Source organism: Neltuma alba, unplaced genomic scaffold (genome assembly GCF_004799145.2).
Source record: "Neltuma alba isolate B1F8T4 unplaced genomic scaffold, ASM479914v2 tig00005032_pilon, whole genome shotgun sequence".
In the NCBI taxonomy this organism is placed as follows: Eukaryota; Viridiplantae; Streptophyta; class Magnoliopsida; order Fabales; family Fabaceae; genus Neltuma; species Neltuma alba.
Genome location: NW_021633951.1, coordinates 1 through 58,740, shown reverse-complemented (window position 1 = coordinate 58,740; position 58,740 = coordinate 1). Strand labels below are relative to the sequence as shown.

General features: G+C 34.3%; 9 protein-coding genes across 9 annotated transcripts; all 9 read right to left on the bottom strand.

Moving 5' to 3' along the window:
• Positions 1 to 6,931: 6,931 nt before the first annotated feature.
• LOC114746504 (ethylene-responsive transcription factor 1B-like) lies at positions 6,932 to 7,432 on the bottom strand. The gene has a single exon (XM_028934719.1). The coding sequence runs from the start codon at positions 7,403 to 7,405 to the stop codon at positions 6,932 to 6,934; it is 474 nt and encodes a 157-aa protein (XP_028790552.1). The 5' UTR covers positions 7,406 to 7,432.
• A 14,148-nt stretch (positions 7,433 to 21,580) lies between these two features.
• Positions 21,581 to 22,305, bottom strand: LOC114746511 (ethylene-responsive transcription factor 1B-like). The gene has a single exon (XM_028934727.1). The coding sequence runs from the start codon at positions 22,303 to 22,305 to the stop codon at positions 21,685 to 21,687; it is 621 nt and encodes a 206-aa protein (XP_028790560.1). The 3' UTR covers positions 21,581 to 21,684.
• An 8,291-nt stretch (positions 22,306 to 30,596) lies between these two features.
• On the bottom strand, positions 30,597 to 31,019 carry LOC114746510 (ethylene-responsive transcription factor ERF096-like). Its single transcript, XM_028934726.1, has one exon. The coding sequence runs from the start codon at positions 31,017 to 31,019 to the stop codon at positions 30,597 to 30,599; it is 423 nt and encodes a 140-aa protein (XP_028790559.1).
• A 2,296-nt stretch (positions 31,020 to 33,315) lies between these two features.
• Positions 33,316 to 36,654, bottom strand: LOC114746509 (hyoscyamine 6-dioxygenase-like). Its single transcript, XM_028934725.1, has 6 exons — positions 36,454 to 36,654; positions 36,057 to 36,330; positions 34,406 to 34,611; positions 34,079 to 34,329; positions 33,680 to 33,998; positions 33,316 to 33,558 (listed from the first exon to the last, which is right to left on the bottom strand). The coding sequence occupies exons 1-6, from the start codon at positions 36,652 to 36,654 to the stop codon at positions 33,316 to 33,318; spliced, it is 1,494 nt and encodes a 497-aa protein (XP_028790558.1).
• Positions 36,651 to 38,657, bottom strand: LOC114746508 (protein DOWNY MILDEW RESISTANCE 6-like). The gene is made up of 4 exons (XM_028934724.1): positions 38,528 to 38,657; positions 37,282 to 37,487; positions 36,900 to 37,150; positions 36,651 to 36,774 (listed from the first exon to the last, which is right to left on the bottom strand). The coding sequence occupies exons 2-4, from the start codon at positions 37,483 to 37,485 to the stop codon at positions 36,651 to 36,653; spliced, it is 579 nt and encodes a 192-aa protein (XP_028790557.1). The 5' UTR covers positions 37,486 to 37,487; positions 38,528 to 38,657.
• Positions 38,658 to 40,104: 1,447 nt separating this feature from the next.
• On the bottom strand, positions 40,105 to 41,374 carry LOC114746505 (hyoscyamine 6-dioxygenase-like). The gene is made up of 4 exons (XM_028934721.1): positions 41,171 to 41,374; positions 40,830 to 41,080; positions 40,442 to 40,760; positions 40,105 to 40,347 (listed from the first exon to the last, which is right to left on the bottom strand). The coding sequence occupies exons 1-4, from the start codon at positions 41,372 to 41,374 to the stop codon at positions 40,105 to 40,107; spliced, it is 1,017 nt and encodes a 338-aa protein (XP_028790554.1).
• Positions 41,375 to 42,150: 776 nt separating this feature from the next.
• LOC114746503 (hyoscyamine 6-dioxygenase-like) lies at positions 42,151 to 43,662 on the bottom strand. Its single transcript, XM_028934718.1, has 4 exons — positions 43,459 to 43,662; positions 43,112 to 43,362; positions 42,696 to 43,017; positions 42,151 to 42,618 (listed from the first exon to the last, which is right to left on the bottom strand). The coding sequence occupies exons 1-4, from the start codon at positions 43,660 to 43,662 to the stop codon at positions 42,376 to 42,378; spliced, it is 1,020 nt and encodes a 339-aa protein (XP_028790551.1). The 3' UTR covers positions 42,151 to 42,375.
• Positions 43,663 to 45,696: 2,034 nt separating this feature from the next.
• LOC114746507 (protein KINESIN LIGHT CHAIN-RELATED 1) lies at positions 45,697 to 49,492 on the bottom strand. Its single transcript, XM_028934723.1, has 2 exons — positions 47,751 to 49,492; positions 45,697 to 46,349 (listed from the first exon to the last, which is right to left on the bottom strand). The coding sequence occupies exons 1-2, from the start codon at positions 49,478 to 49,480 to the stop codon at positions 46,112 to 46,114; spliced, it is 1,968 nt and encodes a 655-aa protein (XP_028790556.1). The 5' UTR covers positions 49,481 to 49,492; the 3' UTR covers positions 45,697 to 46,111.
• A 1,425-nt stretch (positions 49,493 to 50,917) lies between these two features.
• On the bottom strand, positions 50,918 to 57,642 carry LOC114746506 (autophagy-related protein 9-like). The gene is made up of 10 exons (XM_028934722.1): positions 57,550 to 57,642; positions 56,236 to 56,862; positions 55,818 to 56,138; positions 54,923 to 55,145; positions 53,717 to 53,896; positions 53,419 to 53,625; positions 53,211 to 53,288; positions 53,045 to 53,115; positions 52,783 to 52,893; positions 50,918 to 52,011 (listed from the first exon to the last, which is right to left on the bottom strand). Exons 2-10 carry the CDS (start codon positions 56,808 to 56,810, stop codon positions 51,216 to 51,218), a joined length of 2,562 nt encoding a protein of 853 aa, XP_028790555.1. The 5' UTR covers positions 56,811 to 56,862; positions 57,550 to 57,642; the 3' UTR covers positions 50,918 to 51,215.
• Positions 57,643 to 58,740: the final 1,098 nt, after the last annotated feature.

Sequence of the window (58,740 nt, the reverse complement as noted above, 5' to 3'; positions counted from 1 at the left end):
CATATAAAAGGGTATATCCAAGTATGTTCAATGTAGAAATTTGATCCGCTATAGCTTATACTATTTTGATGCGATGGCAATTTTTTTATGCATTAAGTGAACAGATAGCATCTAACATATTATTAAATTCTTAAATCTTGGGGCGAGGGATAAAAACCAAGCAACATCCGTACGTAAAACACCAGGAAAAAAGAAAAGAGAAACACCAAACGGAAAATTCATCTGCCCGAAGTTCATTATTCCCTCAGACCCATTAAATTATATATATATATATATTCTGAAATTTAACTGAGAAGAATACCTCATAGCTGATTGCGATGCAACATAACATATCCTGGTCGTGTATCAAGGCAGTACTGGAGTCTTGATATAGACGACGAAAGCAGCAGCATGGCACAGCGGCTAAAATGTGGTCGATTGAATGAAAAGTAACGGAGGCTTAGTAAGTTCAATGAACACCTGTTAAAAATGTAATATGAAAATATATAATTTTGTGCGTAATGTGGCAGATCAGAGGACGAATGGGGTCATCATTTGTGACCAACTTGTGACCAGTTAATTATAAGAAATGCACTCATATTTGGTTTTAGCATCCCAATCATGGTTTTCCGTATTAATTAATCCAACTATACATATGTGGCTGCTGAAATGAAGACGCTCCCTGTACTTTTGAGTTGAAAAGCACCCACATACATGAACGAATCACTATGCATATATAGTAAAAGTATACTTTAATATTGTGCGTTTTCTTTCTCATTGAAGAAATCAAATTTACATTTTTCTCGTAATCCTCGAACAAATTCAAATGTAGTAATATTGAAAGCTGCATATACGTGGTACAGGGACTCAAAGCTTTGAAGAGGACAATTAAATAACAGGCGGCGTCCCAATCCCCAAACTAATTCATGCATCATTCTGCTTTTGGCAGTATACCAGTTCACTTTCCCTCATGCAAACGCAACAATAGAAATAATATATAGAGAGAGGGGGGGTGGGGGGTACTTTCAAAGAATCCTTCCCTGATTCATCTGGTTTTCTATGGGAATTCTCTCGATCGCCTCTTGCAGCTGATTTACAAACTTCCTCCGCTTCTTTTTCTTTTCTTTACATTTCTGCAGATCAGCGAGGCGTTTCAGGCGGTTACGTTAAAGGTCGATGGAGAGAGGATCGAGGCATGAAGGTAAGAAACTAACGTATTGCTTAGCTTGTTAGATTATATATCGCATCATTTGTTTCTTTCAATGAATACAAGTCTTGGGATAGAAGCCACGCCATTTCTCTCTTTATTCTCTGCCAACGTACGTCAATTATTGTGTGATAGTCTTGCACATAAATAATCACTGCTCTAACGTCTTTTTGCAATTTTTTTGAACGGGAAATTACGTATATATATGAAAATTTTGGTAAATCGCACTAGTATTACCTTTTGGATATTCAGCTCAATCGCACAGGATTAGCTGATCTCCTTTTTTTTTTTTTTCCCTCTCTGTTTAGGAGAAATTACCAGACCACTCCTACGCGTTGCCTTCCAAAATAGGATCACTATTCACTAATTCATGTCACATTATTGAGCGTACGTCTATTCGTTAGAATGACTTATTATTTGGGAAAATTACAAATAATTTATTAGATAGAACTTCTCAAATCAAAATTTTAAAACATATATCTGCGCTTGTCTTACTCATTTTATTGTTCAAACTCATTTCTACAACCCTCGCGTGTTTTACCAATTACGAATCATCAAATTGTTTGAAAATAAAAAAAATTCCAAATCTACCATTATTTAAAACTATAAATTACAGGGTATTTGGATTAGTTTTTTAGAAGTAATTTTATAAAGTGCGAAACAAGTATGTGAGAGAAATTCTGTTTCAATTTACATAAAAGTATTTTTTTAAAATACTTATAAAAAGGTAAATATATCAAACTCTAAATTAATAATGATAGTTTAAAAAGAATATAATTAATATTCTTTTTGGTAACTTATAATCAAGGACCAATTTTTTGCCAATTGGGAGACGGGGACCACTTATTTGCATTTCTAACAAGGACTTACTTATTTCTCACAACATACAACTCATCCTTAATATAAAACCTAATTGTTGAGTTAATCTCAGTTTTATATATTTTTAGATTTATTAATTTTTTTAAATTACCTTTATTGATACTCATTTAACTATAATCAAGTAAGAAAAGAAGAAAAATATTGAAAAAAATAATTATATTGTTTTAGAAAAAATATGACATATTTTTTTATAACTAACTATTATTTATTTTTGTTTTTTAATTTAATCAAATTAGTTAAATATGTCTTACACTGAACATAGGAGAAATCGTATAAGAGGCACCACAATGTGATATGAGAAGTCTTAAAGATTGATGCTGATATTAATATGCATATTTCCTTTATCTATATTATAAAATTTTTAGTCTATTTTATACCACTTTTTGATAGTTTTAATGAGAGTAATTAAATATTTTTTCATATAGATGTCTATATTTAATAAGGATAGTGAAAGAAAGTAAAAATTAATATAATGTGAAATTTAATGGGACTAATAGGGACAATAAAAAAATCACTCAAATTTTATGATAAATTAATTTAATACTTTTAATCCTTTTGTATTGACACTGTAAGTTAGAAAAGTGAAGGGGGAGAGAGTTTTTTTTTTTCCGTAGGTACTGGAGACAATTTTATTCAAAGCACTATCAGATACTTCTTTTAATGAGGGTTTGAATCTTAGTTCACCACGATGTAAGAGACTAGCCTTTTTATTAGATTAAATCCCTGTTGGAAGGGAAAGAGTATTAATTACTAGTACTAATTTTTTCCTATTTATAACTCATTTGTAGGGAAAATGTATTCCTAAATAGATGAAGTCACTTGTAGCATATTTAATAAGTCTTTTCCAATTTAATTCCTGTTAACAATAGGTGGGGGAAAATAAATATGAAGTTTTTTTTTTTGCTATTATTCCTTTAATAAGGACAAGAAATGAAAAAAATTATCAGTCTAATGTATCTTTTGTTTTTGTTTTGGGGGGGGGGGCTAGAGATAAGTAACTTGTAAATAATAGGAAGTTGAAAAAATGTACTAGTACTAAATAAAAAGCATTAAATTACCGAATTAGCTCTCAGCTCAGCTTATGTTTTTTCCCGCCATTACGGGGTTTCATGCTCGGACACCGCGAGGGTTAAATGTCTTTATGCCCTTTTCTCCGGGAAAATCAGTATCGCTCTTTTTACTCCCCGCGCCCATAAATGGTCCCATTCCCATATCCTAATTTCCCCCCTTCTTTTCAGGAAGAAGCCCTCTTTCTGTGCTTCATGGCTCATGCTTTTCGTTCGATGGCTTTCGTTTCAAAGCTATTCGATTCCCGAATTTTGACAGTCTTCATTTCTGGGAGATAAGAGGCAAACCAACAGGTAAATGTGAAATTTCCTTTCCTTCTCTTTCTATTTTTCAATCAGAAGTTTCATTATTCAGGACCGAAGGTTAATTAGTTCATCGTTGTTAGTCCAAGTCTCAGATATTCCAATCGGAATAAATCGTTGCCAGTTCTATCTGTTTGGTGGTTGGTTCTGCATTTAGGTTTTCCATAGAGTTACTTAATTTAATAATTTAACAATTTAATAATAGCTCTCGCAATGATCACAGCGCAGTCGGATGAAATGACGAATTTGCCCTCATCCTCGGGACGACTATCGCTTTCTATTTTCTACCAATATTTGACTGATTAATGAGCATCCTGCCAATATTTTAGGTGCTCGCGGTGAACTCGTTTGTGTCCAGAATTGACGGCTGCAGAACGCGTCAAAGGACTCCGGTCATATATCCTTTGATCTTATGTAGTTCTTCAACTTATAAGCCTTTTTTTTGGTAATATGATATTTTCTTATGTTTTTATTTTGTGTCCTTTTCCATCTCAAATTTTGCTTGGACCTTCTTTGTTTAATCAATCATTCCTTTCTCTTTTTTTGGTGAACGATTATTAATTATTCCTTTTAATTTTGGATGTTTTGAACTTCTAATTGACGCAGACTCTTTTCAGTCAGTCTTATATCATTTGAATTCTAATTAGTCGACCTATTCCACTTTAATTTTATGTCGTCGTCAGCTTTCGTTTTTCTTTAAAATTTTGTAGACCAGACACGCCTTTGTGTTTATTTCCACTAGTGTCAGCCTGATGAAACTACTAATTGATGAAATTTTTTAATATTACTGTTTGGACTTTAGATGCCGAAAACATTGTATCGTTTTGGATGCACGAGTTATCTCTGTTGTCATTTGGTATGCATGTTTTAGAATTTTATAACTGTCACATCAGACCAATATGCGATGGATTTCCGCCAATTTCATAGAAACTAATCTTTCTTCTTATTGTTTTTTTTTTTGCCAGAAATAAAACTATCTCTTCGCCCTTTTTCTTTGTTTTAATGGCCTAGATAATTCGTCACTTCCATCTTTTTTCTAGGTGGTCTATAGTAAAAAAAAGCACATGATCAATACGAATTTGAAAGAATGAATATAGCTGAGCATTAATATATGACTAAAGAAAATCCGCTGTTAAACATATCCACTAAGAACTTCCTTATCCTTCATATGTGTTTAGCAAAAAGACGTGGTTGCTACAAAATTCGTAATCACTCTGATTGATCGTCAATGGGAAGAAGTGAGCTATAACTAAATGAGGTATGACATTGTTGGTAAATTGTATAGTATAGATCTGATTCTTCTTTTTTTCACGAAAAAATTGTGCGTGAGATATATGAAGATCTGATTGTTATGTTGAATACGATTTGTTGGATCTTGGAAACATAGTTGGAGAGATATTTTGTCATGCTAGAATCAATTGTCCGCTCCTTTGATTAATGTTAGCTTGTGTGAGAATAGTAGAATGCATGTAGGAGATGCTGCAAAAGGAAGCACTCCTGCTCTTGTGGCCTGTAATGTTGACACTTGGTATTGGAATAAACCATAGGTTATAAAACCATAGGTTATAAAACCATAGGTTATTTTCTTGGATGAGATTAAAACACAAAGTTTAGTTTATACAATACCATTTTTATCGATCTCCAGCAACAACAATAACAAAACTTTATCTCACTAGGTGAGGTTGGCTGCATGAATCACACTATGTCATTGTGCTCTATCAACAACCCAATCTTTAGATATGTTGTTGACCAGGAGATCTCGTTTAATGAACTCATTAAGTGTTCTTCTCAGCCTTGCTTTGCCCCTTTTTATGGGAATCTATACTGTTTGATCTACCCTCCTTATGGGGGCTTCTAGTGGCATTTTCTGCACATATCCAAATCACTTTAAACGATGTTCAACCTTTTTTTTTTTTTTATAGGCGCCACACAGACTCTTACTCTAATATTTTCATTTTGAATCTTATCTTTTTTTGTATGACCACACATCCATCTCAACATCCTCATTTCCGCTACACTGATTTTGTGCTCTTGTTTTCCTTTTATTGTCCAACATTCACTACCGTACAACATACCTAATCTTATAGTAGTCTGATAAAAATTTTTCTTAAGCTTCTCAGATACCTTCTTATCATAAATAACTCCGATAGCCTTCCTCAACTTTAACCAGCTAGCTTGTATTCTATGAGAAATGTCTCCATCAACTTCACCATCCTCATGTATAATAAATCCTAAGTATTTAAACTTTGATACTTTAAACCTTGATACTTGAGGGATGATTTGATCCCCATCTTCACCTCCAAATTTATCTCCATGTTTGAAAATTTTACGATTTCAGCTATTCTGGTGAAGTATTATTCTTTTTCCAGTGGTATCGAATGATGTGTAAAGGCTTTTCTACCATTAGACTATAAACAGGAATTAAAAAAACTAAAATGCTATATGGCGGGAAGTATTTCGTTCTTGTTGAGAACGATTTTAACTTTTCTGCCATTCCGATAATGAAGATTTTGTAGAGTTCGGATGCAGTGACATATATATAATGAAAATAAATAAAGGCTTCTGTTTTTCTCTTCTCTGTGCTCTTTGGAACTCTACAAGGCCGTCAGCCCCTCATAATTGAAAACTCTAGACAATCCAAATTTATCAAGTAACACTATTGCATTTAGATTGACTGTATCTGAAGTCATGAGTAAAATGGAGAATGAAATCATTTCTGGTTTTATGTTGCCATATATGGAAAGATTTCAATAGTGAATTCCAAGTTAATTATGCTCTATTAGTTCATATATTTCTTTCGCCAGGTTGTGTTGATCAATTGGTCAATTTTTTAGCCATATCTTGTGATGATTTCCGTGTTGGGTAAAATCAAAGTAGCGAAGAATTTGAAGCTATTTCGAAAATAGGTGTCCGCAACATGAAGGTCACATTTTGGTTGAGGAAAAGATATGGAAGAGTTCACAGGGCTTGGAAAGGGAAGACGCCGGGGTGGTCTTAGGTGGGAAAAAATAAGCTAACTGAGGAGGATGTAATTGATGCACTGTGATAGGGGCAGCTAGCTTTAGCTGAAGGTATAATAATCATTCTAATTAATTTCTAGGAAAAATCAGTGAAAGGTCCCTTGTTTGAAAACTTTATCAGCCGGAAGGATTTGATATTGATGCTTTGCATGATTTCACACACGGAAAGCATCGGTAATTGAATTCAAGTCCTTGCTAAAATAAATCTCAAAGAGGGACTTTTCACTGATTTTCCCTAATTTCTGCTTCGTCCCTGGCGTATCAGATGATATCAAATTTCTTAATGGACACCAACAAATAGAATGGGATGGGCTGGGGAGGGGGCTTATAATTAGCAAGAGAAAATAACAGCAAAATAAAAGGACGAGGGACGAAAATAAGATAAATGGTGCCTCCACAAATGGACAAATAAATAGAAATGATAGTGCTTAACACTGTTGTGAGACTGCAGGTTTGATTACTGGAATTGTATATATCTAGCTTGTAGTTTGATCAGATATACTGAGAAGTTGCTCCAGATACTCTACACCCAAGTCCTCCAGCACCACCACCTCTGATTGCTGTTTGGCTTTGTCTTTCTTTGCCCTTGACGAGAGTTTTCTTTGGATGTAGTGCCTCTCTTTGAGGGCCAAAGCAGGCGAACACCCTTTGGGACAGCCATACTTGATGTGTTGCAGAGACTCCTTCACCTTTTCCACAGGAAAATTAAGAACGGCGTTGTGGCCTCTCATGGTGAATGCAGCTTGGTCATAAGCTAGAGCAGCCTCCTCCGCAGTCTCGAACGTTCCCAGCCAAACTCTGGTCCCATTCCTGGTCGTGTCTCTGATCTCTGCTGCAAATTTCCCCCAAGGTCTCTTCCTCACCCCTATGTATACTTTTTCCTGCACGGTACTCTCGGCTTCTATGGCTTCACAACTCACCGGTGCTTGATTTGCCTCCTTCTCAATCATATCGAAGCAGAGATAATCTTGGAAAGGGTCTTCGTGAAATTGGTCGCTTGATGAAGAAGAGGCCGGGAAAGGATCAGATGTCTCCGGCCGAAACTCCCAATCTGGGCATGGCTGCAGATTTGACGGCCAATTCATCCTGGGTAGGGTTGCTGTCTGGAAAAGGCATGACTTTCATCCTATTATTGCAGTTATTTATATAGGCTAGATCCATGGTGATTATATATTAAATCAGCGCCCACCGCAGTTTTTTAATTATAACTATCATAATATTAATGCTGGTCAAAAAATAATTATAACTATCATAAGACTATTATTGCTTAACTTGAAATTCAACTTAATCTCTTGGGGTTCACTATGATTTGTTCAGACAACATTTGATTCGGCTGATATTCTCAGTGCCTGACATTTTAATAATGAATAGAAGAGTTGTTGCTTAGTATTGTATTTTTGTTTTTGTCGCCATTTTAGTTGTGAAGTTTAATTCGATTTCATTCGATTTATATGAAACTACGTTATATACAAGCCTTAAATTTGCTGATTATACAACGCATAGGGTTTATATTAAATCACTTTGTACTCTGTTGATTTTTCATTGTGCTAATGATTTTTTTTTTTTGGCTATATTCATGCACACAGAGCAGTAGTACTTTTTTCATTCTATTTATAAGATACTTATTAAAAGAATAATTTCGTGATCTTTCTGAAGCGTCATACTGATTATTCATTATGATTTTTTATTTTCATCATCATTCAATATTAATATAAAAAGTATGAAACTTTATTATTTCATGATAAAGTTGATAGATTTTAAGATTTTTTTTTGGAAGGTTTGGAAATGACATGTGAATATAATAGACCGAATGAAACATATGGCATGCATGGGCGTCACTGAATAATTACTGAGATAGTAAAAACTATCTGGATCTATTCACCAAAAAAGAAAAAAAACTGAAACGAGCTAGATCTTGACCTTTTATTGGTCAAACTAGCCAGATCCTTAGACCGCTTCTCGTAATTTCTATATCTGGTCTTCTTATACATCAGGTGTTACCGATGGTGCATCAGTTACCTTTTAACTGGACACGTGTGGTCATTACCAAGCATCAACGTGTATTTATTTTTTTTCAGTTTCACTCAATGTGCGTTCATTGAACACACATAAAAATTATAATTAAAAGAGATAACATATAATAAGGAAATTTTGGTAAAATTAAATTATTCATTACCTTTTAAAGAAATACGTAAAAAAATAGTACAATGATGATTAAATAAAGCGGCATCTATACACAACTCGTCATCTCTCATCACTGCACACCCACCCCCCAATTTTAAATGGAACTTTTTGTCTCTGTTTTTGTCTCGTTGTATGAACAGCACGGGCAGCCCGGAATCTATGGTTGATAAATTATCCTCTTTTAATCCCAACTTGGTCGCTATTTTTTCGAAAAAGAAATGAAAAGTCATATGTTTGTATATGTATTATAACTATTATGAGGTTTAGTACAGAAGACAGGCACATTTGGCCAAGAGTAATATGCGTAACCCAGGTTGGTTGTTTAATAATTGGGTCTTTCCTCATTTGGCGCTTCCTCCATGCTCATGTCTATTGTAAGTTGTTAGTCCTATTTAATTTCCTGATTACACTCCTCACATGCTTTAATTTCTTTTTCCAAGCGCTACTTTTAAAATGACCATAACGTTAGAATGCATTAATTCAAATGGATGAATACTATGTTATAATTTACTCTTGCTTTTTACCAACATGGTTTATCAGTATTTTTATTTAAATTTATTAAGTTATTTATTATTCTAAAATATTTGTAAAGAAAGAAAGCGCGTATTATAAACGTGAGGGGGAGAAAAATACGTAACGCCTAAAATTTTGATGAATTTAACTTGTATTATTATGATAGAAAAGATTTACCATGATATAAAAAAAGAAGCCCGTTAAACTTATAAAAGAATATTTCACACCCAACTATGGTAAAAAAATAAAAAACAAAGAAAGAAAAGACAGTAACAAACCATAGTCAACAAGAAATTATCTATTAAAAGATGTTTTTACATGGCAACTGTATATATCACCTGTTTAGGAAAACCAAACCTGGTATATATCGCCTAACCAAAAGTGGGTTGGGTTAGGCTAAAAGTTTGAGGTCCCAAACGTAGGTTTATCCATTAACAGCGCGACTACCACAAACTCAACATCCTTTTTCATAATTTCATCTTTGATTCATATCTAATTTACAATTATACTTCAAAAACAGATAACAAAGTTGTCACTACAGCCCCAGTGCACTTGGCTTCTCACAATTACCACATTCACAAGTTTTTTTTTTTTGGTCAAGTACTACGTACGTTCACGAGTTTAAACGTGCATAAGTACCTCAACATCTATGATCGACTAACTAATCTTCAAAACTCTAATACCCACAAGTATGACTCAAAAGGCCCTATAATAGCAATATAGGTCATTAAATCAAACACGTGAAAGTAAAACTGAAACCATATAAAGGTAACCATAGCCTCAAGCTTTGGATCCCTCCCCTTGAAAACACTGTTAGAATCCTCACAAGTAAAATACTGAAAGAAATTTTCGGGCCCACGAGTTATTATTTCAATTCACAGTTATGCCAAAAGCTCATTTTCAGAGCAAGTTTTGAGTATGATATAATACCTTGAATCAAGTTCAATTATCATAAAAGTTTTAATATGATATTCTCATTACCTAAAGTTTTCAATTGAAATAATTTCTTTGTCAAATCAATGTCCAGATTGCTATATAAAAGATACTCCAAAGTTCCCAATAATTCATCCATAAATTACCAAAAAAAAAAAACCAAACTTAAGCTTCTACCATAAGATCAAATTTCAACAGGCATTATAAAGACCCCAAAACAAACAAGTGAAGTTTTAAACCAAGATTTACATTCAAAAACGAAATTTCCTTTTGTATTGTCTAGGGTTACACGACTGCAATTTCCACCGACAAAGATCTTCCTTGAACCGTAAAAAAAAAAAAAAAATCAAGTCACCTCATTAACCTCAGCCAAATGCCTAACAACCATAAGAAATTCGGACTTGTTGCTGTCACGAAGAATCAAATCCTCCATTAGCATCGTAACTCAAAAATAAGCTTGGGAAGATGAGGGAGAGGGATTACCTCCCAAGTTTTTAAAGCCCAAAGGAATCGTACTAACACACAAAAAAACCCCTCTATTTCTTTTTTTTCCTAAGCATATGTATCCTCATATTAAAAACTATTATGTTTGAGGCACTATCAAATACTAAATACGAGCATACACCTCTCCTAGCATAAATGTAAAATTTGGTTCATCACATTTTAAAGAGTTTAGCCCTTTCACTAAACTAAATCCCTATTGGTAAAACCCTTCATATCTTTGTGGGTAGACCCTTAGGCTAGGTTTGCCCACACACATAATCCGCACATTTATGTTTGCTGTGAATGTGAATGTGAAAAGTGCGTTTATTTTACTGACTTTCAAAAATTACAAATAATCTCATTCCAAGATAATTCATCCAGTCCTTCAATTAATCATTAATTAACTTAATTATGTTACTAAGACAATTTAATTAAATGTGTGTTGTTATACTTTTGTTTTTCCAAATCCTTAAAACTTTTACCTCAAGAGAGCTTTCTTGATTAATCCTCCATCATCAACTTCAAATAACTTAATTAAGAATTTTAGGGTTGGCAAAAAAATTTTTAAATTTTAGGGATGTTATAAAAAAAATATAAATTAACTGAAGTAATAAAAAATTGAGATATTATATTTAGGATCAATATAAATTCTTAAATTAAATCTTATACATAGAAAGGAGGGGTATATTATATCACTTTATTTTTTGAAAGTGGCGGTTATGTTTTTTTTAAAAGCCAAAGTGGCAGTTATATTTAAAACCCAAGTTGACGCTGATGCTTCTTTTTATTAAAGAGTATTTGAGGGGAAATCAAATCCTTGTTAAATTAAAAGTAATTTTACTGTAATTAGGGAGTTTTTGAGTAGAAACAAAACCATGATTTTAAAGATACTTTTATGGCATATGAAGTAAATATATGAAAGAATTTGCCTCGATTTGTGAAAAATTATTTTTGTGGTATATGAATGTGTAGAAAGCACTTTTGGCAATAGCCGAACACTCATTTTTTTCATTAATCCAAATACCCCCTAAATATATAAGAGGAGTTTTGTCTTGACTTACATAAAAATAATTTTTTAAAGTGTTTTTTAGATAAACCAATCGTCTATCTTGGTCTTCTAATTTAGACGTATCGTGTGTGAATGTATCCACCATTGGTATATTTAACATTGTGATCCTTTATATCTCCAGTGAATAAATGAAAGATTTATAATAAATAAATTAAAATTTAACTTACCATATATTATTTCATTTTTAAAATTTCAGGGAGGATTTTTTTTTGGATCCGGGAGGATGGGCAGGAAACCAAAATACCAAACAAACGTAAAACACTAAACTAGAAATTCGTTTGTTAAGATTCATAAGTACACGAATTTTATCATTTTATCTATCAATCTTCGTGTCCCTCTAACACAAAATTTTAAAATATTCTACTCGCCTTGTCTCTCACACCCATCAAATCCTTGGACAATATTATTTTTTTTTTTTATAGAAAAACTGAATAATGCTTTTAATGTAATGAGGTATTCTTATCACAGTAGTGAAATCTCGGTCTGGATGAAGCAGCCATATGATATGACATAGCGACCAATTGTTGGTTAATTAATTATGTTGGTGAGTGAAATTAACAGAGGCTTAAAATAATGCACAACAATGAACATGTGTTAAAAATCTTAAGTTAAATATTCTGATGGAGAAAGGGTGAAGAATCATGATCGTGATTAGCTAAGCATAGCGACCAATTGTTGGTTAATTAATTATGTTGGTGAGTGAAATTAACAGAGGCTTAGAATAATGCACAATAATGAACACGTGTTCAAAATGTTAAAGTAAATATTATGATGGAGACGGGGTGAAGAATTGGGTCATGATCGCGATTAGCTAAGGAATTTGCGCTTATTAATTACTTTGATTTAGGACCTAACCCTACTTTTTCATAATTAATCCAACTATGGCTGCTATGAATGAAGACACTTATACTGTATCTTAATTTTATTTGATTGGAAATGACCCGGATACATGAATGAAATTAATCACCACGCATATATGGGAAAGTATACTTTAATTATTTTAACATGTCCCTTTTCTTTCTTCCATTGTCCTATTGTCTTATTTCTTGTTATTTAACTCAGTCTTCAAGGCCAAGTGGCACCACCACTTGTGAGAGCGCAAATATAAAAATAAGTAAAACTACAACAAGGAACCATGCATGTATGGGCCATTGGGGGTACAAATAAAAAACAACAACTTAAAAAACATAAGAAAAGGGACATTATTTGGCAGTGTTTGCCGCAATTTAGTTCAATCTTCACTATATATCAATTCATGTCACCATCAATGTTCCCACCCCTCAGATCTAAAACAGCGACTGTGGAATTTTTCTAATGGGTTTGTACAGATTCAGTTTATACAGTTAGAAAAGACAAAAACAGAATGCTTAAATATATATCAAGGGGGCTTATAGATTAATTGAACTTTTTTGGTGGTGTAATCCCCAGATAATTTCAGCTAATATATTGAATAATGCCGGATACATGCACGGAACGGGGATTTAAAAGCACAATAATGGTTGAATTCGTGGGTTATTTGTATTGACTACTACGAGCATGAATTAAATTAACATTAGGAGGATTTCATCAAAACATGCGTCAAACAACGTGGGGAAATGAATCCAGACATTTATGATGACTAAACTAATCCGGCCAAATTCATGCATCCTCCTCCTAAACTTCACCCACTCCTTCCTTTTAAATCCATTGGAGTTCATAGTCATGCATACATTTTACGCACTTTGATTTGATTTAAGCTAGAAATAGAAATCGCTAACCATATCATACTCCTTGTAATTCACTTCCCACTCTGAAGCAGGACGCGCGTTGAAGCCTGCAACAATGGAGAAAGAGGTACTTTCCAAACCTTTTTAATTTCGAGCGCTTCATTTCTTTTCTTTTTTTCCGAAGGCGAAGCTCTTTTTTTTTTTTTTTCCCCCGAGCTGAAGTACGTGAAGCTCTTATTTTCTTCTCCTGATTCCAAATTTTGCTCCTAGTTTATAGCTAGCTTGCATTTGTTTGCTCAAATTGGTTTGCCAAGAGGACAACATGTTATTGGGCTGATGGCTAGCTAGCTTCTTCATTCACAGAGAGGACTCTGTAAGTCCCAATAGTAAGTTATAATGGTGTTAATATTATTGTTGATTATATTCTTCAAGTTTGATTTAGTTTTGATTTTGTTCACTGTAATTTTAAATGATTGGTTTTAATGCCTGTAAATAATATTACACATATCTTATTTCTTTAGTAATTTCAAAATGATAAAATTAGCAACATTAGTAATTTTTCATTTTTCTTCTTTGGATAAAAATGAATAAAAAAATTGAAAATGCATGTAGGATAGTGAAGATTTATTTCCTGAACTATTTTTCATACCTTCATAGATTTAGCCCTCATGCTCTGTACAGTCAAAGCAACTTGGGTCTTGCCGTATAGTTGTTTGTTTTTAGAGTAAAATACATTAACACCCCTCTATTTTAGTTAAATTACAGAAATCTCTATTTTATTTTGAAAATGTATATAAACTTCCTTTCAAATTAAAATGTATGTTACATTAACCTCCTTACACTTTTAAGATTTAATTTCCATCCATCCAACCGTTAGTTGACCGTTAAGTTTTACTTTTAAATTTTTATTTTGACCAAAATATTCCTCCTTAACATAAATGTTATTTAAACATTTAAATAAAAAATAATTTTTGACACAACAAAACATAATTATAATATATGTATTTTCAAAATTTTTAATATGCTATGAAATTTCTGATTTCAATTATATTATAGAATTATATAATTTTAGTTCATCATGAAATATTGAAATTTAATTTTTTTTTAAATGGGTAAAAAATATTTTGAATATTTTCTTATCACATAATGTAAATTATGCGAGTTTAGAACCTTATATAAATCATTTAAATTTATGTTTGCATTAACTAAATTACTTAATTTTTTGGCCCAATATGATAAAAACATTAAACAAACAACAATTTTTAAAAATAAAAAAATAAAATTAAGGTAAAGGAGAAAATCTTAAATTTTTCGATATAATTTTAACCAAGATTGTAGGATTAGTATTATGAAGGGTAATTTAGCAAATAGAAAGTATTTCAATATAAATTTGAATTAAAAAATATTTTTTTGAAATATTCTTAACTTAGATATATATTTTCAAAATAGAATGAAAATCTATATAGTTAAGAAAAAATATAAAGAAGATTAAAGTATTTTACTCTTGTTTTTATTGTATTTCGCCTTTTGGGGATGGCCCGTCATGCGTGCAGGACAGGGCCCACACACAAATTTGAAAGAAGAATAAAAGGTTACGTCAATCAAACATAGAAGTTAATGAAAGTTAACCCAATTCTTGCTCTTTTTCACTGAATTTTAATTTTAATTTCTTAATTTTAAAATTATTAGTTTTAATCTCTTAAATTTTTTTTATTTAAAATATTAATTTTTATAGTTTAATAAAAATTTAAACTATTTTATCTCTTAAGTGGCTAAAACCTATAATTTAAAATTTGAAAAATTAAAGCCAAAATTTATACAAATTTGATCAGCAAAAATTATCACAACCCTTTATCTTTTAATCTGATACCTGATGGGAGGTGCTGCAGCTTAACGGCCTCTCTACACATTTTGGGATTATTGCTAATTTTGTACTTAAATTTTTATTTTTATTTTTATTTTTGAATTCTTAAATTGCGTATATGATTTTTATATGTTTGGGAATAAGATCTTAGTTGTTTTTCCTTTTTTTTTAATTAATGCTATTCTTTCGTCGTTAAAATTAAAAACTCATAGTTGGCTAAAAAAAATTAAAAACTCATCACGCAAAAAAAAAAGGAGTCAGGAAATTATGCCATTATCATCAAGAAGCAGCGCGGGTCGTTGCGGTGCAAATATGATGTTTTCGTCGTTTTGCTGCCCGCCCCTAGTTTTATTAATTGTTGGCATGTTTGGATTGGTTATTCAAAAGTAGTAATACGAGACAAGTTTATTTCGACTTGCCTAATACATGGGTCCCGAAATCCGGCTGCTTCTCCTTCTTCCTCCCCACTGGAATGAAACCCTAGCTTCCATCACCCACGCCAAAAACTCTTTCACTGATTCTTTTCCTTCATTGATCTGTTTTGTGCGATTGTCGCTCGTTCCAGAGTTCCTGAACTCCGGCTTCCTTTTCTCTACATATTGCAGAACAGCCAGGTATATTTTCAAGAAATTAAACATGGGGGACGCCGGATCCTTCACGCGACAGGTAAATCCCTAACTGTGATTTCAATTTCGTCTCAATGTCGGTTGGTATATAGGAAAGCGACATTACAACTAATTCATCTTTTCTTGCTTGCTGTCTTGAGTCTGTCACTGTGGAAGAATATGTTGTTTTAAAATCTATGTTGAACTTCTTTTTATGCGCTGCGTGATTATGTCTCTCCGACTATTGTTTCTTCGTTCGTTCGTTCTAGGAAGAGAAAGTAAACATGGGACAAAAGCAAGGGATAGATTAAGCTAGACTAATACTATCTCCGGTCCTAATTATAAGATTTTGTTTATAGTCTATAAACGAGGTCTTATAAATAGGATTAGACGTAGTACTAACTTCCTTCCTTTACATAAGATATAGACAACTAATTTGTGAATATTAATTTAGTTATTTATAATAAATGGATGTTAATTTTTTTCTAAAATATCTTTATTAATAATGTGTATTAGAATAGAAACCATTTGACATATGTAATCATTATGAAGACTATTTTGAAAAAGAAAAGAATAAATATGGAAGATAAAATGAATTAGGATTTTATATTTATGAACAAATTGAATGTCTAATTAATTCTTATATTTAAGATCCGGCAGAGACAGTAACAAAACTTCTTTTGTTTTGCAATTAACTAGCTATTAGTAATTGATTGATTATTCTGATACTCGAAAATATACATGTTCGATCAGTTGACATAGATATTACATAGTAAAATATTTGTTGGTTGTGCCACTGCAAGTTAGGATAATTAGTTGTCAAACATCAAGAACAGAATTCTCATTCATGCATGGTGTGTCTTCAATGCTCCTCCCTTGTCTTATCTGTTAACACTGTCAGTGCCTTCCTTTTCTAGCCAGTTACAATTCGGTATCTGCAATATGTCAGTGATTGGTAATCCTAGGACAATTTTGACAGATTTTACACAGATTATTCAGTTGTATTTCTACACGTTACTTATTGACATGTATGGTAAATTACATATGCTTTTAGAAAAGGCATTTTCCATCATATCATAAATTATATTGCTTGAAATATCATGTTTATCCAAAAAAATGTCTTTACGAAACTAAACTTTGACAAACTTGAATAAAAAATATTAAACTTTAAGAGGTATTTGAATTAGCCTCATATGAAAAAAATTTTGTCTCATCAACCTATATATAAACACTTTTTTTAAGTGACTATAAAGGATTGCCAAACTTCTCACTCCCATTATTTCACATTGATGTCAGTGTGACTAGAAATAGGCATAAAGCCAAGGTAGGACTTGGGAGGGCCGTATTGCTAGCGCCTCTAAACGCTGAGTTTAAAAAGTGACCTTTAATTTAAATTATGCACATTAAAAATTATTATATAATTTAGATTCAACAAGATTTTAATATTTTGACAAAAATTGTAATGCAAAATTCAATGATATGTATCTAGGCCTCTCTTCCTATTATATTTATTAATAAAAATAATATGATTTTTGGCCAAAAAGCAAAATTATTTAAAAATTAATCAACATCAATGCTTCACTGAAGTTTAACACACAATTAGTTTAAAACAAAATTAAAATTAAAGGCCAAAAGAAATACTCCTATGGTTCTATTTATAGAAAAGAGAGAAAAATTTTTTTGTCACTTTATTAAATTTTTACCATAAATATACTATATTGTCCTTTATTTATTAAAATATAGATAGTTATTTTTTCTAAAAATATATATATTAAACATGGGTAAAGCTGAAAAGTTGTTATATTTTAATGGAGAATTAATATTATTTAAAATTTTTTTTGATCTATATAAAATATATTAAAAATACTTTATACTAATAAATAGGACAAGAGGAGTAGCATTAAATTAAGCGAACACTCACTCCCACTGACCACTGTGGTGCATTAAAGACTTTTTCGTTACTTTGTTCCCTCAAGTTCAGACAATGTGATGCCCGCCTTTCCTGGAAAACCAGCTCCTCCCTCTTGCTTCCCCGCCGCTCCCACGAAAACCCCTCTTTCTTTGCCGCACGGCTTCGTGCTTTTCCGTCGACGCTAAACCCAGGTTTTGCTAATTACGTTCTGTTTCGAAGTTTTCCGGTTCCTGATTTTTGCTAGTCTGCTTTCAAGAAAAGTTATTTCCGGGGCAGATAATAGGCAACGTGAGGATGCCATGAATTTACTTATGGAGGTAAATATGTAATCCCTTTCTCTTTCTTATGTTTGATTACCGTTACCATTATTTTGGATCGAAAATTACTTCATGATGGAACGGTTCCATTGTTGCTGGTTGGTCCCTTGCAGATATTCCGATGGGAATTAATCCTTATCAGCTGTATAAGTCTAATTGTTGGTTTTGAGTTTGTTTCTTAATTTAATGGCGCTAGATAAAATACAACGATTTATATCACTCAGATATTTAGTCGCTATTTTGCCCACCAAAAAGATATATAGTCGTTATTTGATCAAAACTTACCTTTCCATCATCTCCAGGACGGCAATCATTTCCTTTTTTTCACCCGGCGGGTTCTCGCTCAACTCGTATGTATTAATATGAACAACGTAACGTTGGCACTACTCTGTGTGTGTGTGTGTGTGTCTTCTTACTTCTCAACTTTTGTTTGAACTTCTTTGGTTTTTTTTTTTGGCCTGAACTTCTTTGGTTGATTAATCGTTCCTTTTAATTTTACATTTTTTAGACTTCTGACTCGTGTATTGTTTCCAATCTACTATCATTTGAATGCTAATTACCCGAGTTATATACTTTATAAGTTTTATTTTATATTTATTTTATATTCTGATTTCATTTTTTTAATTTTCGAAATTGTATTGCTGTTTATAGTTTAGATACCGAAAAGATTGGGTCTCTGTTGATTTTCTATACACACACATACGCATAGATGAAAAATGGGATCTGTGTACCGTGTCTTTGTCTAAGCATCTAGCTAAGATTCTTGGATGTAGATATGGGTTAGATGTTACTGTTAGGTTTGCATGTCTAGAATTCTATAACTGACTTAAAATATCTCCAGATATGATTATTTCCACCTTTCACGTATATAGCAACAATCTTTAATCCTTTTTATTCGTCTTTAATAGTCAAATACAATGCATCATTTCCGGGATAATTCAATTCACTTACCATGCCAAATAAATTTAACTTGAATTTTCATTTTTATCTTTGTGATTTATACTAAAAAATCTGCTTAATTGTAATTTACAATAATGAATGATTTGAGTGTTAATATGAGCAGAAAATTCTGTTGTCTCAAACAGTTACCAGATCACGTAACAAACAATATATATCCTCCAACTCTTTTACTAAGGGTAGTACACATAGGGCTTTTGTGTTCTTTTATTGTTTTCCCACGAGTCTGGTGTAGGGATTGTCCCTTGAGAAGAAACACTACTCGCCAATGTGAGTACTTGGCAGATTTCAATGTGACATTTTTGCCATATCTGTGCCAGGAGTTTTTCCTGAGAATCGTGAACACAGCATGAGCTACAGTTTGCTGCATCGCTTAATCTGCTTAATATGAAACTATGAGTGCATGCAGATCAATTCCTTGTTTTATTCTATGGACTATGGTTAAAACCAATATGTGTTATCTTTTCTATGAACGTCATACGGTAAAGAAAAGTTTGTTAGTCCTGTCATGAAAATATTTTCTGTTAAAAGCATTTTATTGAGGGTTTCCTATATTTTTAAACTTGATTAATTCAATGAACTCGATGGTGCTTTACTTGACCTTATCTTTGTTTTCTTTTTTTAATGAATAATCGAATTTGCGAGCCTTTATCTAAACTACCTTCTTGCACATTTCAGATAATTTCTGGTTATTGGTGGCTGCAGAATTCATAGTTACTCCGATGATCATAAATGCAACGAAGTGAGATATTAAAATGTGAAATTAAACAAGGTATGGCATTGTTGGTAAATTGTATATTATTGATCTTATTATTTTTTCTACTTTCCTCCATATTTAAGGTTAATTTCTTGTTTTTGACGCCTGCAGAATTCGAATTTTCTCTGATGATCATAAATGCAATGAAGTGAAATGTAAGGTGTGGAACTAAACAAGGTATGACATTGTTGGTAACATTGTATACTGTTGATCTTTTTGTTATTTTTCTAAAAGAATTATGTGTGAGATAGGATCTGATTTTATTGAACATGATGTTGTATTGCATCTAGGAAACATGCAGTTGGAGAGATGTTTCGTCATACTAGAATTAATTGTCAAGTTTACAATGACCGATCTTGTGAGAATACAGTGAGAATCTTATAATTGCAATATAACTTGCTTTTTTCAGCTAACTAGTCTACCAGTCTTGTTCTTCATGTGGAGTTTGAAATAAAGAACTTATAGTTTGAGAAACGGAACTACTAATACTGCTCTCTATAGTAGCTTTGTCTAGTGAATTTTTCTCTGCTCATGCTGCTGTGGCCTGTAATACCTGATGATAAACCATAGTTCATTTTTTCTGATGAGATTAAATCGCAACTTTTAGTGTATACAATACTACCTCTGGTCCTAATTATAAGAGCCAGTTGACTAATTTGAGAAGATTAAGAAAGTAAGTTGAGTTAGTTATTTGTCCTAAATAGGTGTTGTCTTTCCTAAAATATTCTTACTAATCAAGTGTATTGACTAGAACTATCATTGTTAGAAGGGTTACTTTGAGAAAAAAAAAAATATAAATATGAGAGAAAAAGTGGATTGGGATCTTATATTTAGGATCAAAATAAAAATCAAATAGGGTCTTATATTAAGGACGAGAGGTAGTATCTCCCTGTCTTCAAATTACATTCTTTTTACCATAACGGTCAAATGCCTTGAGTTCATTATCACAAAAGTCTACGGTATACCTGGTGACTGCTATTCTGGTTAAGTATATATAAATCTTTCTTCCACAGCATCAAATGAAGTGTACATCTTTTGTAGTTCTTGATTTTTTTTTTTTTGGGGGGGGGGGGGTGGGGTGGGCAGCATAAAGAGTGGAAATTATGAATGAGACTTACCTCTTTTCATTGTCAGTTTTCTCTTCTTTCTCTTAGCCCTGCTAGATTTTCACGTTAACAAACTCTTTAGTAGTCCAAACTCATCAGACAGTATACAAGTATCCTTAACCTTCGTCATGTATGGAACGGTTCCAATCGTCAATGCAAGTTAATTATGTACTTCTTGCGAAATTATCCTGTAGATTCTGTTCCCTGGGATTCATGAATATTTAATTTCTGCTTTAGGTGGCACTCTTCAAAATGTTTTCGGTAGTTGTATGATTCGAAAATTAAATAGTATAAGTTGTAACCTTGCTGATTAATTCGTCTTGTATGGCCTGTCTTGGGATTCTTGTGAAAATTTCTCTTTGGGATAAAACTAGTGAGGGATTATGGAGCTACTTTAGAAATAGATATCAACAATAAGATGACGCCACATGTGACGAAAGGTTTTTATAGAACTTCCAAAGGCAGACGCCGCGAGGGTTAGCAGGGAACAAAGAAGTGATCGAGTTAATGCCCTGTGAAAGGTGTAGCATTCCTTCAGCAGAAGGTGTAATTATTATAATTTATACTCCTTTCTTAGTGTATCAAATGGCAAATTTCTTAACGAACACCACCAAATAGAATGGAAGTGCCTGGTGAGAGTCATTATAATTACATAGATGTCAGCCCCTAAATGGGGACTTAAGATCGTGGGCACATAATGATGAAGAAGGATGATAATAGAAGGAAGGGTCCCTCCAAATTTAGTAGAAAGACACATTTGGTTATTTAGATAGAAACGATAACAATACAGTTGTGAAACACGTTTGATTATTCGAGTATATATCTAGCTTGTAGTTTGATCAGATATGCTGAGAAGTTGCTCCAGATATTCTACACCCAAGTCCTCCAGCACCACCACCTCTGATTGCTGTTTGGCTTTGCCTTTCCTAGCCTTTGACGACTGTTTTCTTTGGATGTAGTGCCTCTCTTTGAGGGCCAAAGCAGGCGAATGCCCTTTGCGGCAGCCATACTTGATGTGTTGCAGAGACTCCTTCACCTTTTCCACCGGAAAATTAAGAACAGCGTTGTTGCCTCTCATGGTGAATGCAGCTTGGTCATATGCTAAAGCAGCCTCCTCGGCTGTCTCGAACGTTCCCAGCCAAACTCGGATCCCATTCCTGGTGGTGTCTCTGATCTCTGCCGCAAATTTCCCCCAAGGTCTCTTCCTCACCCCGATGTATGATCTTCCCTTAACAGTCTTCTTTGTTTCGACGGCTTCTGAACTCACCGGCGCTTGATTCGCCTCCCTATCAACCATATCGAAGCAGAGATAATCATGGAAGGGGTCTTCGTGATGAAGTTGGTCGCTTGACAGAGAAATCAAAAGATCATCAGGGGGCTCCTGCCAGCACTTCCAATCTGGGCAGGGGTGCCGCGTTGACGGCGAAGACACTGTTGCAGTCATGTTTGGATTTATGTTTTGTGTGGGATGAGTTAATATGATATGCCATTCATCTCATCATTGCTTATATAAGGCTAGATCGCTGATGCTGGGCTTGTGTCAGCGCCCACCACAATTTTTTATGTCAACCAATAGTGGTGGTTCTTGATACAGCGTTGGGTTTTGGGGAATGGGGAGTATTATATAATACCATGCCTTGTTCTATTTTATTCTCTCCATTAATTAGTGTTTTAGACTTTTTCCTTTTTTCAAATTTTCGTCGTTTTTAGGGATTCAAGGCCTGATCATTTTTTTTGGGTCAAGATGTACCCTTAATTATATTTCTCTTTTATCATCTCTTTGTGGAAAGGATATTAGTTCAAAGAAAAAGAAACTCTTTTGATTAATTTTTTCATTGAAAGCTGACTTCCGTCAAACATGGGAAGGCGTGTCTTTCATCAAATTATAGCTGAGGAAATGACATTTCTCTTACAAACCGGCATAATATTATTAACATTGTATCTTTTTATAATTTAAGGCTATTGATGTCTTTTTCAAATAAGTGACATTTGTGTCTCTTTTTTTTTAATTTTTTTACATTCAGCTGTCAACATGTAAATTGATTTGGGGTGTTTGGAAACTCTTAAGCTGTTTGGATTTTTTTAAAAAAAGTGATTTTATAGAGTCAAAGGTAATAAAAGTGATTTTATAGAATCAAAGGTAAATATGTAGGAGGAAATTTGTCTCGTCTTATCTCTCTCTCTCTCTCTTTTTCATTTCTTTAGAATTTTTTCGCTATGCAAATCAAGACAAGATCGTTATCTTATTTTACTCTCTATCTCTTAAATTAGGTATATTAATTAAAATATAACAATATTTTATATTAATAATAAATTTTAATGTACGTGAATAGCCTGAACTAACAACAATTTTAAAATGAGGGCAGCAATGAAGACGAAAATATAGCTCATGTCAGATGTTTCAAGCCATTCAGCCTTGTAGCCCTTCGTTTAATGGTTTATTTTGTTTCTATCGTCATTAATCATAAAAATCGATCAATATATAAAGTATTAGTAGTATGACTTACCTTAGATTAAATGGGGATCTCAACTCTTCTGTGTTGGAGTCTAAATGACTTAACCAATCTAAAACAGCATTTTTTTTCAATATAAACTATATATAATTCACAAAAAGTTGTCATAAAAAGGCGAAATTCTTATTTGTTAATAAACAGTACAAAAATTAACAAAATTAAAAATAAGCTGAAAATGCTGGCATTACAACACTCCCTTTTGATGTCAAGATAAGGTCTATCTCAGTGTTTTAGTTTCATTCTAAATGATACTACCTCCAATTTTTAATATTAGAGATAGCTTGACTTTTAATTTGACCTTAAATATAAGATTCCAATCCACTTCGTCTCTAATATTTATTTTTTTTCAAAGTAATCCTTGTAATAATTACATGTGTTAAATATTTCATCAAATAGTATTTCTAGTTAATATACATGATTAGTGAGGGTATCTACTCAAATTAATTAACTAATTTTTATATAAAGAATCGGAGGTGGTATAAAGTTTCGTGCTCTCCTGTTTTCCATAGTATATTTTTCTTTCCCGTAACACCTGCTCCTATTTATTGGAATTTTTTTTTTTTGCTCATAAAATTTTAATCAGTGAATAGCAGGGGTATTTTTAAAGAAGTGTCACAAAATTCTCTACATATTAAATACAAGTAATTAATTTTTTTAATTATAAGAATTACTATTTGATTGACATTAGTATTTAGAATAGGAGGGGTAACATTTCTCAAGTTCTCGTAGCTGTAGTATAATACAGCTTATTGTTGGCCAAAAAAAAAAAGTACTCCTCTGATCCTATTTATAGAATAGAGAGATAAGATATTTTTTAGTCCTATTTATAAGGTATCGAGAGAATTTTTTTGTATGGATATATAATTTTATCCTTCATTTATTATTATGTTGACTTTGTTTATATAAGATATAATGTATATTAAATAGTGATAAAATTAAAAAGCTATTGAATTTTAAATGATAGTTAATGAAATTTAAAATTTCTGTTGATCTGTGTGACCATATTAAAAGTAATTTATAAATAAGACCAAATGACCATAATATAGCTTATTATGAAAGGCGCAATTTTAGCAAATTCTTTTGTTATGACTCAAGAGTACGAACCAAAACAAATGTCATAATGGCTATCCATTAATCATATTTAAGCCCAGTATTGATTATTGGTCTAAATAGCAGTCAAATGGGGTAGGCGAGTAGATCCCCGAAAATATTATTTTTCAATTTCAAGAGTTGAGTTTGTAATCTCGGTCAAAGAATTGTCGGCCCAGAGTAGGTCAACTTGATCTTCATTATAGCATATCTATAATTTAACAATATACTCTTCAATTCTTAAGCGTCAAAATTGAAATAACTGATTTGTATATAACAAAAAATTATTTAAAATTAGTAAAAAAAATAATAAATAGGTAAGAACAATACTTTTGTTTTTAAATATGTTTATAAGAAAAAAAATGCACAGAGAAATGTAATAAGAAAAAATAAGAGCATAATAAATGAGAGAGAATAAATAATTAAGAATAAAATTAAAAAAATAAATATCGAGATAAACTTAAATTAATGTTTATAAGATGAATCACATCCCTTTTTAAATTTAAAATTTATGAATCAAACCGAAGGAGTGCGTGCGCATATAAATATTTCAAATCAAGTTCTTTTAATTTGTGCTTTCGTGTTTGGGCCAACACATATTATACAATTACTCAATCAAACATTATTGGCCCAAATACTTTCTCAAATTGAAGGTAAAATTTTCAATTTATTTTATCTTTTATGTTTATTATTTTTTGTACAGTTGCACACTAATGAATGCAATCAATAAAGATAGTTTTTAATTAGCAAAATCAACATATACTTTTATAGATAATTAATTTAACTAATTTTTTTAATTTAAATAAATTAATTATCTAATTTTTTTGGGCCAGATGTATCTAGTTACTAGCTTTGAAATTTGAGAGAATATATTATGTATTTTAAAAAAAAATTTTAAATCAAAGGGGTAAATACTAGCAACCTGAAGTTATAACGGAATCAAACTTACAATCTTCGACGCGCACAACAGATTTCATGAGGTTAGTCAACAAGGATAATGACTTTTTTTTTTTAAAACTCTAATACTACTTCCTATATGATAAGGGGAAAAAAAACAATTTAATAAGAAATAAAAAAAAGTTTGAGAAACAGCCAGAAGATCCCTCATCACTACTACGAAACTCGTTACCAACTTTTAACAAAAAATATATATTATTATGTGTGTAAGTGTTTTTTATTTTTCATTTTGCTAATAGTAATAATATAGCCTTTGTTTTTTATCCAGACGGAATATATGACATGGGAGGTTCCTCATCCTCAGTTTAAAATTAAAAATATTTTTAATTATTAAAATCTGGATCATCTGTTTTCTCTTATTAGTCGTTACCCTAATGTATGGCTAAGTTATTTTCATAGATTAAGTTATTTATCCACTTATCCTTTCTTTTCTGTTATCATTTTAGAAAAAACTATTTTTGGGCAAAATAAAAATTGCAATAACTGATAAAAAAAAGAATTCAGGTATTGCTCTTTACATATGGCGTTAGATTCAAAACTATCTTGAAAATTAATAAGTTCATTTTTTCATATATACACATTAGAAGACAAAATAAAAATATAATGTTAAGTCGTTTGATAACAAATCTTTAACTGCGATAACACGTATAGAACATTGCTTTTGCAGTGGGAAGTCCCTATCAAAGATCTTGTATATATCAAGAGCTTATGTCATTACCATATGATTATATAAATAATTAACTTCCTGCATGGATAAAATGCTAAAATTATTTCTTAATTAAAATCAATTGGATAATTATCGTAACTTTCACAACTCCCCTCGCCTCCTCCAACTAACATTATTTAACTCTTATTTTATAATGTATCACTTCAATTTATTCCACCCTCTCCTTCTTATCCCACTTTAATTTGCTGTGCCAGTGTCAAACTACTTATGAAAGTTAGTGGCTACGTTTTTGATGTTGACAGGAAGAATGTTTTTTAGTTAGAATTATTTTGCGGTGACATCCTCCATCCGTTACTCATCTGAAAAATACTACCTCTGATTCTTAACATAAGATTCAATTAATTAATTTAGAGAAATTAAGAAGTTACTAAATTGCTTAATGATGACATATATTGCACACTCTCTCTATAATACTTACGTATATTATTATGTTATATATTAATTTATGAGATTGGTAAATTAGGTTGGAGAAAAACGGTAAACATAAATACTTTAAGGTAATTTATTAATTCTCTTAATCTCTATAAATAAGTCAACTGTGTCTTATATTAAGAATTAGAAGTAGTATAAGATATACTTTGTAGCTAGTGTAAAATTTCATTACAAAGTATATCCTCTATTAATGTTAAGAGGTATTAGCATTTTTAATTAGCAACTCCCAGTTAACAAGTATTAAGAATTGTATACTTGTGCTGATTACATGTTGGCATATACAGGGGAAAATGCTCAAATTCCTGGAAATTTTCAATATGAAGCACTGGCGTAGAGAAAAAAGTTATTTTTATATTTACGAGATAAAATTCTTCTTACATATTTAAATTATGTAACACAAACTACTCAAAATAAGTGGATTCAAACAAGTATTGAGACTTGTTTTGATAAGCGATAAGATTTAGTATATAAATAGTACAAAAGACTAAATCAATAACAAAGAGAAGCAGAATTTTCAAGTGTTTAATTAGATGAATTGCGTCGAGTTTAACTTTGTATTTGTTAACCCTTTTAAAGAGTGCAATTGGGAAAAAAAAAATTCCCATGACTTTGAATTTGAAAGACGCGTGGGAGTGATCAGTTAAGTTATACTGCCATTTTGGCAAATTACACTGTGATTGGTAAATGTGTTGTGGGAATTAGACGCCTAATGTTTGACTGATTAATTAATTAATTTATTATTTGGCTAAAGCCATTCTTTTGGATACTCATCGCCGCCGGCTAATTCAACGGATTGTACGGTCCCACGGCGGCGTCCATCAACATCATATATACATCACCGCCCGAATGGTGTTTTGATTTGAATGGAGATTTTGAATCGATTTTGTCACGAGCAAAATTGGGAAAAATTCTTTGATTAAAAATTTTATTAACAAGAAGAAATTGTTAAATTTTTAATGCCTACAAAACATTGGCATTTTGTATTTTAGTAAGCTTATTTGGTTGAACTTTAATTTGAATGCAATAAATAAAAACCACACAATGCAGTTGCAGTACTATGCAGTAGTTCAATTAAAAGACAGAAAATGAGAATAATACCAACAACTTCATACTAATTTTTCAGCAGCATCTACTATTCTAATTTTATTTATGGTACATTCAAGGAGCCAGTTTCAACGCTCATCATCTTGATGAGCACCTTAAACTCATCAAATCTGGACCATTTATATCTGATTTGAACAGTTCAGATTTAAAATCTTTAATTAATTATTTTTAAATAAAATTTTTTTTGAAAGAATGACAGTTAAGATATTGTCTCTATTTTAAATTATATACATATTAAAATAATTTTTTGAACAAATAAAAAAACATATCCGAATCATCCAAATGAGATATGGATCATCTAGATCTGATGAGTTTATGGTGCTTATCAAAGTGATGAGCATGGAAACTGGCTCCGATATTCAATAACTTAATACTACCTCCGGTCCTAATTATAAGAGCTAGTTGATTAATTCGAGGAGATTAAGAAAATAAGTTGAGTTAGTTATTTGTCTTAAATAGATGTTGTCTTTTCTAAAACATCTTTGTTAATCAAGTGTATTAGCTAGAATTACTATTGTTAGAATGACTACTTTAGGAAAAAAAATATAAATATGAGAGACAAAGTGGATTGGGGTCTTATACTTAGAACCAAAATAAAAGTCAAACAAGGTCTTATATTAACGACTGGAGGTAGTATCATTAATTTTTTTTAATACATCTAAGACCTCCCGACATTGTTGTCTCGTTATATTCAGTATTATAATTTTATTTTTATTTATGGTTTAAGATGCTAGATACACTATAAATAATAACAGGATGTTAAAAGTATATTAAAAGAAATAACATTAAGGTACTAGATGTATCATAAATAATACTACCTCGGTTTTTAATATAAGAGCTAGTTTGATTTTTAATTTGATCTTAAATATAAAACCTGAATCTATTTTGTCTCTCATATTTATTCATTTTTTCAAAGTAATTTTTGCAGCTGTTATACATGTTAAATATTTTATCAATTAGTAGTTATAGCTAATATACATGATTAATAAGGATATTTTAGAGAATTCAACTCATATTTGTTACAAATAACTCATTTAACAAACTTTTTTAATTTACTCAATGTAATCAACTAATTCTTATATTAAGAAACGGAGATAGTATTAGAACACTGAATTCAACTGGAAAAGTTTACGCATGGTGCATGCTATATTGTTATTTTACCCACAAAATTTGCCAGGCTGTTGGACAATAATGCTTGGCCACTGATTCCTCGTACCACTGGTCAAACCCTACATCATTACCAGTGAGGGGCGCCACATCATGACCGCTAACATTAATTTATGTTTGACTCACAACATACTCATACTTTCTCAGCTCTATCAAATAACATTTGATTTCCTGCCCTGTAACCACTTCTTTTGTAAACAACAACAAAACAAGACTGGGTCAGTCAATTAATATGGTACTTCTTCGGTCCTTATTATAAGACCCAATTTGACTTTTTATTTGGTCCTAATTATAAGACCCAATCCATTTTCTCTCTTATATTTATGTATTTTTTTCCACGATAATCCTTCTAATAATGATAGTTTTAGCCAATATACTTAATTAGCAAGGATATTTTAGGAATGATAACACTTATTTATTATAAATAACCAACTTAACTTACTTCCTTAATCTCCTCAAACAAGTCAATTGGGTCTTATAATTATGACCGGAGGAGTATATCCTTACAAGCGCACGTAAGTATTTAGTTGAAAGAAGTAGTGAAATTCTGAATTCTCACGTTGACCCTATCATTTGAACTTTGGAGTTTCATCCCTATGAGGTGTGCCGAAAAGTACATTTCAGCTTGGCTACTATTTGAAACAAATAGCGTCAATAATCATTAGCACGAGTTGGAATAAACAAAAGTGAAAAACGCTTTTATTCTTTTTAAACAAAATTCAGAAGACACTATTATTCTGTTTACATATATTTTTCACATTAAATTATATCATTATTCGTTCAACTTTATTAAACTTATACAAAACTGGTATTTGTCTCTGAAATATATATTTTTCACAAATAAAAGACGAAAGAGAATAGATCATTTTCATTAAATTTAATAAAAATATATAGCCAAGAATATTTTAATTAAACTAGAGATTATATATTTCAACAAAACCAAAAAAAAAAATACAAAAATGGATTTAAATGTCAGTCTACAGCTTAAAGAGATCTTTTTGGGCCACATTCAGATTAACTATTTTTCTTCGGCACAACTACATTACTCAACCCAACATACACTGTAAGGAAAAATTGATTCGCCCAGTAGTAAGAAAAGATTTGGGCCTCAAAAGTCCAGTGGGCCTAAATTTAATTATAAAATAGCACTTTTTCCACTTTTAATAATAATTCAGGGTTAGCATAATTTTTTATCTTCCTATTTTGTCTGTATTTTTAGTTTTGGTTCTTCAAGTTTTAAATAATAAATTTTGATTTTTCAAGTTTCTCTTTAGTTAAAATATTAATCTTTATAATTCAATAAAAATTTAGACCATTTTACTTTGATCTCATTTAATTTTATTTAATTAAAATAACGTTATGTTGATTTTATAATTATCTTCTACATATTTTCTTTCCCCATGAAATTAGGAGGTGATAAAAATAAAAATACAACCATAAATTACACAGTTATTTGATGCTGAAAGAAAAGGACATCATTTATAAAGTAATTGAAAATAAAAGATCAAAACTAAGAAGGTCAATTAGTTTAAACTGTACAAATGTATCATTGACCTAGTCTTCTACATCCATCACTATTTAAACTTAAAAAAAAAAAACTTATTCCAAAAACTTCAGTCCAAAAAAACAAAAAAACTTATTCCAAAAACAAAAGATATAGAAAGTGTCCCGCTGTAGGGCCCGGTCTCTAAAAGTGAGAACGAAAACGAAGTAACGGACAGATCCTGACAGGAAGTAGGCCGGCCTTTACTCTTCGTTCTTGGTCGAATAATCAAGAAGGTCCTCTAGCAATTTATCATCCAAACACTCGAATTCGAACACCTGTCTTCCACCCTGAGCGTCCGCCATTGAAGACGACGACGAAGCAGACGACGATGAAGAGCGATGCAGGTGGCTACTACTGGAACAGGCACTCCCCGCACCGCTCAAACCATATTCTTCTGGGAAGTTGAGAATGGCCGAAGGCCCTCTCATGCCGAAAGCAGCACGATCATAGGCTCTCGCCGCTTCTTCTGCCGTGTTGAAAGTGCCCAGCCACAATCGAGCTCCGTGCCTGTTCGAATCTCGAATCTCTGCCGCGAACTTCCCCCACGGCCGCCTTCGTACTCCTCTGTACTTGCTTTCTTTTGCTTCGTCTTCCTTGCCGGTTTTGTTCTGCAACTGTTCCATCGTGTTTGGCGCGCTTATCGAAACCAGCTTGACCCTGGCATTTATATTGAACAGCCAATTCATAATTGGCCTCGAAACTCTGTTTCCGTTATAGATTCAATGGACGGGTAGTTATCAAAGTCCAGGAGGAAGCATGATGTAGATTGTTCCCAGCGTTCAACGAATGTGGATCCCAATCACAAAGTAGCGATGGCTAAATGGCGCATTCAAGGTCACCTCAACCATTTTGTTTGGAAGTTTTGTTCATAAATAATGTCTTTGTTAGTGCAGGTGAGGTCAGGGTCTTAAAGCCGCATGGAATTTAAGAAATACTACATCAATAACTAGATCCATATTTCCCTGTGTCATCTAACTTGAGGATCAAGAGGGTCCCAGGTTGGCCGGATGAGTTCACTAATTAATGAAGGTAAAATAAAAAGCTGGGATTGCAACAATAAAGATAGTGATTCCCATTTAGCACGTGATGAGGAGTATTTTTTTTAAGGCGAAACATTGAACTTTAATTGCTGCCACCGTCACGCAACACATCAACATAATATTTTTACCCCTTATCCTGATGGCGGATCGTGAAAGCTAGCTACTGTTTTTTTTAAAAGAAATATAAGACTGAAACTAGAAGACAAAAAGCAAGGATTTGGGTTGAGGAAAAGACAAATAATATTGATTTTTCAAACGTCACTATGTGCACAGTGATGTGGTGGATGAGAGCTTAACAATGCTACCTGCTCCAGAATGAGAAAAACAGGGGTGGAACGATGAGGGATCCTCCTTCTTTAACAGAAATAACCAGATGAATCCCTTCTGGGTCTGACCTCTGTTTTGGCAGGAACTCTCTAGATTGCTGTGCTCCCCCATTGGTATGCATCATATTAAGGATCGGACGAGGATTTGTGTCCCCCCTGTTTTGGCACGAACTCTTGATTCGTATTCATCACAAGAAACGTTCTGGCAACTGAAACATGAACAACTTGTTTTTCTTTCTTTTTTTTTTTTTTTTCTAAAGGGATTATATTACATTTACTTCAACTTTTTGATTTCTATTAATTAGTAAACATTATACTGCCCCGTTCTTAATATAAGACTTTGTCTGATTTTTGTTTTGGTCATAAATATAAAATCTTAATCCATTTTGTCTCTCATATTTATGTATTTTTTTTCAAGATAGTCCTTCTAACAATAATAGTTTTAGCCAATACACCTGATTAGTAAGGATATTTTAAGAAAGACAATACTTATTTATTACAAATAACAAACTTAACTTCTTTTCTTAATCTCCTCAAATTAATTAACTAGCTCTTATAAATAAGAACGGAGTAGTATATCATTTCCTAATACGATAGATGGTTGAATCGAGACAACTCAACCTCTCAGATTGGTCATGTCCCTAAAGACCAAGTTAACTCTAAAAGCACAGGACATAAATTTGGTGGTCCCTAAACAAATGTTGCCAAACCAACGACTGATTTGATTTCGTTATCACTTATCACTAATCCGATGAGGCCCATCAGGCAACTTTCTCGAAATCCCCCGGAGATGATACAGAGCTCAGTTACGACAAAATCAAGACATCACCAAACACCACCCATGATCATGCCTCTCGCCACCTTCCAAATGAAACGCGAATCAGATTGAGGCAGCCTTTAATCTCCTCCTCCACCTCAAATCGCCACCTTCCAATGCCTCTTACTTGGACGGGGCAAGTTTACATATACCTTATTTTAATTTTTTTGTTAACATTATTAATTGATTTTCTGAGATTGTTTTTCTTCATATATCATATTTATTAAATAACTTTAGACAGGATCACAGGACCAAACCTGATCTTCTATGCTGGGTTCCTCCGGTTTCGATCTTGGTACATAAAGAATGGGTATTTTAATTAAACTACAGCAAAATATTCTCCTCCAAAAATTCCAATTTCAGAGGAGAGGGGAAGGCATTCTTCTCCCTCCATTTCTCCCAAACCATGCCGAAGGTTTCAACTGTTGGTAAAGAAGATTTCCCTTAATCTTGGTAATGAAGATTTTCACATATGTACATGCAGAGACCACAGTGGTGGTATCTGAATCAAACAAAAGAGAAAGTTCAAAGCGTCATAACACAGCCACTTATCTTCCAAGTACTAGCTGAACCAACTGAAGACAACATAGTATTTAAACATATACAAGCAAACAAAGCCGCAAACAAACTTCATAAACTGCCTGAGATACAGAAGAACGAAGACTATGCCAAGTTTCGCAGAACAACAATTTCCATTTCCGTGAGATTCTCATTATTTATTATTTGACTCATGGCGTCAAGCCTTGAAATGATTGAAAGTTGCTTCAGTGTCAGCATCGTTTTCGAAGAATTTCATGTAGAAATCCTTCGGTGTGAAGGGTCTGTAGATGGCAGGATGGAGTTCATCAACAACACCTTTTGCTGGTTCTATCACACTATCCTCCAAAGCCGTCACAAAAAAGGCAGCTGACGCTCGAAATCTGATAGCATTTGTCACCACTCTGTGTTTCACACTTCTTAACTTGTCATTACTTATCACCTGCACTTCAACTTAGCCCATTAATCATAACTTATCTATATGAAAGAAATGTCAATTAATTAGCTGAAGATGAACCACTAAACTCAGAATTATAAGACAGTTTCGAGTGGAAAGTGTGTACCTGCAAGAGGCAGCCGACGTTGACGACAAAAGCATGTGGAATAGGCTCAACGCTAATCCATTGATCATCTTTGAAGATTTGAAGTCCGGAAACTTCATCTTGAAGTAGAAAAGTAATGAGATTGGCGTCATCATGCGGGCACGTTCCAAGAGTCAAGCTTGGATCAGGGCATGGTGGATACTGCAGAGCTGTCAGAACCATACATGCGCTTAGTTCATTGTCAAAATGTTCACATTTCAGGCCAAGTCCTTCACTGATCAACCCCAGAATCCTTGAAGCCAATTCCTTAATTCCCACTGAACATGCCCCAACAATCTCCCTGTCATGTCAAACAAAATTACATAAAACTTGTGAGTAGAGAGCAGTTTTATTATTGAAGATGGTGCATCATTTTCTTACCGGTATCTGGCTGGGCTTTCAGGCCAAAAATGCTGCCACTTGTCCAAGGGATGACACTGGTGTTGCAGAAAGTCTCGCCACATATGAACCTTTTCATTAGCATAATTTTCACAGCTTGTGAAATAAATACACTCCTTGCTAAAGTCTTTAGTGCACAAATGTTGCCTGGCTTCATCTGGCATTTGGAAGAACTCCCTCACCACACTTATTGTTTCATCCATTAAATTCTCCGAAACCCCATGATTCGCCACCTGATTTCATTGCAAACCTCAGACTTCTGACAAAGATTGATTAGGAAAAAGAAAATTAATAAAAAATGAGATGAACCTGGAAGAATCCAAACTCTTGACCAGCCTTGAGAATTTTCTGAATTACAAGTGTTCGATCACCTTTCTCTGCTTCACTGAGATCAATCACTGGTATGCCTTCACCTTTAGGAACATGGATGTTGCCTGGTCTTTTTTCTGGTGGATATATGTAATCCTCAGGCACAGGTCGCACATTGTACCAGTTTGAAACAAGTTTCTCCATATCTGATCAACAGGGTCCAAAACAAAGAAACTCAATGATGCTTTGCGACTTGGGGATGAATTAGCGTGACCTATTGATTTGTATTTAAATAGAGCCCATCATGTTAATGGTCCATCGGATTCCTACATATATTAACCCAATATCTTAGTGGTCCATCGGGTTCACACACGCACATTCAAGTTGCTCTGTAACATTTATGAAGTTTACATGTTGGATATATTTTGTTTATTTCATATTGTCTGTCACAAAAATGCGGTTTTTCAAGTTTTATAACAATACTTGTCGATTTTAAATTCAAGAATGCATTAAATTAGGAGTAGTTTTTAACTATTTGTTTAAACAAGGGTAAGGACATCTAAGAAAAGACGCAAAGTAATTTTGCAAAACAAAGAAACTCAAGAATGTTTTGTCACTTGGGGATGAATTAGTGTGACCTATTGATTTGTATTTAAATAGAGCCCATCATCTTAGTGGTCCATCGGATTCCTATATATATTAGCCCATGATCGTAGTGGTCCTCCGGTTGTGGGTGTATATGTATATTCAAGTTGCTTTGTAACATATACGAAGTTTACATGTGGATGCATTTTGTTTACTTCATAGTATCTGTCACACAAATGCGGTCTTTCAGGTTTTATAATAATACTTGTCAATTTTAAATTTCAAGAATGCATTAAATTAGGTGTAATGCTAGTATTTATTTAAACAAGACTAAGGACATCTAAGAAAAGTAGTAAAGTAATTTTGCAAAATCCGATGTTATTAAATGATTTTCTTATATTTTTGTAGAATTTGTTTTTGTTAGAGCTAATTGTAGTATGAAATATGGAGAGTATATACTCTCTGGTCCTATTTATAAGTCATTTCTAATATGTTTCACACAGAATTTTTTTTTAAAACTTTATTAATTCTTATTTAAAATTCAATAACTTTTCAAATTTAACTTTATTTAATATATATTATACCTCATGTAAACAAAATTAACATAATAATAAATGAAGAGTAAAATCATACATCTATATAAAATTTTTTCTCAGTACCTTATAAATAAGATTAAAATATACCTTCTCTCTTTCATATAAACATGACCAGAAAAGTATATACCAACGTGAATTTAGTATCGGTGCATATTATCTAATGAAGGCAATATTTTACAACCAAAAGGTGACAATTAGCCTCTCAACTTAAAGTAACTTTCCCATGACATGACATGAAACTTAAAATAAAAGAGATGCTTTTCTGCAAGACAACACAAAACATAACAAATGAAGAAAAAGATAAGACTGAGGTGTTCAATGTACTTTATTAATATATTTAGTGAAGTACCCAGCCAGTTAGTTTTTTTCTTTCGGAAAACATTAATTAAGAACCTTGATTTAAGTCATTCTTTCTTAAGTGTATGCTAAGTCCAATTACTGGTTTCCAGCCCCAAAAAAAGTCCAATTACTGGCTTGTTCCTGTCCCCCTTTTTCGGGTGAACGCTCCTTTCCCTTTTCTAGCGTGGCCTGTGAGTCACCGTAACTTGAAAAGAATTTAGAAAGAAAATCTTTACTCTTGAAGGACTTGTAAATCGGAGGATGGAGTTCATCAATCAGAGCTTTTGCTGGCTCTATAACACTCTCCTCCGAAGCTCCTATGAAAAATGCAGCCGAAAATCGAGTTTTACTTGAATTTGTCACAACTCTGTGTTCCGAACTTCTCAACTCGTTGTTACTGATCACCTGCAATCTCAACACAAAATCAAATCAACCATTATTTGCTATAATTTCTACTTATTTCCGAATACTGCTGATCTAGAACGAACGAAAAATTTTAGACTGCAAGAAGTTAAAGAATGTATATGCCTGCAACTGGGAGGCTATATTGACCACAGTTGCATGGGGGTTAGGATCGACGCCAATCCACGTATCATCCTTCAACACTTGAAGTCCACAGACGCCATCTTGGAGTAAAAGGGTTATGATGTTAGGATCGGCGTGCTTGGTTGCTCCAAGAGTCAAATCTGGCTGAGGACATGTTGGATAGAAATTAGCGGATAGTTTCATAGTTTGGCTATATTCACCCTCAAGATATTCGCCATGCAGTCCAAGCCCTTCACTGTACTGATTAACCTCAAGATCCTGGAACTCAACTTAACTTCCATTGAACACGCCCCAATACACTCTCTGATACAAATCAGACTAAACCCAATAAGTAAAGAAGTGTGCGTTTGTTTTTTGGCCTCAAAGAGAAGTGTGCGTGTAAAAGCAGACATATAAGCATTTTGGGTTCAGAGGGTAGCATCCATTACTGATATCTCGCTGGGGTTTGAGGCCACAAATGCTGCCACCTCTCTAAAGGATGACATGGGTGTTTGAGAAATTCCCTCCATGTATGAACATTCTCGGCAGCATAAGTTACACCGTTCAAAGTGAACCTGAAATCCTTGTGCCAATCCTGTGAGGACAAGTTCTGCTTCGCCTCCGCCGGCAACTGGAAGAACTCCCCCAACACACTCATTGTTTCATTAATTAGATTGTCCGGTATCCCATGATTGATCACCTATATTTTCATTCATCACACGTTAATGCAACTATATGATTGATCCAGCTTTGAAAAATCTTTTTTTTTTTTTGCCCCATCAAACCGGCAAAAACTAACCCAAAAAGGAAAAAAGAAGTTATGGCATGAACCTGGAAGAATCCAAACTCTTGAGCGGCTTTGAGAATTTTCTGCACGGTATGGGTTCGATCACCTTTCTCTGCTTCGCTGAGGTCAATCACTGGGAAGCTTTCACTTACAGGAACATGGACGCTCCCTGGTCTTATTTCTGGTGGAAACACGTAATCCTCAGGCACTCGTTGCACATCGTACCAGTTTGAAGCAGGTTTCTCCATTGCTGATCAACAGGGTACAGATTAAAACAATTCAAGAATGTTTTATCAACGGGGAATTGATTACTATGAGCTATTGATTTGTATCCAGATTGAGCGCATCATTAACTCATGATCTTAATGGCCCATCTGATTCCTCTGTATATGTTCAAGACTTCAAGTAGCTGGTTTATACTAGTACATGTGAAATTTAGTATTAATCTAACATTTTCTTGGATAAATGCGAACAGGATAGTATCAACGCGTACCATCTGAGGAAAGTAATAGTCAACTACCATGAAGTTACAATTATGCCCATCGCCTTAAAATATGCTTCCCATAACATCACTTCAAATAAAACAGAGATACTTCTTTAGCAAGACAAAACAAAGCAACATAAATGATAAAAGGCGAGATCTTCAGTGTACCTTATTTAGTCTTCGGAAAAGATATATTTATTTGAAAAGGTTTAAAACACATTAATTAAATTAAGAGCTTCGAGAGCTTCGATCTAAATTATGAGCTAATTACGCATATAACAGAGCAGCTAACTGGATAAACAAACAAAGGAACAACAAGGAAAGCTAGGACAAAGATTACTCATACCTAATACAAGACACCGCAACAAGTCTAGTACTGAAGCATAACCACAGAGAATAAGGACACGACTCCTTTTATGAAACGCAATGCGGACTTAAGAGGAAGATTCACATGAGGTTGTCTTTTCACATATAGCAACACTCTTCTTGAGTATGATTAAAAACAGTTTACCCCTTGATCGTCAAGTTTCATTTCCTTCTCCATTATCATCCAGTTTAATCTCATATATAAATGAACAACCCCAAGCCAGATATAAATCGAAGTGGAAGGCTACGGCCACAAGCCCGTAAAACTCAAAATCGAGGCGGGGAAATCCAAAAATCAACAATCTAGAAATAAATCTTAAATCTCATAACCAACAACGAGAGAAGAAGCTGGCAAAGGGTAAGTTACGAACAGAGTTGACAATTTCTATTGGTGAATGCGAAAGGTTGCTTATCCAGCCATAACCGACGGCCTGTCTTACCGCAAAGAAGAGGATCTGTGCCGTGCTGGAAGACAAGCAGTGGAAGAGGGCCTCAGATATTTGAGAAAGAAGAATAGATAGCATCCAGCGATGGCAAAGAGAAGATAGAGAGAGGTTAACGAAGAGCGACGATTGCAAGACCCTGCTCCACCTCCATATGCATTTTGGTTACAATGCCTCTGACCGTTGACTTTTCTTGTTTTTGGTTCGTATTTTTGTATTCAAACAGAACGGAACGATCAGATCTAAATCATCAGATGAGACGGTTCAGATTTAATCTTTTCATTTTTATAAAATAATTTTTTTAATTAGTCTCTAGGACCAAAATGAGGCCAATTTCCGAAGCCGTCATGCTTCATTGTTACAGCAGGCAACACAGAAAGGGTGGCCACGATGCCAAGAGAGGATTGGCGTCTAGCCAGTTCGTGAGCATAGACGTCATCTTGTAATAAAAGGATGAAAGGATCAGCATGCTTGGATACTACGCCACCTATGAACCTTCTCTGCAACATAATTTGGAGTGCTTGTAGAAAGCCTGCAACTGAAACCCTCCGTGAACAAGTCTTGCTTGGCCTCCGCCGGCAACTGGAAGAACTCCTTCCGCCCACTCATTGTTTCATTCATTAGATACGCCGGAATCCCATGATTGATCACCTGGCCCGTATCCTTCCCATCATCACACGTTTCCTGGTCTTGTTTCTGGTGGAAATATGTTATCCCCAGGTACGGCTTCCACATTGCACCAGTTTGAAGCAAGTTTCTCCAATACTTCTTCATTGATCGAGGGTGAGTAGCGCAGGAACTCGAAAATGTTTTAGCAGTTGAAAATTAAATGAATTGGCATGAGCTATTTCACTTTGTACATAAATAGACTCCATCATTTTTATTTAACAATAATTAATTCAAAATATTAAATTTGGACCGTTCATATGTAATTTAGACCATTCACATTTGATCTAAACTATCTAGATTACTCATAAGATAACGAGCACCCAAACTGAGCCCTTGTATAAGAGGTTTTGTGTGTGTGTGTATTTTTGCCATAATTCGATGTTATAAATTTTACAACGTACGGACATTGCATGGACCTTAAAAACGAAAGTAACAGTTTCATCTTATTTGACCAAGTCATTAACGTTGATAATTGAGCACACGCTTGCAAAAGTGAGCACACATACATGTATGTGTGAATCCGGCTATTGATAATAGTAGCATAGTACTGCATAATTAATTCACACACAGTAGGTTAAAATACACAGTAGACAATTTTTTTTTTTTGATGAAAAGACAATTTTATTTAACCTAAATAAAACAAAACGATTACATAAAAAAATTGGCCAATCACATTTGGTTAATTTGAGTAAAACTCAAATAAACTAAAGGAAAAAAACAGCCCAAAACATCTAAAACTTAAAAAGAACATAAAGGCAATAACGAACAAAACAAAAAGTTAATGGCAGAAAAACATAAGCCCGAGACCACAAGCCAACAAGGCCATAATACACTACACCAGTTAACTACCCTTCCATTTTACTTATTAAAAGAGAAATCCCATCTGAAACGAGAGGCGTATGGTTTTATGCCCTGAAATGACTAAAAGTTGCCTCTGTGTCCGCACCACATTCAAGGAATTTGGCAACGAAATCCTTAGTGGTGAAGGGTTTATAAATGGCAGGATGGACTTCATCAACAATACCTTGTGCTGGTTCTATGACACAGTCCTCCAAAGCAGTCACAAAAAAAACAGCCGATGTTCGAAATCTACTTTCATTTGTGATCACTCTGTGCTTCGCACTCGTTAGCTTATTATTACTTATCACCTGCACTCCCACACACCAAATCATTCATTCATAGCTATATAATCATAATCTGGTATATTCACAAGACATTGTAGAGGCAAAGTGTATGAATTACCTGTAGGAGGGCGCCTATGTTGACCACAAATGCATGAGGAATAGGCTCAACGCCAATCCACTTGTCATCTTTGAGGACTTGAAGGCCGTATACTTCGTCTGGAAGCACAATGGTGATGAGATTAGCGTCAACATGCTCGAATGCTCCTAGAGTCAAACTTGGCTCTGGACATGGTGGATAGAGAAAGGACCACAGTGGCATACGTCCACTTAGTTCATCGTCAAAATATCCACATTTCAAGCCAAGACCTTCACTGATCAACCCCAGGATCCTTGAAGACAGTTTCTTAACTTCCACTGAGCAAGCCCCAACAATCTCTCTGTCAACAAATCAATTGAGAGTAAGTGACTAAACCCAAATGTGAGATAAGGTTTGTGAGTTTGAATACCGGTATCTGGTTGGGCTTTGGGGCCAAAAATGCTGCCACTTTTCTAGAGGATGACAGGGGTGTTTCAAGAAGTCACGCCAGAGATGAACCTTCTCTTTGGCATAACACAGACCGCTGGTAGAAAAAATGCAATTCTTGCTCATGTCTTCTGTGTATACATGTTGCTTGGCCTCATTTGGCATCTGGAAAAACTCCCTCAGCACACTTGTTGTTTCATTCATTAGATTCTCCGAAACCCCATGATTAATCACCTGCTCAGGATTTATCGCGCATTAGCGGAACAAGGAATAAACCTTCGGAGGAAATCTCAATAAGGGAAAACTAATAACTATGGCTTGAACCTGGAAGAATCCAGAATCTTGAGCAGCCGTGAGGATCTTCTGAATGGTAAGAGGTCGGCCACCTTTCTCTGTTTCGCTGAGATCAATCACCGGGATGCCTTCACCAAGTGGGACATGAACGTTTCCTGGTCTTTTTTCTGGTGGAAATATGTAATCCTCCGGCACAGGCCGCACATTGTACCAATTTGAAACAAGTTTCTCCATTGTTTTGATCTCTCAGTAACTTGATGAGAGCAGAAAAAGGGGCGAAAAGCGGAGAAGATGGAACAAAGTAGGACTCTCGGTAGCAAGAAATGAAATGAAATCTAGAAAGTAAGTCCTTCATTTTTATTGATCACATGCTTCCGCTGTTGCCGCATCTTCGTCTTCAAAATAAAATTACAAAGATAAGCTGTCCCGTGTACTTCAGCTTCGAAGAATGCGCTGTGCTATAAATTACATCATACAATCACAAAGTACTGGCTTCAATCTGCAGGCAACATGTGAGTAACACTACTTGATTATTTTAGCTATGATTTAATGATTTTTAACTGCCCAGCTTGATCTATTTGTACTATTCTAAGTTTTTATGCTATGATTTTCGTTGAAAGCCCAAAGGTAGAGTTAGTTTATCTTCCAAACTTATCATAAATGAGCAGAAAATGCAATTCTCTCACACTTGATGGCCGAAAAAAGGCCCCAAAAAAAAAAACTCTTTAATATACTTGTCAGAAATTTGAGGTTTCTGCTGAGAAGAAAAGTTGACGCTATCCAAGCCGATGGCAAGTGATTTCGAAACTATCTTCTTCGTGCGCCAACATTTTGTTAAACTCGTGTTAATCATTACTTTAGATCCTTTGGAAAACCGGTGAAGTTGTATATACAATACTACTGTACTATTCTTCATTTAGTCATTCATCTTCCTTTATATACCAAAACGTAAGCTACATTCAATATTGAACACAATTTCCATTATATACATAAATTGCTGGTACATTGAGTTCAATTTCCCCCCGTTTCATGAGCAAACAATTTCCCCTATTTTAAAGCTTCAACTTTACAGCATTCTGATTCATAACACACCACAACTTTGAGCTTATTGGTCGACAGGACTAGAAATAGTAGAGCTTACTTCACCCCTAATAATATGTAGACACGCGTATTCCAAATGCACGCGCGTGCACAAACACATAAAACAACATTAACGTTCTTCCATTGCGCAGATGCTATGCCAAAACAGATCTTAATGCTGCCTGTGAGTCACCGTCATTTGCTAGGAATTGGGTCACGAAATCCTTAGTTTTGAACGGTTTATAAATTGGAGGATGGAGTTCATCCGTAAGATCTTTTGCGGGCTCTATGATACTGTCTTCCAAAGCAATTACAAAAAATGCAGCTGATGTTCGAGCAGTACTTGGATTTGTCACAACTCTGTGCTCTGCACTTTTTAGTTTGTTGTTACTGATCACCTGCACACCAACAAGATAATTAACCTCATTTGCTATCCAAGAGCAGTTTCATGACTCCGTAATTCAGATGTGCTTACCTGCAAGAGGCAACCCATGTTGACTATAAATGCATGAGGATTAGGCTCAACACCAATCCACTTGTCTTCTTTCAAGACTTGAAGTCCATAGACATCGTCTTGAAGCAAAATGGTAATCAGATTGGTGTCGGCATGCTTAGATGAACCCAGAGTCAAGCTTGGTTGAGGACATGGTGGAAAATGATTAACTGAGAGCATCATGCTTCCACTAAGTAGTTCATCATCAAAATATCCACATTTTAGTCCAAGCCCTTCACTGATTAATGCCAGAATCCTTGAAGCCAACTTCTTGACTTCAACTGAACATGCTCCTACACACTCTCTAACAACACACAAGAATCAATTAGTTATGACTAAACCCGATAAATATATAATATAAAAACTTATATTTCAGCTGAGGAGGCTGTATCATTTACTGGTATCTAGTTGGGTTTTGAGGCCAGGTATGCTGCCATTGCTCTAGAGGATGACATGGGTGCATCAGAAAGTCCCGCCATAGATGAACCTTATCAGCAGTACAATTTATAGTGCACGTTTTAAGCCTGCAACGCTTGCTAACATCCTGTGAGTCCAATTTTTGCTTGGCCAAATTTGACCTCTGGAAAATTTCTTTGAATACACCCATTGCCTCAGTCATTAAATTCTCTGAAACCCCATGATTTTTCACCTGCTTTCAATTTATCACACAGTCATATAACAGGTAATCGAACTTTGTAAACCTTGGGCTTAGACGAAGATAGAAGAAAAGTAAAGTAATATGAACCTGAAAGAATCCAAACTCTTGAGCAGCTTGGAGAATTTTCCGAATAGTAGGTGTTCGATCACCATGCTCTGCTTCACTGAGGTCGATCACTGGAATTACTTCACCTATAGGAACATGGAGGCTCCCGGGTCTTGTTTCTGGCGGAAAAATGTAATCCTCTGGCACAGGTCGGACATCGTACCAATATGAAACAAGTTTCTCCATCACGTTGATTCTGGTAACTAGATGGACCAGACTGCATAAATAGTGAGTTGAAAGCACTTCGAGTTCATGTTCATCATTAATCGATGCTTTGTCAACCCGGCAGATTCTTATAATTTAAGTTCGAATGGCTCGTAAAAGAATGAGGCGCATCCAAATTTTTTGTCATATACTAGATCCTATAAACTATATTTTATGTAGTCCAAATCACAATTCAGATGTGAGGGATTTTTTTAATTATTATCTATCGCAATCTGACAGTTATAAGGCATTAATCGTCACATCTTTTAATCAAACGAGACATTTCTTCTCTCCGGTCGTTTTTTTTAAAATTCATGGAAAGATATTTCTCAACCCCTATTCCGTATCCGAATATTATTCTATGATTGGAGTGAGAGAAAAATAACGAAAGAGAAAACTAGAAAAGAAAAAAGAAGAAAACAATACTCTTCCGGTCCTTAATAGTTAATATAGGACCTAATTCTTGAGTTGGTTTTGATTCTAAATACAAGACTTATTTATCATATTTATCAATTTTCTCTAAATTACTCATATGATACTCCCTCAACTATAATCAAGTAGGCGAAAGAGAAGAGGTATTAAGAAAGATGATTATGATATTTTAGGAAAAATGTGTCACTTTTCTTATAATGAACTAATTTACCTAACTTTCTTAATCTAATCAAATTAGTTAAATGGGTCTTATATTGATATCAGAGGAGTACATTTTTTTTCTTCTTATTTTGGTAGTTAGAGAAAGTTTTTGGGGGGGGTTGAATGAGAAAATGAGATATGAAATCCATATGTTTTCTCTTTAGAGCTTTCTTTTGAAAATAGACAGGATTTTTAGATCGGTTGCGACTTAGGGGGTGTTTGGATAAAATTAAACTATGGTTTGAAAAATAGCTTCTGGAGAACAGATTTTGTAAAAAAGTTATTCTGATAAAATAAGAGTGTTTGGATAATTGTTATCAAAAGCATTTTTTATATGTACAAATTACTAAAAAGGACACAAGTTAATATGATAAATACATAAAAGATAGATTTTATAATATATTTTTATTTGAAGTAATAAATTTTTAATAATATATTTTTTGCTAACACAGTAAATAATATATAAAAAACGTAATTAATAAATAATTAGTATGCATATATGTATTTATAAAATATAAGAGTAAATATGTTTTTAAAAAATAATTTTTTTTGCCAACAGAAAAATATTATTTTACCTTAAAGATTTTAAATATGAAATCCCATAATATTTTTTTCACAATTAGTTTTTTTTTTATCAATATACTAATTCCGGTCTTTTTTTTTTTATTTCTCCCTCCGGCATCCCACACCCTTTGGGTGCAGACTAAATCCGGAGTCGCCCCAGGCGGGACTTCCCAGGATCAAGCCCATGCACTGGCGGGTACGTGGCGCCTTGCCTTCCCCTTGTCAACCAGGCGGACCAACCCTCCCGGGCTAATTCCGGTCTTTAATATAAAAACTATTTTGATATTCAATTTGGTCTTAAATATAAACTCCAATTCATTTTATTTATTATATTTATCTATTTTTTCAAAGTAGTCCTTGTAGTAATTATACATATTAAATATTTCATCAAATGGTACTTTTAATAAATACACATGATTACAAAAGATATTTTAGAGAAGAAAACACCTATTTATTACAAATAGTTAACTTAACTAATTTTCTTAATCTACTCAAATTAGTTACCTAGCTCTTATATTAAAAATTAGAAGTAGTATTACAATGTGAAAAAAAAACCACATTTTCAAAAAACAACTTTTTTTTGCTTTTCATGAAACTATGGTTTTGGATCAAAACAAGATTTTCTGAAAAATCAGCCTGTTTGGAAAATTTCTTGCCAAAACCATGATTTAGGGTGGAAAAGCATTTTTTTTGAAATTGCCAAACACCCCCTAATATCCTTAATTGCCATAAAGTGACATCTCTCGATAACAAGTAATTAGACATCAATGAAGTCCCAATTCCTACGGAAGCTATTATAATTATGACTGAAAGAAAACATGCAAGAAATATCCTCATTCTTAAGCACAGGTCCAGTAGAAAAGACAACGCCACAAAAGAACTGGTTTAAAGACAACACATATCAAGATCAAAGGGTAATGCCACTAGTAAATGGTACGCAGCATAAAGTATCTCTTCGGCTGATCACTTACTCAGGTGCCGGCTTGCATTGCTTCTATAAGCTCGGGGAACAAACAGATAAATTATATGAACTTATGAAGAGAAAATTGACTATGTTTAACAAAAGCTTCAATTCTGAATGTGAAAGAAAACAAATTCTTAATTATGATGACATTCCCAAACTCTATTCTGTAATTTCTTGGAAGAAAAAAAAAATTTCTAAGTGAGCAAAACTCGAAACTAGCAACCAAAGACCCGTACACAGTATATCGTATGATTAGAAAGGGAAAGACTATTAAGCTCTGCCGCTGGATTGAAGTGAGATGTTGGGTTGGGAGACGGTAGGTGGTTGAAGTGTATCAGGTAAGGGCAGAGCCTTTGCGGGAAACTCGTTTGCAGAAGCAGCACTACTGGCTTTTTGCTTCAATTGCTCCAGAAGTCGGCGGGCTTCTCTGAGTTCATCAGCAGCACCTGCTCCATGGCTTTCCCAAGCATCTATAGCTTGCTGTTGAAATTCTATTGCAAGGCCATAGCTGCACTTCCAAGATAGAGTGTATATCTTTAATTCTATTTTCATCAGTTTCCATGACAAATAACATCACATATTTGCACATTTTCCCAAGATAAAGATCAAAATCTAACAACTATATAACATACATAATTCAGGTGTTGGCAAAAAATATATAACATAATTCAGGCAACAAAAACATGCTAGCATATCTAAGAGGAATTGGTGTTCATCCACCCAGTTAGAGGACATCGCAGTAACTAACTCCTCTACCACAGTATAAACACCTTCCTCATAAATCTTACTTTGCTTCAAAATAAGAACCATTTCATAATCAATGATGTGAATAAAGATGCAAAGAGAAAATCTAACAGGCCAAGAAGCATAAAAAGTACAGCACCTAATACAACCAGGATAACAAATACATTTCCGTGAACTAGAAGTCTAGAAGCAACCTTTGTTTGGACTTTGGAGCATGCACGTTTCCAAGAATTTTTTTTTTAAAAAAAAAAATGCATGAAAAATTATGGAACTTACAAACGAATCAAGACCAAGGAAATCTACCATACACTTGAATGACATAACGGCCATAAACTAACAATTTCCTTTTTCCTAATTCACAGTATTGGTTTGGATGCTAAGGCTTAATTAGAAGAAAAATAAATCATATAAAATGTCAATCTTTCATGAGTTCAATATCTTTTGCATTTACCAACAGAAATGCCGAACATATATATGCAGATGGAGGCAATAAATCAAGATTTTCCATAATTAATGAATTTGCGACATCTAATTCCATCTCGCATGTTCAATAAATTGCAACGGCATCATACAGGATATAAGTTCTAACTTAAAAGCACAAGAAGATACAACATTAAAAACACAGTTTTACAATTAGAATACATTAGCAACTGGATAGAACATGGACCACTAAAACCTTGGGTTAACTCTGGCAGCCAATTACGGCACACAGTTAAGGATCTGAACTTCAAACATCCGAATGTTTATAAATTTAGGTTTGGTTCTGAACATAATTCCTTGTGCGTATACGTGTAGATATTTGTATAAATTTGCACTTTTGCATATGCATGTGCACGCATCTAAATATACACACTAGGGTGGGCCAAAGTGGATGAATCCATTGGACATCCATGATTTGTGCATTAAGAATTAGATCAGATCCTGCCCACTCGATCCACGAAATTTAATGAGGATTGGATGGGCATTTTGGTGCAGATTTATAGATCTTGGATATCCATTGCTCACCATTTAAGTGGTTAGACTTAAATAGGCCCAAGTAAATTACAATTACAATACTGGTGATAAAAAAGTTAATTCTTTCCTTAGGCTAGCGACCCTGTTACCCCACACACACACACACAATCAATACAACGAAATGAAATGAAATCAAAAAAGGTATTCATACCTTCCCATTTCACCATAAGCTTTCGAAAGATTCTGACAGGCTTCAATTGTATCTGCATGATGTGGACCAAGAGAAACATCCATGATGTCCTTAGCTACTGCAAACATTTGTGCCGCTGACTGGGGTCTTGCCAACTCTAAATATGCCGCTCCCAAATTGTTGTATATATAACCCACTCCAAAATGCTTGGGACCAAAGCTATCTTTCAATGTTTCGGCAGCACTTTCCAAGTAAGGAATAGCCTGCTGCACCTTACCTGTCAGCAAGAGTAACCACCCTATTCTTGCAGAAATGCTTCCCTCTGAATGCTGCTCTTGTGGAAGCTTCTCAAGCAAAGCCAGTGACCTCTTCAACAGTGAGATTGCAGTTTCAAACTCATTCATGGCTTCATACTGCATTGAAATCTCTGAGTATGCCTCAGCTACTTCCACAGGGCAGATCGATTCTCTTTTGTCAAGAATCCCACAAGCAATCTCCAAACACCTTTTGGAGTCGGCAAACTTGTCCTGATTACATAAGGCTTTTGCCATTGATATAAGTACAAGTGCCCGAGTCTCACTATCTGCGTCTGTCTGCTGCACAATACTCCTCAAAGTACCAGTAGCCTCATCATATCTTCCCAGAGCAATCAGCATATTTGCTGCGTCTATTTCAGCACGCAGCAAATCAGAGTTAAGATTCCAATTCGTCAAAATCTTCTTGGACAAAGTATTCTGCTCGAGTGCCTTCTCATGCTCCTCCAACCCACTGTATATAACTCCAAGGATTCTCCTATCATGTGCAACCTCCACAGAATTATTCCCCAGTTGCTTCTTATGTATCTCCAATGCCTTCATACAAAAAGGCAGTGCCTCCTTGAAGTTCAAAACGGCAACATAAGCTTCAGCTAAATCACGGTTAGCTTTACCCAGTTCTCTACTATCTTCTTCCAAACTCAATTGCTTAATCTCTAAACACTTCCTAAGATTTTCAAGGGCCTCTTCTCTCCTGCCCATGGCGGTCTTAACGTTTGCCAACTCAAGTTGTACAGCGTGAAGAATTGGTCTAATATCATCAACATCATTCTCTCCCTGTAACCTACCCAATATCCTATTCGCCCTGTTAAGATACCCTAGGCTATCACTGAATCGCTTTAAGCTATAATTAGCCGAACCCATCAACTGTAATGTCATTGCAACAAGTATAGAAGGTTTGTTGTCACTGTCTAATGCCTTTAAAGCTCTGTCAGCGAATGATAGGGCTTTTTCAGGGTCCTCACCTTCTTGATCAAGTTTGAGGCCAATTTTCAAAGAGGCCAGCCCCAGCTCTCTCTCATCGAAAGTTGCTTCCATATCCTTGAATATTCTGAGCATGTCCTCACTGCGTTCCGCAGACTCAAAAGCTTCCTCAAGCTCAGACTTTTCCTTTATTTTTCGCTGCCTAGACGATATTTGAGTGGGCGTTTCAACGAGAGTATCCATGTTTCGACAAGAGTTTGCCTGAAACTTGTTTCTGGTAAGTAATTCATGGCTTTTAGTGCAGTAGTGCTTGAGATGGGTCGATGGATTAATTGGCGGAGACGGAGAGGACGAAGTTGAAGGAGCCGAGCTGTATGATATGGAAGCGACAGGGGCAAAAGGATTTAGTCGGCGACGACTGAGATGTTGGAGCAACGTGACTGAAGCCTTTCTCATGGTGGTATCAAGTAGCTTCGTTGAGATTGTGTTAAACCTTCCCAAAACCCTTGTCATCCATGAAGGGGAAACCACTCAAACCAGAGCGAAATGGAAGGCCATGGGGGAGCTCAGCAAAAACGCCGTCGTTGCAGTATACATTATTACTGTGCTGCTTCCTCAATAACGTGCGCGTGTGGTTTATACTCTTAACAGCCGAGTTACCAGGTTGGCATTCACATTGGTCCCTAAGTTATATGAAAATTGAAAAGAGTAGTATTTTTAATTTACTCTTGCCAACTTTACTCGGACCACAACCGAAACTTCTTTCAGACTTGATATAATTTCTGAGTCCTTAACGTCAAACCTTCTCAAAACTTGCCTGGAAAAGAGGTTTGGACTGTGCCCGGAACTTTTTTCAGACTTAGCATAATTTTTACCCTATTGATGACAGTGTTACAATAATAATTCAACCTAGTACGAGAGGAACCGTTGATTCGCATAACTAGTATGATACACTTAGGAACAACATAATGATTTTTCAAAATACATGAAAAAAAGATTTGTTCGCAAACTTTCAATTTACAGATGGTATAAAGCACATATTTAATATAGACATATACATATATATAAATCATAAATGTGTTCACATGTCGATATCTGAAAAAAAAAATCTGTCATTTTAGATTTATAAACTCAATATAGTATATTGACAGTCTGGCACAATAATTTAATTCAAATCATACAATTTAAAATGAAGGTATATTACCAAACATTTTGATCTAACTATTTTCATCATTTTCATATACTGGAGAGCGAGGCAGCGCAAAGAATATTTAACGAGCTCTAGTTTTCACCTTCATCTTAGCGTGAGTCTCCATATTTCTTTTTCTGACCAATTTAAGAGTTGATTTCTGCCTGTCTAGATTTTTTTCGATTGGAATGGATTAAAGAAATAACAACGGAAAGAAAGTCTCCATTTCAGCATCATGACAATGAGTTAGTTGCATAATTTTTTTTTTGGGAAAACCATATTGGAGGTACCTATACTTTTTTTCAATTTTCAATTTGGTACCTGTATGTTTTTTGTTCTTAACTAAATCTTTATTTTTCCTCTATTAACATCATTAATCCTTATGTAGAGACTAAAAATATCAATAGAACAAAGTTATAAGAGCTAATATTGCTAAAAAAATAAAATTAAATGTTTAATTAAAGGGAAAAAAACACATAGGTACCAAATTAAAAATTGAGAGAAAGTATAGGTACCTTCAATATGGTTTTCCCTTTTTTTTTTGGCTAAGTATAGGCATCCTCTCTCATTCTTATTTGGGGGGGGGGGGACCCAATATCAGAATGTGGGAATCTCAATTCCCTACACAGGCCTCTTATGAACACTTATATGCCCTCCATATTTTAGTCATTTTATTTTTGTTCATATTTCTTTAATTACAGAAATCCAACCAAAAGAGGTCCCACATTCCCCCCCCCCATAACAACAACAACAACAGAGAGAGTGTGAATTAGGACGCTTGTCATGATGAATGATAAATGTCTACATATTGTTTTCTTCGTTTTCTTACATTAGGAAGGCAGCCCTTTAAAGGCCCTATCCAAACTCTGAAGCTGGGGTTCACTAAGAATACAACCCAACAGAACAATTCAATGGATCTTTATCTACAGTAAAGAATATTGTTTCCATTGGTAGAACAGAAGACACAGCTACCACTTGCAGAGTAGGAACTCTAATACATTCCGGACACTCAAAAGCAACAGCATTCAAACAAATAATCAGAGAACAGGCGGTCATCGCTCACAGACTTGCAGTGCTTGGATTAAAAGTGGGAGTTTCTGGGGGTCGGCTATAAATATCATCAAAATGAAGATTAAATTCCCCTGCCTCTAAGTCATCTGTATGTGTCGTCCTAGATAATCTATGATAATCTCTCCAGTCCAAGTGTTGCTCTTGATCATCTGAACATCTATCAGACAACCTATCATAGCAGTTAAATGTCTGGTGATTGAAATCTGGAGGCTCAAAAAAGCTTGCCTGAGCTTGGCCACCATGTGGTCGACTTCTAGCCCACCAATGACTCTTGCTCGACTCTGGCAGATCACTACCCCTCTGATCCTCAAGTAGAGCTTCCCTGAAAAAGGGAGCTGACGTGGATGCCCCAAAATGAGACTCAGCTCGATCCCCACCATAGCCTCTCAAGTATTCATCATACCCAGGTTCATTCTCCGAGGACATCCAATACTCTCTGGAATGAAGCTCAGTCTTCTCAAATGGTTCTGTTGGAACATGACGAGATCGAGAAGTATAGTAGCAATCAAGAATATAAAGATTATTGTTTTGATTGGCATCACTTGGCCACAATGAACCTAAGTGATTACCAATTTTGAAAGTGTTATGTGGCATTTCACTGGATATGAACAAATTTCTGTCTCCATTACTCCTCATGTAGGGACCACCCACCCACATTTTAGGACGGAAAGATGCATATCTGTTCCCATGTCCTGGTAAATTTTGCTCTCTCAACGTTCTAAGATTCAGCAAAAACTGCTTCCCCTGAATATCTGGCTCCCATGATTGGTGGGTACTGTGAAAGCTGTAACCATAACAGGAGTCATTGCTATAAGAAATTGGAGACGCAGCAGAAGGTTTATAGAAACTTTGTTTCTACACAACACAAAAACGAGATGGCATGATGCCACATCTGTCTTTCAATAACGCATTTTTCAACAACAGTACAGGTGAAAAAGAAAACAATGAGCAGAAGATAAAGTTCTTAGGCAGACCAATCCAAACATGAATAGAGTTGATGAGATTCAACTTATCCAGTCAGGACCCCAAAAAAAAAAAAATCCAGATCAAACATAAAATCTGTAATTTTCCAGTAGCATGAAAGGGAATAGTTGAAATATTGAAAATATCATCAGTACAACTAACAGAAACAGATGGAACTTTTAAAATCCTGCATAGAGATAAGAGCAACTTTCTCCAGTATGAAATTATATGAATTTATACAACAGAAATTACTAAAGTAATTTTAACCTCCCTAGCTGATTGGTAAACAACAACCTAATTTTGTGTTTTCCAATATATTCATTCTTTTCCCCTTTTCCATTGGCCACAGGCATTTCAGGCCCCCCCCCCCCCCAAAAAAAAAAAAGGAAAAAGGGGAACATAGGCATTTTATATAACCTAATGCAATTGTCAATGTAGGTAGAAACAAGCAAATAGGAAAGCGATCCAAATACATATATATTTCCTAACATCTATACCTATAAACAGCGAGGCTCAACCTAAACAACCATGAATCATAGCAGTTCTAGTCATAGTAGTGTTGTGCATATAACGAACTCAGCCAAAACAATACCTCAGAAATGATTTCTCCATCTTCCCCTGGGAACTCCTCCTGTTGCGAGGTGCATCGCATGGGGAACCATACTTGCTGTTTCCGTGGGCTTGAAAATCAAAGACACTAAAACTGCCAATATTGAGGATATCACAGAAGATAATATCGTACATCATTAGCACAACAACAAAAATACTAAAACAAGAAAATAATCATTTTAGGCAGCCCCAAATTCCCAGGATGCAAATCAAAGAAAAATGGAAGTTATTATGTCAATACCAACCTGCAAACATGACCAACCCCTTCAACATCCACTGTGAAATCAGCAATGAACTGCAGAATATCATCAACCCGCTGCAAATTGGGAAGGGGGAGGGGGGGAAGGAAGTTATGACAGTATAATATATGGAGTAACCAAAGTGAAATTCTTGTCGAAGTAACGTACTGACCTTGGGGACAACAAATAAAAGCAAATATGGAGTGAGGAAAATTGAGGCCATCTCCTCAAGTAACATCATCCCGGTGTACTGCACCATATGAAAATGTAGCAGCATGAGAATAAATAATATGCCATCATATGGACAACAAACAAAAAGAACTCATAAAGGCTTGTCAAAGTTAGTGCAATTGAATTAAACCAAAAATTGGAGAGAATACCTGAAATAGCGTTCCAAACTCAGTGTGGACCATTTCAGTACTTTCTTTGCCACGCCATCTTTTTGGCATATAGTGAGTATGTTGAACCACCATGGACATTGCTCCCTCAGGATCTAGAACAAGAAGCTCATTTGTCACCGCAAAACGGCTAACAGCTGTTATAGTTCCAAAAACAGCAGCATACCAAAACAAGTTTCGACCAAATATCTGTAAGTTTTTGTATATAATTATCAATAACAAATATAGCGATGGGTAAATGCATAAAATCTTCCAGGCAAAATTAGCATAGATCCATTACATGGCCCTCAAGCAGAGATTCCTCAAGAAAGGCAATGATGATCAGAATTGCAGCAAATCCACCAGATACAAAAGATATGAACTTTGCAATGATTGATATGATAGGTGAAGGAAATTGCTTGAGATAATCAGAAGCATGTATCGTGCTGCTATTTATCCGATGTTTGAAGAGATGGTCCACCTATAGTAGAAGTACAGGTAAGCTCAAGCAACAGGATAAGAGAGATACAAGTTTTGTTATGTTAAAAATGAACATTAGGCACTGGCACTTACAAACTGACATAAAATTTAAACCACCATGGAACATGAATAGCAAATGATTATAATGTACTATCTCTGGTCCTTAATATAAGAATTAGTTGACTAATTTGAGTAAATTAAGAAAATTAGTTAAGTTAATTATTTGTAATAAATAGGTATTGTTTTTTTCTAAAGTATCTTTGCTAATTAAGTATATTGGCTAGAATTATCATTATTACAAGAACTATTTTGAAAAAAAAAAATGAATAAATATAAGAGACAAAATGTATTGAAATCTTATATTTAATACCAAAATAAAAGTCAAACGAGCTTTTATATTAAGAATTGGAGGTAGTATAACCTTATCACCTCCTTAAAAACATCATAACTTTAAAGGCTAGCTAATAATGGAAGCCCTTCAAATAAGATAGCTTGCATTAAACTAGTGATTTTGAGGAAGAAAGGTTAGAAACTAGGGGAGTTTGATATAATCCATGGAAAAGAATTCCTTTTCCATTGCATAAAAAATGAGATATAATTAATTAACACTAACTCTCCTTTTCAATTATTGTATCTTTTTTCTCATTCATGGGCACAAAAAGACATCTCCAAACTACAAAATTACCATTTTCTATCCCATTTCTTTTTACATTCCAGTTCATTTGCACACCAAACAGCCCTTAAGGTTTTATTATATTCAATAATTTGAAAAGAGAACTCGTTGACAAATTCAGAATATTTGCCAGGACAAGCATGCTAGTGATTGGAATAACATCATCTGTCCAAGAGGAAATACTGGATCCCTTCTCTGATAAGGATTTCTAGTGCAATAGAATTCGCAAGTTAAAAACTTTACTGAATAATGTATATTTTTAGACTAGAAGGAAACCATGGGCAAAAGGCAGATGAACTGAAGGCTAAACTTAAAAAGAAAAAAAGAAAAAAAAAACGAAAAGAATAGAGATACCTCATTGAATTCCCTAAAGATCCACCTTGACAAATTTGACCACCTTCGAGATGATGCTGTGCTTGGATGATTATAAAATTGTTCAGCATGCCTCAGAAAGAGATACACCAGCATGAATATGACAAGAAATGGAGAAAGTAAAAGCATTGCAAGCCCAACTACCATTAGCCTTTTCTTCAATGTCTTTGGGTTGGACACAAAATCCCTTCTAACACAAAAGTTTCTGCAGAGAAATCATGTAATCTTGGATTGGACATAAAATACTTCTAACACAGATGAGTAAAAAATAATGAATATTAAGAAACTAATTGAGATACCATCCATAATAAGAAACATTGATAAATACAAGAAAAAATAAATATTTACTCTTTCTTTCCTTATTGAATGAATACTCAAACTAATGAAAGATCTCCATGTGTCACCACAGGTAATACTGTCTATAATAAAAATGCCCAGCAGTTAACTAGGAAGCAAGAAGCATTGATCAGAATACCATTCATTAGTTAATCTTAATTATAGTTAGGCATGTGAACTTAAATTTACAATGCGGCAGACACATCATTTAATATTCAATAGTGCCAAAAAATTGCTTTTTAACATACCAATAAATTCCAAGCATAATGTCCAAAGTTATGTGGGGCATGTTTCTCTTGCAAGCCAATATATACCAAGTTTAACAGTCTATAAGCCACCATCCTACATCTCCTAAAAGGCCACTAAATCAACGGATTAGCACATCATCATTTTTAATAACAATTTGAAGGAAAATTTCAACAACCACTCCTTAAATTAAGTAAAATTAAAAGACCCACATATATCCACACAATTTGTCGAAACGGATAGTATGAAAATGCTGAATATACATGAAAAGGAATCTGCATAGAAATTAACACACCGATCAAACATGCTTTGCAGGATGCACCAGTTTAAAGTCCATTCAAGGGTCTTGGTTAGTATGAGACGATATCGTGCTCCATTAGGACCACATTTCACCATAGGACCAGCACCTGGGACCCACTGAGAAATGGGAAAAGCAAGCACTCCCCTGTTGATCATTCCAATCAAGTAGTTTTCTTTCCGCATCAGTCTCATCACCATTTCATGAGCACAGAGATCTTTTACCACACACAGCTGCCTAGAACTTTGCACCAAAACAACCTTTTCAAGAATAGTAGCCCAGGGCATAGTTTGGATCTCATTGTCCGTAACACGGAGACTGCAAGAAGATCATGGAAAATTATGACAAAATGATGTTAGTCATCCCAAAGTTGTAGTTTCTGTCTTAAATTTGAACGTTTATCATTTGTGCTTACCTATTGTAATAAAAGTGACGGATTTCCAGAATGTCCTTTAGTTGAGCAAAGAACCTCAAGAAACAGAATATCCAATAGATGGAAAATATTGCTAAATATCCAACAATAATAACCTTTGTAAGTGTTAGTGGGGTTAAAGGGTGTTGATGAATAGCTTCTTTACCAAGATCACAAGGCTTAATTCCTGATTCCACTGCATCCATCCCACACTTCGCATTGCGAAGTCCATTCCAATCAACATATAATAAGAAAAATCCCGAGAAACATATGGTAAATCCTAGACTGAGAAGTTCAACAATCCACTTTATAATAATGCACCAGAGCCCTTTCTCACAGTAGTAGCTGTAAAGCCTTTCAAAGAAGAGGTCCAAGTCAGAAATCGGCTCTATGTTCAAACTCTCGCCATTAAGAAGCCCTGAAGGGCTCTCACTACCTGGACTTGGAATCCTTCCATAGTCAGACAACTCAATCTCTGGTGGAACATCCTGAAGCAAACCTGTTGTCAAAGATGATCCGTCTTGACGCTTCCATTTGAATATGTTAAAAACACTAGGACCCCTTGGCCTGATAAACATTGTTCGCAGACACTGAAAGTAGGCATAAACAGCCAGTCCATGACCCAGAAACCTGAATGGTTAGGACAGGGTAAAGAGTCAAGATCAAATCATACCAAAAAGTAAACATGAAAGAAGTTATTTTCAGACACATTAAGCGAATTGCTGGAGGGGGCATTTCATGTCAACTTCAAATCATAGGCATCAATCTTTACCCAACTTAAGCTAAAGGACAAATATGTCAGTTGCAGACTTTATATGCCTACGTTCGTTTTGACATAAACTATGGGTGGATATTTTGAAAACGATCAAATTGAACATATGACATTCACTCAGTTGAACCTAGCCTCCGTGCTGACAGAATATCCAGCAAGAATTTGCATCTACATAGCACGAAAAACATTCTTTCTATTTAGGAAGGAGTTGGGCAAGAAATTTTCTAGTGCATAGAAACAAAATTCAATGAGATGACTTAATCAACTGGGCGCTAAAGTACGACTGACTAGCGAACCAGACTCATCCAAAAACAAGAACGATCAGGCTGCTGATAGCTGATTGGAGCTTTTAAGCAAAAGAAGAAAAATGCTAAACCAATTTTGGTCAATAGAATCAAACCCCATCGAAATCATTAAAAAAAAAAGCAAACGGAGCCATCCTTATCCATTGTCACGCATGAAGAAAAGCACACAAAATACAAAAATTCAAGCACTAAAAGAAAGACAACAATATTAGCTAACCGTACGCGGAAGCACAGGGTTACCTGGAACTAAGCAACACTCATGGAAGAAGTTAGGAATGACGCAGTACCGACCGAAATAGGTGAAGTACTCCCAGTAATGAAATTTGGGCAAAACCCCCCTGAAAGTTAAGAAATTTAGGGGTTGAAACCAGCAGAGGGAAGGCTAATACGGCGAGAGAAGACGTTAATCAGAGCGGGGAAGAATACAAAGAGCATGAAGGCAAGAGAGGAAGAGGGCTTGATTGCGTAGAAGACGATGAAATTACAGTAACACGTAAATTCGTTTATTTAATATGACTTTGGAAGCCATACGCTGAGTTTTTGGGCCTCTCTTCGCCTCCTCCGTCAAGATTGTTTATTAGTGCAAGGAGACGTGGGGATGAGTATTACTTCGGCTCCCCCCTCTTTATCTACCTCCGCCAAGTTCACGCCACTTTGATCTCATTCCCATAACCCCGACCTTTCCGAAAATTGGGTTTTTGCTTTTTCGCTGTTCCCGGTAGATAAAAAAGTAACTAGACATGGATGTGAGGTTTATTGGAGCAACTTCCAAAGATTAGGGTTAAAAAGAGCCTATTATGTTAAAAAAATTTAAAAATGAAGTTTAGAAAATAAAAAATTATTAGAAGCCTTTTTGGGCCAACAAAACTTTTTAGAGGTCTTAATAAAATTAAAAAAAAATTCTTATTCCACATCTCAAAGCCGAGCTGTGATAACTTGTAATATTGTTTATTCTGCTAATTTTTGTTTGGTGGTTTAATAAATGGTTGACTACTGAGATATTCTTAAGAGTGTTAATCTGTGAAATTATGAGATGCTAAATTTAGAATTTTAAAATATTTCAAAACTTTAGATGCAATAAAGATCTCCTGGGTTTTCTGAAAATAAATTAAGAAAATGATATCTAGAAATTTAAAATTCATAAATTTTAAATTAGAATACCTCAAAAATACAAATAGTGTTAAAAATTACAATTACAACTTGCCTTGAGAAAAATTAATTTGAACAAAATATTATATTTTTTCAAATTTAACATATTTATGAGTATTCTAATATTCTAATCTTGTTCGCTTATTTTGGTTAAAAAAATCTTGCGTGCTTCTATAGAAATTTGAAATGGCATAAAATCAAGAGAAGCCAGTTTGCTGTTGGGCCCAAAAAAATCCAACTATCATCTACTATCAACTATTATATCAATGACTTTATTGATCC

Bases quoted from the DNA above. Each gene is read 5' to 3' on its own strand.
- LOC114746508 (XM_028934724.1), bottom strand. From the start codon at position 37,485: ATGGAGAAACCTGCTTCAAACTGGTACGATGTGCAACGAGTGCCTGAG. The intron at 37,151-37,281 runs GTTCATGCCATA...ATGAAAATATAG, and splicing joins AAGAGTTTGGATTCTTCCAG to GTGATCAATCATGGGATACC. The intron at 36,775-36,899 runs GTAATGGATGCT...GATTTGTATCAG, and splicing joins CAAACCCCAGCGAGATATCA to AGAGTGTATTGGGGCGTGTT.
- LOC114746505 (XM_028934721.1), bottom strand. From the start codon at position 41,374: ATGGAGAAACTTGTTTCAAATTGGTACAATGTGCGGCCTGTGCCGGAG. The intron at 40,761-40,829 runs GTATTCAAACTC...ATTTGTTGACAG, and splicing joins CAAAGCCCAACCAGATACCG to AGAGATTGTTGGGGCTTGCT. The intron at 40,348-40,441 runs GTAATTCATACA...GTGGGAGTGCAG, and splicing joins ACATAGGCGCCCTCCTACAG to GTGATAAGTAATAATAAGCT.
- LOC114746507 (XM_028934723.1), bottom strand. From the start codon at position 49,480: ATGACAAGGGTTTTGGGAAGGTTTAACACAATCTCAACGAAGCTACTT. The intron at 46,350-47,750 runs GTATGAATACCT...TTGGAAGTGCAG, and splicing joins GCTTATGGTGAAATGGGAAG to CTATGGCCTTGCAATAGAAT.
- LOC114746504 (XM_028934719.1), bottom strand. From the start codon at position 7,405: ATGATTGAGAAGGAGGCAAATCAAGCACCGGTGAGTTGTGAAGCCATA.
- LOC114746511 (XM_028934727.1), bottom strand. From the start codon at position 22,305: ATGACTGCAACAGTGTCTTCGCCGTCAACGCGGCACCCCTGCCCAGAT.
- LOC114746506 (XM_028934722.1), bottom strand. From the start codon at position 56,810: ATGTTTATCAGGCCAAGGGGTCCTAGTGTTTTTAACATATTCAAATGG. The intron at 53,897-54,922 runs GTATCTCTATTC...CTTCTACTATAG, and splicing joins TCTTTAGGGAATTCAATGAG to GTGGACCATCTCTTCAAACA. The intron at 52,894-53,044 runs GTTGGTATTGAC...CAATATTGGCAG, and splicing joins GGGGTTGGTCATGTTTGCAG to TTTTAGTGTCTTTGATTTTC.
- LOC114746510 (XM_028934726.1), bottom strand. From the start codon at position 31,019: ATGGAACAGTTGCAGAACAAAACCGGCAAGGAAGACGAAGCAAAAGAA.
- LOC114746503 (XM_028934718.1), bottom strand. From the start codon at position 43,662: ATGGAGAAACTTGTTTCATATTGGTACGATGTCCGACCTGTGCCAGAG. The intron at 43,018-43,111 runs GTAAATGATACA...GTGTGTTGTTAG, and splicing joins CAAAACCCAACTAGATACCA to AGAGTGTGTAGGAGCATGTT. The intron at 42,619-42,695 runs GTAAGCACATCT...GTTGGTGTGCAG, and splicing joins ACATGGGTTGCCTCTTGCAG to GTGATCAGTAACAACAAACT.
- LOC114746509 (XM_028934725.1), bottom strand. From the start codon at position 36,654: ATGAAACTATCCGCTAATTTCTATCCAACATGTCCTCAGCCAGATTTG. The intron at 34,330-34,405 runs GTTCATCTCATT...CAATGAAATCAG, and splicing joins AAGAGTTTGGATTCTTCCAG to GTGGCGAATCATGGGGTTTC. The intron at 33,559-33,679 runs GTACACACTTTC...GTTGAAGTGCAG, and splicing joins ACGTCGGCTGCCTCTTGCAG to GTGATAAGTAATGACAAGTT.